This window comes from Oncorhynchus mykiss, unplaced genomic scaffold (genome assembly GCF_013265735.2).
Source record: "Oncorhynchus mykiss isolate Arlee unplaced genomic scaffold, USDA_OmykA_1.1 un_scaffold_739, whole genome shotgun sequence".
NCBI classification, from domain to species: Eukaryota; Metazoa; Chordata; class Actinopteri; order Salmoniformes; family Salmonidae; genus Oncorhynchus; species Oncorhynchus mykiss.
In genome coordinates this window covers 1-53,387 of record NW_023494186.1, presented here as the reverse complement: position 1 = coordinate 53,387, position 53,387 = coordinate 1, and the positions used below count along the sequence as shown (strand labels likewise).

General features: G+C 42.2%; 4 protein-coding genes and 1 pseudogene across 5 annotated transcripts; 2 read left to right on the top strand and 3 right to left on the bottom strand.

Moving 5' to 3' along the window:
• Positions 1-1,747: 1,747 nt before the first annotated feature.
• On the top strand, positions 1,748-4,311 carry LOC118962123 (aquaporin-8-like). Its single transcript, XM_036974608.1, has 3 exons — positions 1,748-2,064; positions 3,328-3,462; positions 4,163-4,311. Exons 1-3 carry the CDS (start codon positions 1,865-1,867, stop codon positions 4,203-4,205), a joined length of 378 nt encoding a protein of 125 aa, XP_036830503.1. The 5' UTR covers positions 1,748-1,864; the 3' UTR covers positions 4,206-4,311.
• Positions 4,312-5,746: 1,435 nt separating this feature from the next.
• Positions 5,747-10,058, top strand: LOC110486824 (annotated as a pseudogene). The gene is made up of 5 exons (XR_005049553.1): positions 5,747-6,189; positions 6,923-7,049; positions 7,338-7,552; positions 9,398-9,532; positions 9,837-10,058. The product of XR_005049553.1 is annotated as an aquaporin-8-like (transcript).
• Positions 10,059-16,317: 6,259 nt separating this feature from the next.
• On the bottom strand, positions 16,318-22,252 carry LOC110486812 (meteorin-like protein). Its single transcript, XM_036974609.1, is given in 5 exon segments — positions 16,318-17,233; positions 18,923-18,982; positions 21,264-21,371; positions 21,374-21,666; positions 21,914-22,252. Coding segments are annotated over 5 exon segments (891 nt in total). The 5' UTR covers positions 22,006-22,252; the 3' UTR covers positions 16,318-16,895.
• Positions 22,253-26,459: 4,207 nt separating this feature from the next.
• LOC110486809 (chromobox protein homolog 8-like) lies at positions 26,460-29,152 on the bottom strand. Its single transcript, XM_036974606.1, has 5 exons — positions 28,934-29,152; positions 28,758-28,801; positions 28,315-28,380; positions 28,089-28,155; positions 26,460-27,531 (listed from the first exon to the last, which is right to left on the bottom strand). Exons 1-5 carry the CDS (start codon positions 29,000-29,002, stop codon positions 26,653-26,655), a joined length of 1,125 nt encoding a protein of 374 aa, XP_036830501.1. The 5' UTR covers positions 29,003-29,152; the 3' UTR covers positions 26,460-26,652.
• A 7,045-nt stretch (positions 29,153-36,197) lies between these two features.
• Positions 36,198-45,650, bottom strand: LOC110486808 (E3 SUMO-protein ligase CBX4). Its single transcript, XM_036974607.1, has 7 exons — positions 45,296-45,650; positions 45,153-45,196; positions 44,203-44,268; positions 41,469-41,535; positions 39,354-39,971; positions 39,145-39,279; positions 36,198-39,055 (listed from the first exon to the last, which is right to left on the bottom strand). The coding sequence occupies exons 1-7, from the start codon at positions 45,638-45,640 to the stop codon at positions 38,540-38,542; spliced, it is 1,791 nt and encodes a 596-aa protein (XP_036830502.1). The 5' UTR covers positions 45,641-45,650; the 3' UTR covers positions 36,198-38,539.
• Positions 45,651-53,387: the final 7,737 nt, after the last annotated feature.

The following is a 53,387-nucleotide window of genomic DNA, read 5'->3' as shown; positions in this document are numbered from 1 at the left end:
CACAAATGCTTATGCTCCAGATACTCAACTAGTCTAAAGAAGGCCAGTTTTATTGCTTTTTAATCAGAACAACAGTTTTCAGCTGTGCTAACATAATTGCAAAAGGTTTTTCTAATGATCAATTAGCCTTTTAAAATGATAAACTTGGATTAGCTAACACAACGTGCTAATTGTTGCTGATAATGGGGCTCTGCACACCTATGTAGATATTCCATTCAAAATCTGCCGTTTCCAGCTACAGTAGTCATTGACAACATGAACAATGTCTACACTGTATTTCTGATCAATTTGATGTTATTTTAATGGACAAAAATGTGCTTTTCTTTCTTTTTTGACCCAAAACTTTTGAACGGTAGTGTATATGTTCAAATCAAAATATATTTAACATTTTATATTTTCAAAGTAGCCACCCTTTGCCTTGATGACAGCTTTGAAAACTAGGGATTCTCTCAACCAGCTTCATGAGGTAGTCACCTAGAATGCATTTCAATTAACTGGTGTGCCTTGTTTAAAGTTAATTTGTGGAATTCCTTTCCTTCTTAATGCGTTTGAGCCAATAGTTGTGTTGTGACATGATAGGGTTGGTATACAGAAGATAGCCCTATTTGGTAAGTACCAAGTTGATGTTATGGCAAGAACAGCTCAAATAAGCAAAGAGAAATGACAGTCCATCATTACTTTAAGACATGAAGGTCAGTCAATCCAAAACAGTTCAAGAACTTTAACAGTTTCTTCAAGTGCTGTCGCAAAAACCATTGAGGGCTTTAGATGAAACGGGCTCCCCTGAGGACCGCTACAGGAAAGGAAGACCCAGTGTTACCTCTGCTGCAGAGGATAAGTTCATTAGAGTTACCAGCCTCAGATTGCAGCCCAAATAAATGCTTCACAGAGTTCAAGTAACAGACACATCTCAACATCAACTGTTCAGAGGAGACGGAGTGAATCAGGCCTTCATGGTCAAATTGCTGCAAAGAAACCACTACTAAGGACACTTATAAGAAGAAGAGACTTGCTTGGACCAAGAAACACGAGCAATGGACATGGTGGAAATCTGTCCTTTGGTCAAATTTGAGATTTTTGGTTCCAACCGCTGTGTCCCTGTGAGACGCAGAGTAGGTGAACAGATGACCTCTGCATGTGTGGTACCCACTGTGATGCATGGAGGAGGAGGTGTGATGGTGTGGGCCCTTTTTCTGGTGGTTTGCGCTTAGTGGGACTATCATTTGTTTTTCAACAGGACAATGACTCAACACACCTCCAGGCTGTGTAAGGGCTATTTGACCAAGAAGGAGAGTGATGGAGTGCTGCATCAGATGACCTGGCCTCCACAATCACACGACTCAACTCAATTGAGATGGTTTGGGATGAGTTGGACCGCTGAGTGAAGGAAAAGCAGCCAGCAAGTGCTCAGCATATGTGGGAACTCCTTCAAGACTGTTGGAAAAGCATTCCAGGTGAAGCTGTTTGAGAGAATGCCAAGAGTGTGCAAAGCTGTCATCAAGGCAAAGGGTGGCTACTTTGTATTTTGATTTTTTTAACACTTTTTTGATTAGTACACACGATTCCATGTGTTATTTCATAGTTTGATTGTCTTCACTATTATTCTACAACGTAGAAAATAGTACAATAAAGACAAACCCTTGAATGAGTAGGTGTGTCCAAACTTTTGGCTCGTACTGTATATTATTTTTTATCACACTTGAAAAGACAAACTCTGAACAGATGTAGAATATGACCAGTGGAAAGTAGCAGTCGATAAGCAAATGTTAAATAATGTTCTTCTGTATCTGGACCTATACTTTTCTCCCTACAGATCCTATATTCATATCAGTAATATCTCCTTCTCCAGGTGATTTCCCCATCCATGAACTATGCCAAAGTTTCAGGGGCAGCATTCGACACAGTGCAGGCCGACACCCAGATAGTACCAGCCACGGTGGCAGAGGTGATCATGACTCTGTTCCTGACGATGGTGGTGTGTATGGGGGCCGTGAATGGACGCACGCGCAGCCTGTTGGCCCCTCTCTGCATCGGGCTGACCGTGACCGCAGACATCCTGGCTGGGTGAGGACCCATGGGGTAGAAGGTGTGGTGTAAGAGCGGTGGGTGGGGTGGTCGTGGAGTGGATTGATGTAAGGTGTTGGGTAAGGATAGGATGGGAGGAGGGCTGGAAAGGTTTGAGAAATTAGCCTGGAGAAAGACTGTACTGTACATTCTGCAGAACAACTTTTTAGATACAAACAAATCAAATCAAATGTTATTAGTCACATCCGCCGAAAACACCAGTGAACCTTACACCTTACACCTTACACCTTACAGTGAAATGCTTACTTACGAGCCCCTAACCAACAATGAAGTTTTAAAAAATTATAAGAATAAGAGATAAAAGTAACAAGCAATTAAAGAGCAGCAGTAAAATAACAATAGCGGGACTATATACAGGGGTATACCGATACAGAGTCAGTGTGCGGGGCACCGGTTAGTTGAGGTAATATGTACATGTAAGTAGAGTTATTAAAGTGACTATGCATAGATGACAACAGAGAATAGCAGTGGTGTAAAGAGGGGGGGGCACTGCAAATAGTCTGGGTAGCCATTTAACTAGATGTTCAGGAGTCTTATGGCTTGAGGGTAAAAGCTGTTTAGAAGCCTCTTGGAACAAGAACAAGAGCGCACAAGCCGTGCGGTAGCAGAGAGAACAGTCTATGACTAGATGACTAGGGTGGCTAGAGTCTTTGACCATTTTTAGGGCCTTCCTCTGACACCGCCTGGTATAGAGGTCCTGGATGGCAGGAAGCTTGATCCCAGTGATGTACTGGATGTTCGCACTACCCTCTGTAGTGTCGGAGGCCGAGCAGTTGCCATACCAGGCAGTGATGCAACAAGTCAGGATGCTCTCGATGGTGCAGCTGTAGAACCTTTTGCGGATCTGAGGACCCATGACAAATCTTTTCAGTCTACTAAGGGGGAATAGGTTTTGTTGTGACCTCTTCACGACTGTCTTGGTGTGCTTGGACCATGTTAGTTTGTTGGTGAAATGGACACCAAGGAACTTGAAGCTCTCAACCTGCTCCACTGCAGCCCCGTCGATGAGAGTGGGGGCGTGCTCGGTCCTCCTTTTCCTGTTGTCCACAATCATCTCCTTTGTCTTGATGTTTGATGTAATGGCCTACCTTTGTACAGTATAGTTAACTACTACTGAGATAAATACCTGTACACTACCAATAAACACAATGTACACCACAATACACTGCTTACTGTGTACCGTAAGACACCACATGCTCTATCATTCATTCATGCATCGCTTTTATATCACGTCCTCTACAGGGGAGCAGTGTCTGGGGCATGTATGAACCCAGCTCGTGCCTTTGGCCCGGCCGTGGTGGCCGACTACTGGAGCTATCACTGGATCTACTGGGTGGGACCCATGTCTGGAGCCCTGCTAACCGCCAGCTTCATACGGTACTGTACAGCTCTGATCTTCTGGGGCCTGGATACCTGGTTGTTTACATCATTGTCCTGTTTGGTTTTAATCAGAAACAGACTGGAGCCCAAGCTACTATTGAAACACTTTGGTTGGGAAAGCAATCTTAATCTTTGTCCTTGAAATGACCATTAATACTAAAATAATGACCCAACTGGAGCTCCATAGATTAGAATGGAATATATTTATTATAGAATGGAATTTGCCTCCACTAGCTGCAGGTGTGGGATTAGAAGCCTTGTCTGCCCATACATTCTGGCAAATCAGCAAGAGAATCTACCACCTCCATATCGGTATGTTGTCTTGTGCGATAAAGCACTGTATCGTAACATGGCTGTTAGACAGGGCTGTTTGTCCTCAACCTGATAAACATGAACTGTCCCTCTAAAATCAATGGCTAGCTATGGGATGGAAAGTTACTCCTACAATGGGTGCTTTTATACAATTCTTAAGTCTGGGAGAGTCATTAACCTAGTTTTAACAATGTGTGGATTTAACACCTTTTTATCTTGATTTTCCTTGTTAAAGTCTTGTGTTGTCTAAGACATATTTTGGGGAATTATTTAGATTTATGTTAAAAATAACTAAAGAAACAATGTGTGGAAGCAACAACTTGTCGAGTGATGTTACATTCAACAATTCTGTACTATTTTGATGGTGTGTTTTTTCTATTTTCAGACTACTGCTTGGGGATGAGAAAACCAGAGTTATCTTGATGTGATACAGATGTAGGTTTCCAGTTCAAGTCCATAAAAAAGTCAATTTCCAAAATCCACATAAATTCTAACAGTATTTTTGTGTTACTATTTCCATGTCTCTTAGTTTAAAATAATCTTACCAATGTCACTTTACTCTATACTGGTATATAGATGATCTATTGTCCATAAATGCAATCTATTTTATTCAATGCCATTTGTAAAAACACATTTTGTACATTAAATATTGCATTGTATATTTTTTTTTATGATTGATCCCTTTTGACATAGTAGAAGTGACTTCTGGCCCGTAGTCTGTGTTTTATACCGCCACCTTTTGGTTATGTGGTGAACTACAGCCTTGCATTGGTCTGACTCTCACTGTACTGTGATAGAAACTTTCATATGCATCATGCCTTTTCACTGATTATCTGCACACAGACATCCAAAACTAGCCACATTAGATAACATTGAATTTGACACTGTAATTGCTATCTTGACTGAAAGTCTCAGCCATAGAAATATAATTACTAGGAAGGACATAGCCCCTCAGACAACCGGTCCTCCCATTATGGACTCATTGACTTGAACGGGGACCTCTCTTCTAGTAATTATATTTCTATGGCAGACACTCATTGGAGACAGTAGTATGTGAACGTTCAAAAAATGTTGCAGTGAAGATTCAAGAAATGAAGTATAAATGTGTACAGCAGAGGAGTGTCCATTTATTGATTTGTATGTTGGAAATATAGAAGATACTGTTTCTTTCATACGCAATTAATACAAATGAATTATTAAATGAATTCATGAATTCCATTAGTGCCCCCTCAAGAATAAGTACATACTGTACATGATGCCTGTATGCACAGTAACAGTCTGATTTTGCCACATTCTACACATTTACAATGTCAATTTATCATTTACAATGTCAATGTATTTATCCCCTGTTATTTGCTGATGAATGTGTCTACCATTTAGGACAAATAATAAGATATTACACTAAAGTGTAAAAAGCCAGTTTCATGTTTTACTGGATTGTCTTTTACTCCCTTCAGAGAATAACAGGAGCAGACTTTGCACAGGAGCAGAGACTTTGTCAAACTGTCTAGTTTTAATGCTTTATCTTATCTAGCTGGGACTGGCTAACATCAATGATCTATGCATGATTAATACAAACAGGTTACCAAGATTAAACTTTTTGTTTGGCCTGGAAATCTAGAACATTATGTCTAGTAGTAGGCTGCTGTATTAACAAACTAACAAAACATTTAGTTGATTTAAATAGTAAAAACATATCATAGTCATATATGCTCTACCCTGAAAATGTTGTTTTCAAATCAGTGCCAACAAAATATCTGTCTGCTGGACATTTACTATACTTTTAAACTGTGAACTGGTTGTCTGTTGTACTGTGTTCACTAGAGTAAACTGACTTGGATTAATCATAACATGGATATCAGTGTCAAAGAGTCCATCGTTGGTCAATGGAGCAATTCAATTTTATGCTCTCTCTCTCGCTCTCTTTCTCTCTCTCCACTCTCTATCTCACCCTTTCGTTCTTTGAACTTACCAAAGTTCAAGTGATTAGCATCGCAGGTAGATATTTGGACACACACCTGCGGACATTATCGCCAGTGCTGCACTGTATCTCTATATACAAAGACTCCTCTCTCTCATCTATTTTCCCTCCAAACTCCTCCATTCTCTCTCTCCTCTATTCTCACTCTATCTCTCCAAACCCCTTTCCACTATGACAGAAGGGACAATGGAACTGGGTGACATGGGGACATCCCTGATGGCATCAGACTCTAAGAAAGCACCGGTCCAGCCTCCCAACAAGTTTGAGCGCCTGGTCCAGCCGTGTCTGGCTGAGCTGGTGGGGACCATGTTCTTTGTGTTCATCGGCTGTGTGTCGGTCATAGAGAACGTGGAGGCAGCAGGGAGGCTGCAGCCAGCTCTGGTCCATGGTCTGGCTGTGGCAGTCATGGTGGCGTGCATGGCAGAGATCAGGTCTGTGTGTTTATATACAGTGTATTGATACACTGTCTCACTGTACTGTGTTGTTTTGGATAAGTGTCTGTAAAGTGTCTCATTTTACATCATCAGTGTTGTACTTTGGTCTCCTTTTGAGATTAACGTTAGTCATTTGTTTTCAATAGAGCATTTATATTTTGCATGAACAGTATGTTGTGTGCTTTAATGTGAGTGGAATGAATGTATTTGAGTGTAATGTATGCCCAGTATTCCATTATATTTGCAATGTTCGATATTGCTACAATTTTGGGGTCAAAATACTGAACACACACGGAGTGGAAACCCATAAGTCCCGTATTCTTTTTGTGGTGATTGTGTGTTTCTTGGTCATGTGCAGAGTTCAAAAACAGTCTTTCACAGATAAAGGTAACACACCTAAGGTTGTAAAACCATTCTCATTCCAGTGAGTGCCATTCAACTTATAAACAGTGGCCATTATGGTGTAATGTGTTATGATTTCACAGATGGACCTGACACATACATATCCCAAGTTTATAAAGCAACTGTGACCCCATTCATATTGTTATACCTAATAATTGAGTGAACATATTAACAATGTCTAATCAATATCTAAAGCCAATCTCCTTTAACTGATACAAAGGTGAAAGTGTGAAGGTGAGTAATGTTAAACTGTGAAATATACTGTGTAAAACCCAACCCTCCTGGGCTATCTGACCATTCTTCTGCTATTTCTCTCTGACCTCCACAGCGGCTCCCATTTTAACCCACCGTTTACCATTGCTATCTACCTGTGTGGAGGCATGAAGCTGAATATGGTGGGGCCCTACCTCATCAGTCAGCTCATAGGGGGTGTGCTAGGTGCTTCCATGTCAAAGGTGAGGGTTAAACCTGATATCAGTGGTCATTCAATGCACATCTATGACTAACAGTATCTGTGGAGGTAGAATTTTGTCTTGCACCTTGAAATGATTTGAAATGCAGAAAAAAAATATCAGTTGGATTAAATCAAATCAAAACTATAAAATGAATATTCACAACTACAGTGATTAGATATGCAGACAACTGTCATTACCCCAGTTTAGCTCGTCAGACAATGCATTGGGTTTTGTAGTAATATAATGACATCACTGCCAGTAAATGAACCTGAATCCATTGTTCCTCAGCTGATGACCACAACAGAGAACTACTCCAAGGCCCAGGGGGCAGCCTTTGCCCTGCTGCAATCACAAGATCAGCTGTGGGGGGCTCTGTTTGGGGAGATAGCCATGACCTGCCTGGTCACCATGGTGGTGCTGCTGGGGGCGGTCAACGCCAAGAGTAGCAGCCCCATGGTTCCCTTCATGGTGGGCTGTACTGTCATCATCAACATCCTGGCTGGGTGAGATACTGAGAGGGCCTAGAGTGGAATTTATCACTTGTACTGTAACTAGGCCCAACGTCTTTCCTGGCTACTTGACCTGGTCAGTTCCTGCTTTAGGGTTATTAGGGCCTAGAGGTTTTCCTGGCTACCTGGTCAGTTCTTGCTATAGGGTTATTAGGGCCTAGAGGTTTTCCTGGCTACCTGGTCAGTTCCTGCTATAGGGTTATTAGGGCCTAGAGGTTTTCTGGCTACCGGTCAGTTCTTGCTATAGGGTTATTAGGGCCTAGAGGTTTTCCTGGCTACCTGGTCAGTTCTTGCTATAGGGTTATTAGGGCCTAGAGGTTTTCCTGGCTACCTGGTCAGTTCTTGCTATAGGGTTATTCGGGCCTAGAGGTTTTCCTGGCTACCTGGTCAGTTCTTGCTATAGGGTTATTAGGGCCTAGAGGTTTTCCTGGCTACCTGGTCAGTTCTTGCTATAGGGTTATTAGGGCCTATAGTTTTCCTGGCTACCTGGTCAGTTCTTGCTATAGGGTTATTAGGGCCTAGAGGTTTTCCTGGCTACCTGGTCAGTTCTTGTTATAGGGTTATTAGGGCCTAGAGTTTTCCTGGCTACCTGGTCAGTTCTTGCTATTGGGTTATTAGGGCCTAGAGGTTTTCCTGGCTACCTGGTCAGTTCTTGCTATAGGTTATTAGGCCTAGAGGTTTTCCTGGCTACCTGGTCAGTTCTTGCTATAGGGTTATTCAGGCCTAGAGGTTTTCCTGGCTACCTGGTCAGTTCTTGCTATAGGGTTATTAGGGCCTAGAGGTTTTCCTGGCTACCTGGTCAGTTCTTGCTATAGGGTTATTAGGGCCTATAGGTTTTCCTGGCTACCTGGTCAGTTCTTGTTATAGGTTATTAGGGCCTAGAGGTTTTCCTGGCTACCTGGTCAGTTCTTGCTATTGGGTTATTAGGGCCTAGAGGTTTTCCTGGCTACCTGGTCAGTTCTTGCTATAGGGTTATTAGGGCCTAGAGGTTTTCCTGGCTACCTGGTCAGTTCTTGCTATAGGGTTATTCAGGCCTAGAGGTTTTCCTGGCTACCTGGTCAGTTCTTGCTATAGGGTTATTAGGGCCTAGAGGTTTTCCTGCTACCTGGTCAGTTCTTGCTATAGGGTTATTCAGGCCTAGAGGTTTTCCTGGCTACCTGGTCAGTTCTTGCTATAGGGTTACTAGGGCCTAGAGGTTTTCCTGGGCCTCGTACAAGTAATTCTCCAAAAATAATTTGTTCTCTTAATAATTAGCCTGGATAGATAAGGTTTGGAAAAAGTTTGTTTGAAGGTTTGTTTATTAACTATTTATAAACCACTATTATATCATTTGTTACCCATTGAATAGAGTTTGTTATAAATTATTTACATGGATATAACATGCATTATTATACACTGTTTAAACAAATGATCTACTGATTTATGAAATGTTAACTAATAATGAACAAAGAAATAATGGAAGATAAACAAACGTTCAAGTAGAGTTGTCATCAACGATTACATCCACAACTGAAGATATGGAACAGCCATTGCTAAAATGTGCATTATTGTGACATAAAGATTAGATAAACATCTTAGATAGGTAGTAGATAACACGCTCATTACATTGCAATTATGACCTTCTGGGCATTTCTAAGTAACATATTTACTGTTCCCACACGACACCATGATCATGGCAAAACATAAATACTTGTTATCTCAACATTTAGTTTCATAGCATCATGGGTAGAGATACAGCACATGTTTGTTTTGATGGACATGATTCTGCTGCATACCTGGAGATAATCATCTTTAATACTATCATAGTTCTGAAACTCTTTGTCATTATTATTTCTTCAGTGGAGATGTGTCTGGAACCTGTCTGAACCCGGCCAGAGCCCTGGGTCCTGCTATAGTGGCCAACTACTGGACCTACCACTGGGTTTACTGGGTAGGACCCATCACTGGTGGACTGGTGGCTGCTGCACTGGTTAGGTGAGGATAGACTACACACAGAGATCCTACTAAATGACTTCTAATATATAATTATATGAGGCTACGTTCCAGACAGAATAGTCTGGTTTAGCAGCTATACTGTAAGAATGTGTTTGAGATTGTACAGGATGATGCACGGAGAAACTGAAGTACTCGCACACCATTTCACTGTATGTGTTTTCTCATGTTCCTCAACGTGTAGTCTTATTATTACTGATGTGAAAGCGAGCATACTGAATGAAGATCTATAATGTCACAATAAAGCATCATCTTCAGAACCTCTTATGCTATCTGTTTTTTTCAGACTACTGCTTGGAGACCGGAGACACGTATTCTCATGAAGTAATACCACATGTCGAGTTGACAGGTCTGAGATTACCATTGTTGTTACATACAGTTGTTACAGTACCAGTCAAAAGTTTGGACACACCTACTCATTCAAGGGTTTGTCTTTATTTTTTACTATTTTCTACTTTGTAGAATAATAGTGAAGACATCTAAACTATGAAATAACACATATGGAATCATGTCGTAGCCAAAAAAGTGTTAAACAAATCAAAATATATTTTAGATTTTAGATTCTTCAAAATAGCCACCCTTTCCACACTCTTGGTATTCTCCCAACCAGCTTCACCTGGAATGCTTTTCCCACATATGCAGAGCACTTGTTGGCTGTTTTTCCTTCACTCTGCGTGAAAAAACAAATTATAGTCCTACTAAGCACAAACCAGATGGGATGGCGAATGTGCAGAATGCTGTGGTAGCCATGCTGGTTAAGTGTGCCTTGAATCTAAATAAATCATTGACTGTCACCAGCAAAGCCCCTCACACCATCACACTCCTCCATTATTTACGGTGAGACATGCAGAGATCATTCACATGTGTAGATCTACAAAAATCATTGACAGTGTCACCAGCAAAGCACCCTCATCATCACACCTCCTCCATTATTTACAGCACCAACATGCATCATTCATTCATCTGTCACAAAGACATAGCACAATTTCTCAAATTCATTGGATCAACCAAAGGACAAATTCAACCAGTCTTAGTCCATTACTCGTGTTTCTTGGCCCAAGCAAGTTTCTTCTTATTATGGTGTCCTTTAGTAGTGGTTTATTTACAGACATTTGACCATGAAGGCCTGATTCACACAGTCTCCTCTGAACAGTTGATGTTGAGATGTCTGTTACTTGAACTCTGTGAAGCATTTATTTGGGCTGCAATCTGAGGCTGGTAACTCTAATGAATTTATCCTCTGCAGCAGAGGTAACTCTGGGTCTTCCTTTCCTGTAGCGGTCCTCATGAGAGCCAGTTTCATCTTAGCACTTGATGGTTTTTTCATCCTGCACTTGAAGAAACTTTCATAGTTCTTGAAATTTCCGGATTGACTGACCTTCATGTCTTAAAGTAATGATAGACAGTCCTTTCTCTTTGCTTATTTGAGCTGTTCTTGCCATAATATGGACTTGGTCTTTTACCAAATAGGGCTATCTTCTGTATACCAACCCTATCATGTCACAACACAACTGATTGGCTCAAACGCATTAAGAAGGAAAGAAATTCCACAAATGAATGTTTAACAAGGCACACCTGTTAATTGAAATGCATTCCAGGTGACTACCTCATGAAGCTGGTTTAGAGAATGCCAAGAGTGTGCAAAGCTGTCATCAAGGCAAACGGTGGCTACTTTGAAAAATCTCAAATATAAATATATTTTGATTTGTTTAACACGTTTTTGGTTACTACATGATTCCATATGTGTTATTACATAGTGTTTATGTCTTCACTATTATTATACAACGTAGAAAATAGTACAAATAAAGAGAAATTCTTAAATGAGTAGGTGTGTCTAAACGTTTTACTGGTACTGTATATTATCACCATTATTGTTATATTATCACCATTGTTGTTATTATTATCATCATTATTGCTATATTATCACCATTGTTGTTGAATATATTATCACCATAATTGTTATATTATCACCATTGTTGTTGTTATATTATCACCATTACTGTTATATTATCACCATTGTTGTTGAATATATTATCACCATTATTGTTATATTTTCACCTTTTTGTTTTCCCAGTATATTTTGGGGACACTATTTTCCTGTGACTATTTGAGATTAAAAGCTTTTTATAACAAAGTGACAAGCTATTGTCAACCATGTATTTTTAACATACACTTAGTGTACAAAATATTTAAAAGACACCTGCTATTTCCATGACATAGACTGACCAGGTGAATCCAGGTGAAAGATATTGATCCCTTATTGATGTCACTTGTTAAATCCACTTCAATCCGTGTAGATGAAGGGGAGGAGACAGGTTAAAGAAGGATTTTAAAGCCTTGAGACAATTGAGACAAAGGATTTAAGTGCCTTTGAACGGGGTATGGTAGTAGGTGCCAGGCGAACCAGTTTGTGTCAAGAACTGCAACGCTGCTGGCGTTTTAACGCTCAACAGTTTCCCGTGTGTATCAAGAACGGTCCACCACCATAAGGACATCCAGCCAACTTGACACAACTGTGGGAAGCATTGGAGTCAACATGGGCCAGCATCCCTGTGGTACGCTTTCAACACCTTATAGAGTCCATGCCCTGACAAACTGAGGCAGTTCTGGAGGGGGAGGGGGGGGGGGGGGGTGAAACTCAATATTAGAAAGGTGTTCTTAATGTTTTGTACACTCAGCGTATATCAGTCAAGTTATTATCAGCACGGAACAGTTTGTGTCGAGGACTGACTATTGCAAACACCCAGGAATAGTAGAAATTTGTTCAACACTCTGTCAGATACTGATACTCAATTTCAGCATTCCCTTTTAGAAGACCAACAAAAGAATGCCCAAATGCAGAACATTATGTAGAAAAGCCCATTTCCAACCAGGTGTTTTGTGTATGGAGGGCTTCACCAATTTGTAAATCTTTGGCCCAACTCTCCATCTCATTACCTTATAAATCAGTGGGGATATAAAACAACTAAAACAAATTAACTTTCCCCATAAGTCAATTACCAAAACACTCAGTTCAAACGCAAACAACAGACGGCAAAATAATGAAGGACCTTTTCAAAACCACAGGGTCCATCTCTGGCATGAGCGTTGTGCTCCCATGCTCCTGGTCCTATAGCCTGTAAAGGAGACCCAGTCAAAGGCTGGCCTGGAGGGTCTCATGCTGTTTCCACATTGTACCCCGGGCCTCCCCACAGCAGTGGCCCACATGGGAAAGCTGGCCAGGCGGCGGGATAAACCAATTACCCCCCAGATGGAGGGGACTCCTGCCGGCACACCATCCGAGGGGCTCCCGGCCTCCCGCTTCCAGGCGCTCCTGGAAACCCCCGGGACGTCGTTCCCTCAGATTCCGTCTGGAGAATTCCCAAAGATGAGAATTGTGTGACCTCAAAAGCCCCGGAGAGTAGACAATATTCAGCTCGGAAATTTGGTATGGTACGCCCCTCAGGAGGACAATGGTGACTTGGTGAGGGAGATCTGGGTTTGAAATATACTTTTTTGGAGACTTTAGGAAATATGAGTTAGAGTTGAAAGGGGTTCATAATTTTTTCACACCTCAGTTTTGTATTTAATAGCATTTAAAATGTTGGTTAAAATGCTATGCCATTTAGGGTTTTTCAAGGGTGCTTTTCTAAGAAAAATGTCCTGCCTGAGTTGGCAAACAGCAAACATAGTGGATTTAAGCAGTTTGATCTCATAGGTTTAACCTTAACCTCATCAAGTGGGAGGAGAAGAAAGAGGAAAGTGAGAGAAACAAAAAATAGTGAAGAGATGAAGCCTAGTGGATATTAGTATCAGGAGTTATTATGATCAAAACCTCACCAAGAAACTACGTTTGACAATAACCGGACGAACCGAAAGGATAAGAGAAGAGACAGAAAGAAGTAGAAGAGAGATAGAAAGAGAAGATGGATAGAAAGAAAGAGGAGAGTTAGTAAGAGAAGAGAAGAAATATAGAAAGAGAAGAGAAGAGAGAGAGAGAGATAGAAAGAGAAGAGAAAGCGAACAGAGATAGAAAGAGGAGATAGAAAGAGAAGAGAAAGAGAACAGCGATAGAAAGAGAAAGAGATAGAAAGAGGAGATAGATAGAAAGAGAAGACAGAAAGAGGAGAGAGATAGAAAGAGAAGAAAGAGATAGATAGAAAGAGGATAGAAGGGAACAGAAAGAGAACAGAGATAGAAAGAGGAGAGATAGAAAAGAGAGATATTAAGAGGAATAGAAAGAGAACAGAGATATTAAGAGAGATAGAAAGAGAAAGAGAACAGAGAAAGAAAAAAAAAAAGAAAGAAGAAAGAAAGAAAAGAACGAAGAAAGAAAGAGAAGGGTTAAAAGATAGAGTTGATCTTGGTGGATAAAGTGACCGGTCTAATGGCTTGAAATTGCCCCCTTGGATTCATGAGGCCCAGTGGTTCCTGGCTAACAGCGTCTGTGACAATGATCATTATGTCTGTCGGGGCCTTGTCACCGTGGGCCCATTGTTGGGGCCCCATTCAGCCCACGGTCATTTACACTTTCATTGGCAGCTATTTAGTCCCAATAAAACCTTCAACACAGCAATTTGTGAATCCTGCTCAGCCAAGTAGACGTGAGGAATAGGCATTAAAAGGAGTCGCTTTAAAAGTCAATGAATTGTTCAATCTTTTGGGGGAGGGGCCTTAGTTTTTGGGGCCGAAAAGTCCACCTCCCACCTCTGCTCTCTCTGTTTCCCAGGCTGTGATCGGGGAGCAACAGCCCCAAAAGAATAGACTGATTCAGCCTACTCATTTTCTGTCCCCCATCTTAGCCATTTGTATATCATTTTACGCTGAGTTATTCCATTAACATTAGCACTGCTTATAATGAGGCCGGTATAGGATGGAGTGGAAAAGGGCCAAAGTAGAAACTTGTTGGACAGTTGGCTCTAAACTCCCATTCCCCTATAAAACAGAGATGATGCACTGTGTTGCATATGGATGGGGGTATAACATCCCATTTAAGCCTATTCCATACCAGATATATCAAAAGACACAACAGCCGTGTGCTTTTAGATGCTGGTCTTTAGGAGGGGCTCATGTCTCTGGACTTTACTGTTCATGTCTCTGTGGACCATTTTTTATTTTTTATTTTACACTCTATAGACCACAGCTAGATGAACTGGATAGACTAAATACAAATCTATATTAATCATTTGCATTCAGACGCAGGTTGTAATACTTTAAAAATTCAGATTTAAAAAAAATCTCATTATTGGTTAGAGCAACCACTCCACCTGTGAGCAGTGAGATTTTAAATGGACCGTTTTCTATCGAGGGTTATTTGAGGCCATATTAATAATCTCCTTGAACATTAGCCATCTATTAAGTATTTATTAACTCTTATCTAAAAAATCCCACCGTCAACACTGCTGAGATTGCTAAGAGAAAGAGCCCAAACTATCTGCCTCTGCAGTCTAATAAAGACTCCCACATTCACTCCCACCTCAGCTTTCTCTCTGTCCGTCTGGTCCACAGTTTGCTGAGCTAGCAAGACTGGCAATACTAATGTGATACAATATTTTACAGTGCCTTGAGTTTTGGCTCCAGCCTCTTCTGAGACGTGAATTTAAATCCCACTGCTTCCATCTAAAGCCCAGGTCTGTTGAATGTGGCTGATGAAGGACAGAGGGTCTGAGACATATAATCAATCTTAAAGCTGAAGAAAAATGGTCTTCTTCATTCACGATCCCAGCAGCTCTGTAAAACCCCACTCTGTCTGCGTCACTCAGTCCACTGACTACCCACAATAGAGCAGGAGGGGCTGCCACGCCCAGGCTAACACTGAGGGGAGGCCTGGTGATTGGGGGGCAGAGGTGAGGGGGTTTGGGGTTGACATCCCCTCATCTTTCAAACTCTCCCTCTAATGCTAAGGGTTGTCTAACACTTAATGCCAAAAGCTCAATGAGTGAAATGAAAATACATCTGTACCATATTTAACAGTATTATTTTAATAGACAATAGATACAATAGTGCAATAGATGTTTTTGTCATTTAAATGTGTTGCAGAAAATTGCAATGCAAACGTTCATGATCATTATTTCCTACAGGAGGAGCTATTTTCAACAAATATTTTCCCATAATGCTCAAGAACCATAATAAAGAATGTTATGAATAATATAAATCTCTTGTTCAAAAGTTGAGTAATTGCTTGAAAGTGCATTGCAAGTCAATCAAAAAAGTACACAAGAAATCCCCACAAGCATTGCTTATATATTTTGGCAATAAATGGTAATCAAACTGAAGGTTTGCACCTACACTGTAGCATCATCCATACCCTGTAATAAAACCAAAATGATACAATCAATATGTAAATAAGCAAATCCTTGTGAATTTACAAAACACTTCATTTACATTACAATAAAATATTTCAAAACCTATTGTACAAAGGAATAAACAAGACCACATAAAACCTAACAATCAGACATTAAATTCATAGGATTTCCTGCCACAGTAGTTCAGAGGACACCTGTGAGAGGTGTCCTCTGAAGAGAGCAGCAGTTTGTGTGGGGAGAGAGAAAGAGTGAAGCAGCAGTTGGTGTGGGGAGAGACAAAGAGTGAAGCAGCAGTTGGTGTGGGGAGAGACAAAGAGTGAAGCAGCAGTTGGTGTGGGGAGAGACAAAGCGTGAAGCAGCAGTTGGTGTGGGGAGAGACAGCAAGAGTGAAGCAGCAGTTGGTGTGGGGAGAGACAAAGAGTGAAGCAGCCGTTGGTGTGGGGAGAGACAAAGAGTGAAGCAGCAGTTGGTGTGGGAGAGAGAAAGCGTGAAGCAGCAGTTGGTGTGGGGAGAGACAAAGAGTGAAGCAGCCGTTGGTGTGGGGAGAGACAAAAAGTGAAGCAGCCGTTGGTGTGGGGAGAGACAAAGAGTGAAGCAGCAGTTGGTGTGGGGAGAGAAAGCGTGAAGCAGCAGTCAAACCATTTTTAGTCTCTGGGAGCTGTGGGCGTTGAGAAGAGAGACAGACAAAGGGCCAGGCTCTCTAAGTCTTTCCCCGCTGGGGCCGGCAGGGGCTGTGGTGGCCCCTCTAGTGCTGGCTGGATGGGTCCCCTGTGGGCCCCTGCCCTGGGCCTTGTACTCCTTGTGCTCTACAAGTGCTCCAACAGATTTGTCCCTGCTGGTGTTTGGAGTGGTATAGATTCATGAGGAGTAGAAGGGACAACATCTCTCAAACCGCTGTGGTCGTGAGGAACTCATCTCGCTCGCTTGCTGCCACGGCGACATAATCTCTACCATGCCAACTGGGGTAGAAAGAAGAGACTCAATGTGTTCCATTTAAGAAAATAAACCCTACATATAGGTCACAGGGCTCATGGATCGCCACTAGGAACTGGGACACACCCTCAGTCCAGCGGGAACTCACAGGGGTTCTGACGAGCCGCCCAAGCTGATTGGTAGAGGGACATGAAGTCTTTATAGCGGGGGGCACAACCCAGCCAGGCCTCCCCAAAGTGTTCTGTCCCTGTGAATAGGAACTCTCCTCCCCCAGGCTTTACGTGACACTGTAACAGTGTGTGGATGTGACCGTGCCATGAGGAACTGGAACCGGGAACCCCTATGGTGCCAGTGTGGCGCTCGAACACCCCGCTACGCTGCCGGTACACCCTCGCCTCTGAGACCTCCACCAACGATGTCTGCCGCTCAGCATTGTGGGATACGTTCCTGATGGAGCCGCGAACCACTGGAGGGGCAGAGGAGGGGACTAACATTAGAGACTGTTTTCAGTCATCCCAATCATTTATGGTTATGTTTTATTGTAATGAAAACCAATTAATATGAACAGAAAGATGAAAAATGTATCAATTAAACAGCCACCAATACAGTATGATTCAGGTGATCTAAATTGTTATGTGCATTTCAATAATGTGTTTTTTTAAAGGGCCAAGAGGGAAATTAAAAAGTTAACAGGATCTTGCTGTGTGAGTATGAGTGGAAAAAGGATTAAAATCTTCCCTCCAGAAACTTCACTCTCAGTCTCCACATCCCCCACTCACGCTCCTTCCTCTCTGTCTCCACATCCCCCACTCACACTCCTTCCTCTCAGTCTCCACATCCCCCACTCACTCACCCTCTCTCTGTCTCCACATCCCCCTCACGCTCCTTCCCATCTCCACATCCCCCACTCACGCTCCTTCCTCTCAGTCTCCACATCCCCCACTCACTCACACTCTCTCTGTCTCCACATCCCCACTCACTCACACTCTCTCTGTCTCCACATCCCCCACTCACGCTCCTTCCTCTCAGTCTCCACATCCCCCACTCACTCACCCTCTCTCTGTCTCCACATCCCCCACTCACTCACTCTCTCTGTCTCCACATCCCCACTCACGCTCCTTCCTCTCAGTCTCCATCCCCCACTCACTCTCCCTCCTCTCAGCCTCCATCCCCCACTCACTCTCCCTCCTCTCAGTCTCCACATCCCCACTCAGTCCCCTCCTCTCAGTCTCCACGTCCCCCACTCTCTCCCTCCTCTCAGTCTCACATTCCCCACTCACTCTCCCTCCTCTCATCTCCACGTCCCCCACTCACTCTCCCTCCTCTCAGCCTCCACATCCCCCACTCACTCTCCCTCCTCTCAGTCTCCACGTCCCCACTCACTCTCCCTCCTCTCAGTCTCCACATCCCCCACTCACTCTCCCTCCTCTCAATCTCCACGTCCCCCACTCACTCTCCCTCCTCTCAGTCTCCACATCCCCCACTCAGTCTCCCTCCTCTCAGTCTCCACGTCCCCCACTCACTCTCCCTCCTCTCAGTCTCCACATCCCCCACTCACTCTCCCTCCTCTCAATCTCAACGTCCCCCACTCACTCTACAGAAATCCCTCCATTCCCTCCTTTCACTCTCTGTGGCCATTTACACTTTCATTAGCCAGCTATTTTCTCTCATCAAAAAGTTGATGATGGCGACTTGTGAGATCAGGGCACGGGAGTCAGCCTATAAATGAAGTGGACTCAATGGCACTATTGCTTCTGCTCTGTTGCAGCCTTAAGCCAATGGGTCTCCCATTGTGCAGCCTCAGCCCTCACATCTGTCAGGCCCCTCTGCCCAGCTACAGAAGCTGTTCGCTGGGAACAGATCAGGCCCACTACCCCCCCCCCCCCCCCCCCCCACCACACATCACACACAGACACAAAATCTCCTTTCCACACCCACTCACTGACTCCACCCCAGGCCTTTGTAGAATAAATGAGTGGTGATACCCAGCTGATGAGGGGACAGATTGGGCTACATGGATCTATGGAGAACTAAAGAGATAGGACACAACGAGTCAAAAGCTATAGTTGTTTACCGTTTTAATAAATGTTTGATATAGGATCTAGATTTGTAAATAAGAACAATAATGAATTATTTATGTTATATTGATACATACCAAAGTCACTGCTGCAGATGGCCAGGAGGAGCTCTGTGTCATTGCAGGGACGGCAGCTAGCTGTGGGAGGAGAGAGAGAAGTTTATAGTGTTGGTCTATGCAGAGGAAAGGGACACACATCACCCTGGGAGCACCAAAGCACATCCTTTCACTTCACTTGTCATCTCACAACTCTCTCTCTCTAATCACTCTCTCTCTCACTTCACAATCTCTCTCTCTCTCCCTCCCTCTGCCCACTCCATACTCTGCATCACCACCCATTTCTCTCTTTCTCTCATATTAACACTTCTTATAGTGATCATCTTACTGGACACTATCACCCTACTGTGAGGGTCCACTTTCAACACTTCAGACCACAACTAACACCCTACTGTGAGGGTCCACTTTCAACACTTCAGACCACAACTAACACCCACCTGTGAGGGTCCACTTTCAACAATTCAGACCACACCCAACACCCTACTGTGAGGGTGCACTTTCAACACTTCAGACCACACCCAACGCCCTACTGTGAGGGTCCACTTTCAACACTTCAAACCACAACTAACACCCTACTGTGAGGGTCCACTTTCAACACTTCAGACCACCCCCAACGTCCTACTGTGAGGGTCCACTTTCAACACTTCAGACACACACAACACATCACCCTACTGTGACGGCTGGGCTTGAGATAACTGATTGATGGATGAGGATTACAGACACCTTGCCAGTCCATTGACACACACATACCAGCAGCTCCATCCCTCCATTCATCCATCCCTCCTCAGTTCATCCAGACAACAAGCCAAGGGGTCAGATGGAGGAATGTCTGGCATGCGTCTCTACTCCATTCACATCTCCTCCACCATACTAGCACTACCCACACAGATCAAAAGCCTTGATGAGTCTCAACCTCCATGTTTGACTTCTATTGTTTAGCGGTCTAATTGAATGACCCAGACTGGTGACCCCAATCACTGGTATCCTCCACTGAACTCCTCCACTCTGTCAATATTGGGAGAGAAGGACTCAGACAGACAGACATCACCAGGACAGGAGAATGACGTCACCTCATTGAGACAGGCCCACACAGAGATGAGGCATCTGTAGAATCCAACAAGTATTTGCTGTCTCCATTGAGATACCTGGGGGCCAATGGCCCTCCGCCACCCTGGCCCCTGCTCCCTAGCTTTGTCCCTCCGGTGGAAATGAGACCACCAGACAAAACAACAGACCGGTCAGCAGCTGCTTCCTAGACCAGGCAAGATTGGATTTGGTTTTTAATTGGATAATTGACTGATTTCTTTGGGCCCCAACTGTCCCTCAGTCTCCCCAGCACACCCCTCCACCCACACAGTGAATGGGCCCACCTCTTGTGCCGTGTGCTGTGATGCTAGGAGTTTATTGTCTTCTATGATTAAGTTAGAATGTATCAGTGTTTTATTATTCATGCACTTGCTTGGAAATGGTTAAATGATGGTCAAGAAGATGATTCTAAAGTAAAAACACTTAAAAACAACTGAAGGCATGATGATTTGCATTAAGGATACATGTTGATCACTTTCATTCTTCACTGTAATGTTCTTTTTTGACACCAATACAACTGACAAAACATACATTATTTTTGTTATATCAATAAATGATTAGGTCTATTTACAATTGGGATTGCAACTCCAACAAAAGTGTCAAATGAACATCTTATGACCATGTCATACAAATAGAGAATTCGTATTGTCTCCAAATGTCAGTGGTGCAAAGTTCTTAAATTCGAATAATTTAACGTAGCCTACTACTTAGGTCGTTTTTTGTGGTATCTGTACTTCACTTTATATTTTTGACAACTTTTAGTTTTACTTCACTACATTCCTAAATAAAATAATGTACTTTTTACTCCATACATTTTCCCTGACACCCAAAAGTATACGTTACACTTTGAATGGTTAGCAGGACAGTAAAATGGTCCAATTGACGCACTTATCAAGAGAACATCCCTGTTCATCCCTACTGCCTCTGATCTGGCAAACTAACTAAACACAAATGCTTCGTTTGTAAATTATGTCTGCGTGTTAGTGTGCTCCTGGCTATCGATAAATAAGCTTGTGCCGTCTGGTTTGCTTAACATAAGCCATTCTTTATTATTTATACTTTTACTTTACTTTTTATGCTTAAGTATAGTTTTGCAATAACATTTACTTTTGATATTTAAGTACATTTAAAGCCAAATACTTTTAGACTTTTACTCAAGTAGTATTTTACTGGGTGACTTCCTCTTTTACTTAAGTAATTTTATATTAAGGAATTTACCTTTACCTTTACTCAACTATGACATTTGGTAATTTTTCCACAACTGTCAAATACTCACCCTGCAACACACTTTGGCCGAGGTTGTTCGCAGTGGTCCGATTGCCCAGCAACTCATATCTGAAGCCTACTGCGCGTTGGCTGATATCCCTCTGCGGGTTCGCCAGGAGAAGATGGCTGGCTTCTGAGGTCCGTCCGCCGGGAAACAGAACACCTGCTCCGGCCGCCCTCCATCCGTCATCAACAGGTCAAGTTCCCCAGCCCGCTCGATGTAGACGCTGGCACCGTTGAAGCTGCGGAACGGTTTGATGCAGACCGTTGTGTGTCGCGCAGAGGACAGGTTGGGTTCCAGGACGACCCGAAGCGCCTGGCCCGGGTAGACCCACTCCACCGAACCCTCTGTGCAACGCAGCCGCACCTGCTGCACAGTTCGCGAGTTAGCCTCAGCCTCACGCGCCAAACCACTGCAATCCATGAACAAGGAGACGGGTTCAAATGGGCACACTCACTCAGAAAACAACGCAGGTCAGAAAATAATATACGACGAGAGATTAGCCTATACTCACAGAGAATATGTATATTATCTCTATTATCTAAACAGATAATAACCATAAATATTTAGACAACAAAGTTTTTAGAACGGCAAACGCAATCTCAAAGTCAATTACCAGTTTGGAATTCTGGCTACTAAAAAAAAGCATAATCCCTCACCTTCCACTCCAGTTGCATAGGTCTGCCGCGCAGGGAGACAAACAGCAGAGGAACAGTACATACATGAAAATCAGCCTTAGAGTTGGCGACATTGCAACCACCAAATATAGGAATAAAAATAGAATCCAAAATCAACTTGGTGAGAAAACATCACCAATGTTCCGCTCCAATCCTTCTGCTAGCTCACTGAGATGCTCTCTTAGCAACATCTGTGGACGCCTGTGACTGACGCTGCGGCTGTGTTGTATGATTAGCCATGTGCACCCTAGCCCCCTGACAGCGTTGGTAGAAAATGGATGTCCTCGCTATTGTATGTGTGTATGTGTGAGGATGATGAAGGTTGATACAACCGGAATGGATTTCGTCATCATTACCGTTGGACCACAATGGAAATAAGCTAATAAGCTTAATTGTGTTATCCTTGATGATTTTCTTACATTGTATGTGGAGGCGTCACTGGCTGGAGCGCGCTTATGTATGTATTTTACAACTTAAATTCAATCAATCAATCAATGGCGTAATTACCAAGCCCAAAGATTTGTAAATCGAATCCGTTTCAAAGGCGGTAATTTTTATTTGTCGTGACATCATTTAATGATAGAAGTTGTGTAAAATGGAAAAAACAACATGTAGGCTATTTGTGGCAAATTGTAGGTATGGGCTATCAATCGGAATAGCCTGTGGGTCCAATAATCGAAAAAGGTTGACCAAAACGTAATTACATTTATAAAATCGCATTATTTAGGCCTACGTTCCCACACGATTTAATACGCGTTCAATCTCTTTTAGCTTTTGTTTTAGGTTAGTTCAGTGAAAAGACGATCCGCAGTACAGGCTCCAGCCATCTGTTACCTTCAAGTGCACTGCGTGACTCACAACTTTTCCACACCTGGATAATTGGAGCCTTCGTGAAACTGGGAAATAAATGCCGACAAATGCCAATTACTTCTTATTTAGAAGCCTTTTATTTATGTAGGCTAGTATTGAGACGTATTTTCCGAACACTTTATATTTGCACATTCAACCCCTAAACATTGGCCTATAAAAGTAAATAACTCATAAAATAAATGAACAAAATAATACGATGTTGTTTGTATATATATGCAGATAATTGAAATCGCATTTTGTAATGATAGGCTTGGTTCTATAAAAACGAATGGTAGGCCTAACGGCCACAGATAGTATAGTTTGGGTGGTGAGTGGGGTGAAGGAGATGGGGAGGGCGAATAACGGTAATGATGACGAAATCCATCCAACTAGGAACAGGCCCAGGCCAAGAACTGAAAAATGTATAAAGTATTTTTGATACTTGGGCTCTATCTAGTGGCCGTGTACATGTAATGCACATCTGGAAAATGCAGGTCATGCGCGTCTCGGTTTAACGTTGATGAGGGTTAAAACCCTGTGAACAAAATAGCAATCCTTCTGGGCCCAAGCAACAAAAGGTGCAAGTCAAGACCATGGCGACATCTTGCGGGGTTTTCCAGCAACCACTGTTGGTTGTTCACAGGACTTAGTTGGCCCCCTCCGGTGGTGCGAGATCAAAGGCTTATGCGTTTTGATGGGAATGTGGTTTGGTAAATTGCACTCATATGGAGAATTTAGGCAGTGTTTTCTCAGCTGCGGGGAAAGTCCTCTGCTAGGGTATAGGCTTACGAAAAGGATATGTCCTTTCCTCAACCAGGTGGAAATGTAACAGACATAGGCCTACTGTGTAGTAATAACATAGAGCTAAAATTGCAAAGAGCTAAAATAGGACCCCTTTCATTCATTTTAAACATTAATAATGTATGTATTTATTAACCTACACTATTTTAATTTAGTCTATAAAAAGTATTCCGAACTATACCCAGGAATAGCTATTATTTTCAATCGTCTATCAGAATTCAGCTGTAAGGGAAGGCCTTGTAACTGTCAATGGCAGTTGAGTGGCTCGCGCTGTTGTCACAGCCAGGTTCATTTTCACACGCGCTCTCAGGTTGGTCTGTTTGAGTCACGTGTTCGGAGGCCAGAGCCCAGTTCCCTGGGGAGAGTAACATGAATGGACACTTTGTTATGCTACGAAAAGAGAGAGAATAACCCTCTAGTCCGAGTGGCATTCAGCTCCCAGACTGACTGAATTCTAGGCTAGTGGTTCAGTGTCCCATAGGGGCAGACTAGCCATCTGGCATTTCGGGCAAATGCCAGAAGGGCTGGTCCATTTTTTGCCTGCATAACTTGTTTTTTTTCTTCGCAAAAGTATCATTATCTGGCTAATAATGGGGACCTCAAGCAATAAAATGGGCTCGTTTGGGGTCCTCAATTAAAATAATGGGCCAGAGTGTTAGAAATGCCAGAGATGATTTAAGGTCACAGTCAGCCTCTAGCTCAGCTGTAATATTTATGTAATATTTCTGTCTCCCTGCAGGCATGTCATTTACATTTTGTAACATCAACTGTCCATAAGACGCATTATGCTAATTGGCCAAAGTAATATTTTTCTTTAATGTGGTATTATAACTCCTATTGAATAATATATATTAAAATCGTGAATGATAAAATAAAAAGCTCATAGGCTTATGGCAACAGAGTTGAGTCTGTGACACTCCACCCGGGTCTTGAGGGTTACTGCCGTACCTGCAAGGGCAAGCACCCCATCCCATATCGAGGCACGACCACATCATATGAAAATAGTAAAATATGCCACACAGACGTCCCATCATCACACACATCCAGCAGCATCCGCGTTTCATCTGCACCTTTTGAACGATCATGGCCCTCCTGCCCAGACCAACCCATGGCTGGCTAAAACGGTCCCCGACGGCAACCACCTGCAATGAGACTCCCGTGCCCTCTGGTCCCTGTATTGTAATATAGCTTACCCCACTGCCGTGCGTCTGGCACCGTCTATACATTGCTTGTCGCAAAATACATATGCTTAGGCCTAAAACAATTAGGAGACATAACGTTGCACATGCACATGGGTTGGCCTATAGTCCCAGGCGTGCGAGAGAAATGGATTGCAGTACATATTAATATTGAACCTTTATTTAACTAGGCGAGTCATATAGCTCAGTTTATAAAAGGAGGCGTGGGTCATCAGGGTGTGTGATGATGGGTCATTTTTCGTACTTTCCAAAAGATAGAAAAGTCAACTGTTAGGCTGACATGAATGTAAACACCTGTATTATATTAGGCTATAGATAACTAAGAAAATCTACAATGCAGAAGCCATTAGATATTGGCATTATCAAAAGTAGGAATACTTCTAAGATGCAGTTGGACATGATATTTTGTATTGTTTTTAATGAGCGTTCGACTCATTTAATTAAAAGGTTGTGGTCAAATTCAAGATCCAAAAGATGAAGCAGTCTGTGGTCCCATGTGTGCCATTTCTTTCGGCAGTCTGTCAATAGACCTAAGAATAATAAGTCAAGTGATAAAATATTGACTACATACATGCACGTCCTTGTCTGCTAATCAAGACCCCATGCAAATATCCATCTAGATTGTGAACAAATAATTAGAAAGGACAAAATTGGTCTAACGAGCAATAGATCATCAAAACTCATTAGCTCGCACCATGACCAATGCTTCAGAGCTAAACGGTAATTAATTGTTACCTACCATAACTGAAGTAAACCTACCATTTAGACACTGTCAAAAAGTTCAACTCTGACCACTTAAACACCGAATTTTCAACTAATTGTTTGATTGAAGAAACACCAAACCTCAGTTAATCGTTGTCCCATTTAATTATCATGTTCGAAGGTTTCTTCAAGCAAACAATTAGTCGTGTCATGAAAATCCACTGACGGGTTATTTTGAATATTGCGCAAAACAATTCCCAAATGGCTATTTGAATAAACCAACAAAATACATTTTTACAAATGATTACCTCAAATCCCAATACAAATTAACTCAGCATCGGAAACTGATGTGTTTTGCTCGTGCATTTTTCTAAAGCAGTTCAGTGGAAGTCATAACTAAAATATCGCCAGTCCCAGTCCCAGCTGTGCTGAACTGATTTGACACACATCACGGAGTCCAGGGAACAATTCAACCGCCGAGCTCCAACTGCACTGGCTGCTGCACCGGAGCACAGAGTTGTGTATAAGGGTAATTGTTAACTATAGGTCAAGGTCGTCCATTGAACCTTACCTGACATACATTTTCACACGAATATTCTCGATTTATTGCATAGAATATGCTATGGATAATGGAAGGTATTTTCCAAATATTTTTAAACATTAGGCCTACTTTACACTAGGTAGGTAGGTATACATGCATGTCTATCCTTGCAATTATGTTAATACAAAATGTGAAAATATTTTTTAATATATTTTTTTAAATGTGTACAGAAAATGGTATGAAACATTAGGGAAAGTCCTTATTGCTATATTAAATAACAGCTATTACATACCTCTATAGCCTACCACATTTAAACCAGGCTGAATTGAAAGCCCCATTAGAAGGTGAGGAAATGTAAGACTCTTAATTAATGTATTTAAAAGTTTAAATGAAAATATGAAATAGTTATCCAAAAAATATATTCAAATAAACTATATAGATAGACATGTTTAATTTTGTCATTATTACATTAAATACTTTGACATAATACATATTAAACATACAACTCTGGATATAGTTAGGCCTATAGAAAATGTATCTCAAATGATCATGATTAAGCTATTACTAACTTCTTACAAATAGCTGTTGCATTGTTAGTCATGTTATGTGAAGCAGATACTGACTTCATTTCATCTATTATCTTTGAAAAAACCTTTGTCTGTGCTGCTCTCTTTGATGGTGACTGTCAAAAAGTTTGTTGTCACATCGGTTACCACCACATTCTCAACATTATCCAGACAAGGCCTCCAAGACACTGCTGACTGCTCTCCAGAACTCCTCGATGCAGGTGATTTGGCGACAACAATGGGCCTAGACTGTTGCATGGATGAAGAAGAGTCACTGGCTCTGTAGAAATGGTTTTTGGTGGACACATGTTTCAGTTTGGGGTGTGGGACAGACATGCCCCCAGGGCATTCTAAAGTCCTGCGGCTCTGTTGATCGAGTCTAGCCTTATGGAGGAGTCTACCGTCATGGCTATGGGTGCCAGGATGGGACACAGTCCCCAGCAGTCTTTGAGTTTTGTTTGATTTTGGCACAATGCTCGTTCCCTCTTGAAACCTGCGTGTCAACTGGATGACACTTCTCTTAGATGTTTCGCCTTCATGATGACAATGTCTGGACATTTTAGACAGACCGTATGGGTCCTGCTGCTCCTCTAACCGACTCCTCTTCGCGGGCTCCTCTGTTGGACAGCTGTCTGGCTCCATGTTGAATCGTAAACGCAACTTGGGTTTAGGTCCCCTTTTTCTAGGGATGTTGACAAATTCCTCAGCCATGAATGGGTGCGGAGGCGCCGGTCGCGGCCTTCTCTCAGTCTCTGGCAGTCTGACCCTCACGCTCTCTCCTCGGTTGACCGTGCTAGGGGGAAAGATTGTGGGCACGACAGCCCGTAGTCCTTCTCGAGCTCTCGGTGTAATCATAGGCATCGGAACAGGGTATGAAACACGAATCCCCCTTGGCATTTCTCTTCTGCATTCATAAGTCTTTGCTGTGGCTTTCGCCTTTGCCTGTATAAAGGTGGTCAAGTTAGATAAGTATGGGGGTTCATAAACATGTACTTGGAAGGCTAAATCCTGTTATTAATAAGCTGTATCATTGCAGATATTTTCCAACAACGAAATAGGCCTATAGCCTATTTGACATTGTTCATCCACATGCCATTTCCCTACACCAAAATCCTTATTACAATGATGCCAATTTGGTTGGTAATGACAATGTTTGAACAAAAAGTAAGCCCCATGCATTCACTCTTTTGCGATACATTTATTTCCCACTGTAACTTGGAAACGTGTGTTACTTTATTCAACTTGGAGCTTGAACAATAACATCAAAACGGAAATTAAAGCAGAGGTAAAAAAATTACAAATTAAAGAGCAAGATAACAGACAATGTTGCACTTTCATCTATTTATTAGCTGAATATCAGACATTTTGTAGTCTAACATTCTATCAGACCACAAGACTCATGATTCAATTGTCGGAAAACATAGGTGATGAGTAAGAAAAGAAATATGACTGAAACATGGACTAACTAACTCATGACAGTCACTGTTAAATTCCCCCACCTTCAGCAGAAATGTCTCCGGCTTCGGTCCCCTCTTCTTAGGCCCAAATAACTCCCTTTCACGCTCCCTGTGAAATAAATACATACACATTTCGTATGAAACGTAACTCGCTCGAAATAATTGAGTCATATTTGAGTTGTTAAATGCGTGTCGTCTGTTGGGGATAGCCCAAGATGACATATTCGCACTCTGCCAGAAGAGGCCTGCTGTGCTGTCAAAACCTTACCTTTCTTCGAACGCAGCGAAGAGGCGCGCATCTAGAATGTTTTCCTCTGGTTCCCAGGTGCTATATCTATCCAAAAGAACGATACGGTAGCGTAAGAAGAGTATCACATTTGTGGCGAAAGCGTTCACCAAATGAAACAATATCGGCTGAGAATCTCGTTGCTTTCATTATGGCATTGCCTTTGCGGACAGCGACGTATGTGGAGGTAGCAATCTGCTAATGTTAGCAACACTCTTGTCGTGTGTTTGTGCGTTAAAATAGCCTAAGCAAAGTACGCGAATGTTACCAAAACCATGCCCTTTACGCAATCAACAAGCCTCGGTTACATGGCCTTAACATGTCATGAGCACACGTTGGTGCACATAAAAACAAGCATTCGAGAGATAACACGACAGGCTGGAAGCTCTGCTGTCAGCTTCCAAACCAGAGTGTAGCCTACTCACTTTTTAGACCAGCTCTTCCATTTCACAAGGTATTCCATTCGACCCTGCAATATAACAACAAATAGGGAGAGAATTAGGCCTACTTATTGTCGATGTCATTGCGATGGTGCAGAAACACACGATTAGCATACATTATTGTTAGAAACGCGGATGTGTAACGAAAATAAACTGCGTACTCTTCTTATGCGTTGTTTGATGATGGACTCGGCAGCGAAGACACGCTCTCCAACAGCCGATAGCTCCATGTTTACTTCAACCTCGTTTATAAGCTATTTATTTTTCTATATACTGCCCTCGCTGTTTAATTCCACACATCCCATAATACGCTCAGAGAGGAAGACGTCATCACGTTTTATATGGGTTGCCAAGCACCGCAGTCGGTGGGACCGTATCTGGTAGAGCGCATTGGCTCAGCTGTTGCTACGTGCTCTGGGTTGCTAAGTGAAGGGGAGGAGTCAATTCCTATTGAGTCTAAGGAAATGACGCTGATTTGGTGGTTGTCTGGTTTGTGCGCAGGAATGTCTTTGGCATAAGAGAATAAATAACCGTCTGACTATGGCACACCAAAGTATTATCCATTTGAAAATAATTTGTTAATTTAAATTCATTGTATAGTCTACCCAACCTCTTACCTTGCATTGTGACTATTTCCTTGAACAGATCTTTAAATAGCCAGTCATCGGCATTTAGAAATATAAAAAAGAGCATTCATTTAATTGATATGAAAATATCAAAGTGAGAATCAATAAGAACATGACCTTGAGGCTCGATTGTATTTCCACCGAATCTAACTGATAAGCTAGTTGCCAGGAATCCCATGCACCAATCTAAATACAAATGCATAGGATAGCAGCTATGTGTAGCCTAGAGATGGGAAAGTATGTTATTTTATAATCTTGCGCTATTGTTCATTAATGTCCAACTACGTGAGGCTAAACTCTATTAAGGTCCATTAAAATTGACCTTTCAAGTTGTATCATTTTCATGAAGATATTGTTTGTTTTTCATAGGTAATTTACTTTATTGTGGGGTGCTGAATCTCTGGTCTCTTTGGTCTTCCGATAGTTTTTAAAAAACGAATTCAGTTGAAGATTTATGAATTGATGAAAACAATTAAAAGTCAAATTAAGAAGAGTTGAATTTGAAGTTTTACTGTCTGAAGATGAATAGGTAAACACAACTGAAAACGATCAAATATTTCAAACACAACTAAGCCATAGAAATGTGAACATATGATAACATAGCCATAACGCGAATAAACAGGTCTTTGGAAAAAAGAATGACATGAGAATGACATATAACATAATCTAGCACAAGGTAATAACAATAATGATTTGTATACTTACTAATAATAATGATAACAATATTAATACATTGCTAAATAACCAAATTACTTCAAATAAATTATGTTGGTTTGTTAAAAATGTATACCAGTTTTTGTATTTACTATAACGAATGTTATTGTTTATTATTATTATCAAGACGCTATGGTTGCTTTAATTGCCTCATGAACTTATACATGTTTTAATAATTAGACTTACTTACAAAAGTTTTTAGACTTTGTGTTTTTCATAACGATTTTGTTTTTATAAATAATTTTTATACATGAGCAAAGAATAATATGATTTACGCCTCCTATAATAAAGAGATAACTCTGAGATCTGAAACATATCCTACAGAAACCCACATTCATTTGAAACCTATAGTATTTGACCAAATGTGGCTATCAGTCCTCGTTAGGTAACTTATTAAACAAATTAATAAAAATATAAACCCCTTGAGTTCTGTCCCTTGATCCATGCAAACTACAACCTTTCTTTAGTGAAAAATAAAGAGTAATGAAGGCAGGGCTATGAATTACATAAAGATCAAACTGCGAAAACCCATGTTTGTTATCTTCTGAATGTATTTAAGAGTAGGCCTAAGTTATTAGAGTACAGTGTTATACAAGTCCAAATCAAAGGTTAAACTTTTTCAGAAAAGGAAATTGGGAAAAATCAAGTAATCAACTGTAGCCTGCATTTTTTTGTACACAACTACGTTGTACAAGTAAGAGAATAATCTATAGAAAATGGGCATAGTTACCAGAAGGAATCATACGAGTTATGAAAATATAATGAGACAACGAGATATGTATTAATTTGATTTAGATAGAGAGAGGTAGAGAGAGAGAGGGAGAGGGGGAGAGGGAGAAGGAGAGAGAGAACGCGAGAGAGACTTACATATCATACTAAACATTACATTATAGCTATTTTACAACTTTGTATGATAACGAAATTATGGAGCGTTTCTGTCAACAATGTGATTTGATATATGACTAAATTACTCAGGCGTTTCCACAATATCAAAAGAAACAGGGAAAGCCTGCTGTTACACAATTACAGTATATTACTGAATAGCATACAAAGCATGGCTAGTGTGCACAATGTGTGAAAATATAGTGTTTATAACGCCTTAGCGGTTCATCAAACCGACAATATGTTTCGGGTTTGGAAAGAAAACGCTCGTTTGTTTGGTGGAATGGCTCTAGAGCCTATGCGAAGGGGAGAGCAGAATGTACATCGGATTTGTTCCGTATTTGACCTTCAGATGCCAGATTATTTCGCCCTACACTGTTACCCAACAACACATGTTCAATATAACACGTAGATATGGCCACTGTAGCCTTATTACGGACGAGGAGACAAAGAACAGCGGACAAAAGATGCATGGGATGCATTGGAAATCATATGCCACCACCATTTTGATACGCTCAAACCATGATACCGACATTTCAGCACAATGTGGGTATTAAAACGACTACATTTTAAGGGAACGCGTTAAACCTAGGTAACACCTAACTGCAGGACTCCATATTTTGTGGTCTCGATGATTGGTCTCAGCTTTACTGCAGTGCAGCAATGGCGACAGCCATACATGGATACTCAGTGCGAGTTGGTAAAATATTATTGGCTCGCTCGTTTCTGGGCAACCGCGGTTACTCAGCTCACTACTCGCAAGTGCTGATCGCTGTCCTACTTTCATGGAGGACATTATCTGTTGTGCAAAACGCGTAGCCTGAGTAAGAGGAAAACCACAGACACACATAAAATACATGTATGTTTTCAGCTCGAGAAGAAGAACCACAGCCTCGAAGCAAACTGAATTTACAGTGCCTCTCTCTCTCTCTCTCTCTCTCTCTCTCTCTCTCTCTCGTGTTTATTCAACAACGATGCTGCAAATACATCTTGGCGGATTATATTAGTGTTTGGCCATGATTTAACACAAAATAAATGTAATCTTCACAAATTACATTTAATTGACTTATTTGTGAATCCTTTATAATTAGACTGGCATATAGGCGTATGCTACTGGCCCCCATCAGAAGTGTTTAAAAAATCTCATAAAAAATACACAAAACAGTCATTCGAATTGATTGGTGTTATTAGTTGTTGTTCGCCCTAGGCTTCATGGCAAATACGCCTTGCAGTAGGCTACGTCTGTAAATGTAAGATGATACAGCAATGGCTGGCTGCACTGGAAGGTTGTGGTGTGGTGATAAAGGGGGAATGTGAAACATCGCACTTGTTCTATTTATATGCTCCAACGTGTACAACGAGGTTTCTGTTTGACTACAGAAAGCTGAGTCATCTCAGAGTCATGCGATCTCTTATGCGATCTTGAGGTTGGCTATTTCTTTAATGTCCTTCACTTGTAAAGATAGTCCTGTGTGTGTTTTCTTGTTCCAGTTCAATGGCCCGTCTTGTAGCCTAATTATATATTCTTCAAATTGACCGCCAAGTGGCCTCGCTTTATATGACTGTGTGTATGGGGCAAAATTGGGCTACCTTGAATCATAAATGGTTATTCGGCTCTCCCAAATATAGAACCCCTTTAAGTTACAGAACAATTTCACCAAAAGGGTTCTTAAAGTATTCATTGCGGGTTAATTTGTTGGGTGAACGGGGTCTACCTGGAACCAAAAAAGTGTTCTGCCTGGAACTACATTAGGTTATCCTTTAGACAGCAGAAGAACAATTTATGGGCCAATTTTTACAAGAGTATGTCCAACTCCAGATATATTTAAACCTATTTTCCGATATGTATTATGTGCACCTTTGGGAATTTGCTATCCACACCTAACACCTTGATTGAAAATAGACTTGTTGATGCATTTCGATGAAGCATTTCTGTTGTTTACTATCCAAGCGCATATGTCCAAAACTAAGGTTGTACGTTCCCCTTACTAGTGATTCTGTCTTTCGTTAAGATCAAATACAATTTCTCGAAATGTGCCTACGTCAACGTTGCATTTGCCTATGTTACACTGTGTAATAAACTAAAATGGCGTGCTTCTTCGGTCAGTTAGCAAATTCAGAATGTGATTATGTATTGAAACTGACATGGAACGCCCATTGCACAACTCAAATCTGTAGTTTATTAGGCTACACCTCCAACTCTCAGCGCGTTATGCCGAGCGACCATTTCATACACCGCAAAGCCCCTGCGAACATTCGATCCGCTGCTTGAAGCGGGTATAGACGAGAGAAAATGGCTGTCTCATTTTAAGCAAGTCACACACGCTGTGTATGAATAATGGAACCTTTGACTATAGGGCCAAGATATTATCCTAAAAAAGGAAGACTTATTAACGTAGATGCAATATAGCTATCCTCTAACCCTTGCGTCTACAACGGATTCCAGAGCAAATCAAATGGAGACTGATACAAGCTGGCAATGTGCCGAATTGTTAAATGATAAACATTAGTTAAGTTACTTCAGCTGTAAACATCTAAACATTTAACGCTGAAAACGGAAAACAAACACATAGGCTACTTGGGGGACAGTTGGAAAGTAGATGCCTCAACAAACGAAATGTAGCCTTCATTCACCTATCGATAAAGTCCTCATTCCTGAAATGCATGATGAAGCCACGCAAACCAATTAATTGAAACTTTTCTATATGGTTCACCAAACAAAGAAACGCCATTCTAGGTAAAATAGACCCATTCTCTATTGCTCTTAGCCTAATGATATCCGATTAAGAACCATTGACGATTGTAAAATTATATAGGCAATATTAACACGATTATAATACAGTTATACACTTTAACCTACAAAATAAAATGTCTAAAATATGTGGCCATGAACATGGACAGTGCAAACTTGAGAGCTTTGAATTCTTAAAGTTGTGATTAAGCCCAAAGTGATTAAGCCCAAAGTGAGATTTCAAACTTGCAACAAATGCATAGGGAAAGGGATGTCAGTGAGCCTATATATGACACCGATATAGTCTACCTGATCAGGCTCAAATCTATGGCGAAACGTTTTTCCATTCTATGGACAATTTCAACATTTATTGGCATGATATAGCCCAGAGAGCAATTCAGAGGTACCGCGCTGCGCTTCTAGAAATGTGCAGGACTTGTCAAAAACTCCGCTTGGTTTTGTGTATGAGAGCTATCTGCAAAAATATGAAACAACAACAAGCTACAAAAAAAGTTGAATGTGTAATTTGACTTTTGTGCATGGATCAAATAAAGGAAATTCAATTTAGAAGCGAACGCATTCCAAAAGAGAATTGCTGATTTTTTTTTTTTGTCCCTGCTTTTAGGATTAATAGAACCAGCTATTTCCCGAAAAATGCTTTCAAATAAGGACATCACCGGACACTCCCCATGTGCGTGCATCGCCAATTTACATTTAATACAGGAGCAACATTTACTGCCTTGCTCAAGGGCACATCGACAGATTTTTTCACCTAGTTGGCTCTAAGATTAGAACCAACAACCTTTCAATTACTGGCCCAACACTCTTAACCGCTAGGCTACCAGCCGATTAAAACCTTTCTCAAAATGTGTTAAATTGGCCCATCAATTGACATATCTATCTGTTCCAAGATTGAATGGCACACTCCCAGTGCCGAAAAACATTATTTGATAAGCAACTCCCAATGAAAGACCTCGGCATGTTTTCCAGTCCAGTCCAAGGTCTTTCACAATGTAATGATTACACTGGTTTTAGATGAGGTCTATAGACAAGGTCATGGCCCATATTATGAAGTCTAAACAAGCCATTCAACATGTTCTGATGCTCATGTAACGTTTATGTATATGCATACTCCCTCCCAATATAGATAGTTCTACTTTCCTTGTTACACTTGACTGGTCTGGGCCCGAATCATTGAGAAGCGCGCCCGCCTGTAAACTCGAAAGTTCCAGGAAGCAATACATTGACACATTTTGAGCCAAAATTCCAGGTATGTGCGCTTTTTTTCAACTGCATTCGAATCCATAATTTGGGTTGTCAATCAATTGGGCTTTGGGAGTTACTGTAGGCTACGATGCACATCTAAATAGAGTTAAGCATACATCTCAAATGGTCATTATGGAAACCCTAGATACAGTTGACAAATGTATAACTCTCACAGCACGTCTCCCACCAAAAGACAAGGCAACCTGACGCATCTCACGGCCATTATATAGGCCGAATTATGAATAGATCGACTGCATGCTCATTAGACGAGCCTACTGGATAGGCCAAGGTTATGCGTGTGGGGGGAAAAGAACAAGCGAAGTCGAGGTCTACCACCCCATGACAGAACTTACCAGAAGGACAAATCTTTTATGTAGTCAGACCAAGACACATTGCTGAAACGGCACGTGAGTTTGTAAAAGCCTCAGTTGTGTTCTTACAAAAATGGAGTGAGTGTGGGAATACGTCAGTTGTAGCCTACATCAAACAGCCTACAAATGTGCAGCTGTGCGTGCGTCTTATTCAAAGTTCATGTAAAAGACGTGAGACTTGGTTGATAGAAGTGAAAGTCTAATAGAGGTCTTCCTTCCCATTCTACAAAGCCTTCTACAAGAGGTATCACAATGTGATATTGCACAAGACCCTCACCCTCCCTCTATGTGGTAGTTCTGATTACATTCCTGCCAAGGGTCAAGCTGTCTCGCTCCAACAGAAAAATAACCCATCAGTAAGTAGTAATAACACAAGTGCCCAGTAGTTATTTAACAGTTATTTACCAGTTATTTAAGACAGAAGGCCCTTTGTTCTGGATTGTATATGTGCTTATGTAACTTCATATGTGGTTCCATTCAGAGGTCACATTATTACCAACATTAATGTTTTTTAAAGGAAAGTTAGCCATTTTTGTCAAGTTGAAAACACAAAATGTGGTCGGCAGCCAAGGCCTAAATATTAACTTTAGTTTCCAAATAAAGAACATCACATGGCATATAAGTAGAATAAGGTGAATAATTTTTAAAAAAAATATATATTATAATATTTTTTTGGGTAGTTGAAGGCAATTATAATGGCTGTTACAATATGCCAGTCTAAAAATAAAATATTTTTTCCCATACTGACTGAAATAATACTTCAATTCATTTGCCTTAAGAACTGAATGTCATGCACAGTATGTCCCCATAGCAGGCCAAAGTCAGACAATGTCAGAAAAAGGTCAGTTCTCTTGCTTTATTGTAAAACATAACATAGCTGTGCCAACAGTACTAATTCCAGCCCCTCCCCATCGGAACACACCTTAAAACAATGATTTTGCCTTTGAACCAACAAGTGCAGGGAAATGTAACCTGGCTCCAACAAATCAATGGTAACCAAAAGGATTCAAAACGTTACAAAGTTGTGCTAAATGATGTACAGACAGGTATAAGATGTTCCACCTCTAATGCAGAGGGCATCTAAGTGAGCTTAGTTTTTGACAGCAAAATAATCATGATAATAAATAATATCTATTTAATCATTATCATCATAACAATCATATGTAAATCCATAATCTGTGATTTTCTTTCTTGCTTTGCATTCAGTGTGCATCGAAGGCAATTTAGACTGTAATGTAGGTTACATCCAACAAGGTTTCAACGACAGAAGAAACAACTCTAACTTTAGCAGCAATATCAAAAGAGCTTGTGCTCATTGGATCATGTGTGTTAGGATCAAAATATCAGCCTCTAAACATAAGCGACTCACAATTAGCTTTTCTATTTTGCACAGAGATGGGTGTTAGGAAACACTGAAAATACACATGTATGACTTGTAACCCAGGTAGCTTCGATAAGCTAAAGACAAAGAAGTTATACATGTCAATCTATCAGGCCTTTGTAAAGCAAGCGTCAAGTTAAGATGAATGCCCCTACTGTATGTGTGAGATGCAGAGGAGGCTGGTGGGAGGAGCTATAGGAGGACAGTCATTATAATGGATGGGATGGAATTAATGGAATGGAGTCAAACATGTGGTTTCCATATGTTTGATATGTTTGACTCCAATCCATTTATTCCACTCCAGCCATTACGATAAGCCTTTCCTACCAGCCTCCTCTGGAGAAAAATGTCACCCTGTCATAAGGTCAACTTAAATGCAAAAATAGTCCTACATAGACCTGCCACAAATAGTTCTGCATAGACCTGCCACAAATAGTCCTACATAGACCTGCTGTATGGGCTTAGTAGACCATCTGTGGGGTCTTCACCCATGCAATACATCAACCTAATTAGGGTCACAAGTCAATTAATCAGAAATTATCTTAAAGGAAAAATGACTCAGTTGATAAATGAAAACTCTGGTCATCATTACTCACCTCTGAGAGCTAATTTCTTAAATTGTTTGCCTTCCTGCCACCGTGCAATTCAATAGTGCAAGTTATATTATACACTTTGTTTTCTCAAAAGGAAAACATGCAATGTAGCAGCTCATGGCTAAGATTGACAGGGTTTGCTGAAACCGGTGTTCAGTTAGTTGAAATATATGTGTGTAACTCTATTTTTCAAACGAGAGCATTGGAGGATTTGTCGGAAGTTTGCTTCAATCTCATGTCAGAGTACACCCCTCGGTGAAACGGGGTCTGTATGATGTTGCTGTGGGTGCCCGGCACACCCAACATTCATATTTGCATTTCTTCTTCCATTCATTTCTCCTGCACTCACAAACAATAACAAAACTCACCAACATGAAATATGACACAGTAGCCTCAGACTGAGCACACCTGGCTGGAGGGGATTGTAAAACAATGGAAATACGTATAAATCATATGGAGAATACATATACAGTACATAGTACAAATGAATATACACACATAGGTGAATGCAATGAAGTGCTTTTAAACGGATCTTTGATCACCATAGTTACTCAACATCATCTACTTATGGACCAAAATAACCGCCATTATTAAGTAGAACATACTGTATGTATAAAACGGCTTACATCTCAGGCTAAACTCTTAGGGAAAAAAAGGTGCTATCTAGAACCTAAAAGGGTCATTCGGCTGTCTACATAGGAGAACCCTTTGTAGGACTCTTTTCGGTACTAGGTAGAACCCTTTTGGTTCCAGGTAGAACCCTTTTGGGTTCGATGTAGAACCCTTTCCACACAGGGTTCTACATGGAACACAAAAGGGTTCTACTTGGAACCAGAAAGGGTTCTCATATGGCGACAGACAAAAAAAACTTTTCAAACCCTTTTTTCTAAGATTGTATATGTTTGGTATATACCATCAAGCCACAACAGCAAAAGCTATTCTATATGACTTGATATTTCATAATGGACATTTCACTAGTAATTAACATCCACCTGAATGCAGTCACTGAAATCCATGAGGGCACTTTCTTGGCAACCACATTACCGAAGAGTTGAAGTATAAAACATTGTAAGAAATGTATTGATTTTGAATTATAAATTATAAATCTCCATATGTACAAATCTTCACGTTTATTTTTACATATACACATATTGATAAAGCCGTCAAATCAGTAGTCCTCTGTTTCGATAGGTCCAGGGACTGTTAAACAGAAACGTATTCCTTAAAAGTGACCGTGAGACAGTTTGTGGTGATGTCAGTGATGACAATGTTGCCCATAAAAGGAGAGAACATTAAGACAGACTCTTCTTTAGCCTCCTCTGTTGTTGTTGTTGCTGTTGTTGTTGTCGTTGTTGTTGTCTCTGACTCCTGTACCACTGCAGTTGGATCCTTATGCTCCGGTTCTGGCTCTGGCTCAGGTTCAGGTTGCTTTCTGGTTCTAGAACAGCTAAGATCCATAGGTTCTTCCTGACTGATGCTGGTGTCCGTAATCTCATACCCATACCCGCTACTGCTGCTCCGGCGGGGGACAATGAGGTGGAGGTCCATGGGTTTGTCCTGGGGCGGAGTGGGCACAGCACTGGGGACACTGATGCTCCTGGAGCTCAGAAACGTTTTACACGCGCCCCTGTCCTCCTCGGGGTGGGAGAGCTTGCGTTTGCGGTCGTTATTTGTGGTGGGGAGTGTCCGTGTCTGGTCCATAGGGCTAGGGGTGGGAGGCTAGTATCCATCGCCCAGGGGGAAGGGGTTGGGTTGGTGGTTAGCTGTAGGGGGTGATCATCCGGTAAGTCCGCCTGGCCCCTCGCAACCTCTGTGTTGTATTCCTCAGCCGTGCTGGGCGATGGTTTGGAGAAATGTCCGTCTTCTGGAGAGCGTTTCTTGGGATGCTCAGCGGCCGGCGTGGAACTGGCATTACAGATCTCTTTAGGGACATTGGTGGTTCCCTGTACCTTGGACATGTCTGACTGCTCAGCGTGTTGAGGTTTCTCTTCTCCAGTCAAGTCTGAAGAGTGTTTACCCTTGGCCGCCCCAGCCTTGTGCCGTCCATGTACTTGCTCATGACGATGACAATGCGTCCATTCTTGTTCTTGTTCTTGATGATCTTCATCTTGCTGCTGACAGCACTGGGTAGGGCTGCCTCCTTTGGGCTGGGCTTCAGGGCGCATTCGCTCTCAGCCTCGTTGACACGCACCGCTGCTTTCTTCATCTCCACCACCGTCACGTCTTTGACTTTGCTCAGGCAGCCCGTGTTTTTGTCGCGAACCCATTTCTGCTGCAGTGCCGGTGGCAGGTTCCACCCAGGGTTGGGATTGGTGGGCGGACTGGGTTCCTGACCTTTGACCATGTCTTTGGGCCTGGTGGACTGGGTGTTGTACATATTAGGGTCAGGCTGGTAGTGGTGGTGTTTCTTGCTGTTGAGCTGATAGAATAACTTCTTCTTCCCGTTGCCCAGCTGGTCCGCTGAGACTTCCTGTTTGCTGGGCTGGTACTGGTGGTGCTTCTTGCTGTTCAGCTGGTACTGTTGGGGCTGGGAGCGGTGCGTCTGGATCGGGTCTGACCTGAGGTAGTTCTCGGCCTCTGGAGACGTCTCCTCAAATCCAGCAGGGATGCTGGATCTCCGTGCAAACGAGGGAAGCTGAAAAAGTCGGAAGACAATGGAAGGTTATTATTCTGAAAAATGTAGGCACTCCTTTCATCTTTTATTGTTCGGGTTTAACTGATGAGGGAAATAGAAAAGGCAAAAGATAACCAACAGAAATCTATCCTAAGTCTACATTTATGCTATGTTGCTTCTCATAACTAGTCCTTAGCCGTAGCCAGCAATCCAATCCAATTCAAAAGGACATTATAAATCCCCTCAAGGGTAATTCAAGACATTGTCGGAGCACAAGAATACAATATCATTGCATAAATTATCCACATACTGTAAGCCTAAATGCAACACACAGGCCTTGGCTAATGGCTACATTTGTACATTGGGATTCAGATGTTATCGGAACATTACATTCTAGTTCTTGGCTAACCTGGCATAAAGGACACAGACAACCGATCTATAACTTTGTGTGAGGAGAGCATCCAGTCAGTGCTCTCGGTCTGGGATTCCTTCCTCCATCTTCTCAGATCCCTCCCCCCTCTTTCCCTCTCCACTTCCATGCATGCATGACCCACCCCCAGGCCATGAGAATGCTATTTCAGAAAGGGGAGGAAGACGCTATGTCTGTGACCTCAGGGTCACTTAGGTGCCACTAGACATGTCACGCATGATCCTTGATGTCAAACCACGTGTGGTTGTAGCAAAGTGGTGTGTCTCTTAAAGGCCCACTTTGTACAGACATTTTTGAGGATTGTCTATCCTTGCATCCATATCTATGAACTTGAGAGTGGTTACATTTCTCCAGCCTTATCCGTCAGCTTTGTAGCAAACTAAGTGGCAGGGCTGCCATTTTGTTGTTTTTCAAATGAAGTGGGTCTTTCAGGGCTTGACTACTCGTAGTAATAAACACAGTGGCACTAAATCACTAGCCTTTTGTAATTAAATCTGGCTCCAAGTGTGTTCTTACAAAATACTCAACCTCAGGGAACTGTGAACTATGTTCTGTTATTCTTTCACTTCTGCTTTGAATAATTCTAGAAAAGGCACATTTTAGAGCTAACAAATTGCTCGCGTGAAAATGGAATGGCATACCAAATTTCCCATAGGCAACATGGTTATTCATTTGGGGAGGAGAAAATAACACTTGTAAAATCTTAAAAGGGAAACAGCCATTTGCACATGTGGCTATTAGCATAAAATAAAATGAATGCGCTCAAGCAATACTTCCAGAGCCTGAGGCAACAAACTGGGTTTCATGATGAGTGTGTAGGTCAGACCAGCTGGAGGGCCCCATACCTCTCTCTCTCTTTCCTAATGCAAATCTACTCAAAATAACCACAGATATAATGACAGGGATCTCCAAAACACCTGACACTGGTGTGTTACAGGAACTTCTGCTCTCTCTCTCTCTCTCTCTCTCTCTGCTGTTCAGTGGCATGGCAACAGAATGGCTGACTGAAATTCCTGTTATTTCTAAACAAATGGAACTATTAAACATAAAAACAATATGGACAATAAGGCGGGGATGATGATCGTTACCTGGACTAAGAGATGTTTTGGTTTTGGTCCACGTTTACGATATCCCATCAACTGTTCCTGTCTCTCTCTGTAAAAGATGATGAAACAAACATATATTTACCATGAGGGTGGAGGTTGGCAGGAAACATCATCTTGTGTCATCAAAAGATGTTTGACGTATTACATACTGGTAGCTTTACAAAATATTAATGAACTGTACACATTGACAGATGTGCACAAACAGAACTAAGTTTGCAAATATATCTCTCTATTGGTCTTATTAATAATTCCGTAGCATCTCTAGACCAATTTATTTTTGAAATAATCTCTTCAAGGTCAAAAGTGGAATTCTGATTTTGAAGGCTAATGAAGACCCGTGTGTGACATGCTGCAAAGCATTCTGGTCTGTCTGTATTTGCATAACTCTCTCCATAGTAATATGCCCATCATTCCATATTCTCATTATAATGAAGGATTTCAATTAGTTCTACAGCAGGGGGAGAATCTCCCCCTCTCTTCCACATCCTCTCCCACCGCCAGTCCTTACACCTCCCTATGGTTCTGTCACAGTCAAATCCTAATTAGGGTCACATGGTGTGTATGAAATTGAATAAATACAAGGTTGAAGTAGGGTTTACTGAAAATGAAATAACTGCAGCACAACAGCATCTACACTGCATAAAGATTAGGTGACAAGGTGTGTATGAAATTGAATAAATACAAGGTTGAAGTAAGGTTTACTGAAAATGAAATAACTGCAGCACAACAGCATCTACCCTGCATAAGGATTAGGTGAACACAATGGTCTATTATTAACTATGCGCATTTGAATATATTGGGTTGTATTCCGGAGTAAATTACACTCACTGAATAAATGAATTTATAACTAGATTCCAGAGAACTGTAGCCTACCAAGAATAACATTATATTTGTTTGGGTTTACAAAACTCTTCCCACAAAAAGAAGAGAGAGAGCTGTGCAGGACGTTATTATTCTGTTGTGATCATATGCACAGTCATGTCCATATGAAATAATAGCTCCCTGGTTGAGGCCTTAAGTCATAACATTCTCATAAATATGACCCACTAGCCCAATGGCAGCTGGACTCGACGCACCCGCACCGCATTAGCGCATGTGGCTAACACACAGCATTAATGTAGTAGGTATTCTATGCTACGGTATGAATGTTTAAGCAAAACACTGAGCAAACCCGTGATGACACGACCAGTCCCCGTGAACTTTCTGCACCATAAAGCAATAACGTGGTGATTTTACACCGGAGACGTCCAGCGAAGCAACCTCCCTTTATAGAAGATTTGGCAATTACAACCTCCCATGTCGATTCCCCTCCCCCATCCCCCGGGACCAGAGCAGAGCGAGCCGAACACACAGGCCTGCTCCTTCCCTCCCCACACAGCGCAGAGGCAGCGCTCTGAGACCGACCGTCCAGCCGACACAGACAAGGCCGCCGGGGGACTGGAGAATATGAGGTCGCCAACTGGAAATGCCGGAGAGCAGTGGATGTCAATTACGGTTTCCATAAATGTGATACCCATCCCCGTACTTTAGGCTTTCAGCTTTCTATGCATCTCCCTGTCCCCACACCGACTTGAAGCACGGAGTGGTGGTGGTGGCCTTTGGGGCGGGTAGCCTAGGTTATCCAGTGGGTGAGAGAGACCAGCCGCCTGCACCACGCAATGCTGTTGTGATACGTTGTTGGAGTGAAATGATTGCGACATATGTGGTCATTAACGCAATCGAGTATGCATGACATTGCATGTGATTTAGGCTATTTGTGAATTTGCGGCGCAAATTGTTTAAGCCCTATAGGCTTTCGCACAGACATGATACTTTTATGCAGCCTTGCTTATAATCAACTCTTATAGATACTCCAAAGGTTTTAGCTATTACAAAGAGTATTCCGATCAATAGTTATGAAATAAAATGTGGTTTAAAATATCCCATTGCGTTTGAATGTAGCCAAACGATAGGCCTAATCATTCGTCGCCTGAATCTTAAAGCTAATTGTTGAAATCAGCCCATGTTTCTGACTACACAAGAGTGGTTTTGTCATTATAAGGACTTTCACAATGACATATTCATGAATTGACTCACAGGGACCAGACTATCAAAATAGTATTAGGCCTATATGCGCAAATTCGTCGTTCATTCACAATAGCATCCCAGCGCTGTTATTTCCTCCAAAACTGGCTCACTTTTGACAGCAGCCCAAGTCTTCGATTGTAATAGGCTACACAATGGGGCCGTAAGAGGGTAAATTAGGCCAATAGGAAGATTGCTAATGAAGGATATTGACTTTATACATATATTTACACAGTTTATTGATGGACAACCTCACACCGAATGTCTAATTACAACATCTTCCTCCGTTTATTTTTCTCACGTTTATTTTATTTTGTAGCAGTTCTTTGCATAGGACTAGCCTACATTAACTGCCATGCCGTGGATCATGGACTCATTGAGACCCAGACCTTGACAACAACCCATGGAATAGTCTAGGCTATTAAAATGCAGAATGCAGAATTTAATCCTAAAACTATGCACACGTGCGTGTATCTAATCAATCCATAAACGTGTCTTTGGAGTTCTCCCAACATTCAAACACATCCCCCCATGGGAGGCGGTGTGGTGTATGAATAACATGCGCTGCTATACCCACCGCCCCCCTCCTCTCGTGACCATATAAGGTCACGACTCAACTCGAGGCTGCTAGGCCATATCCAAGGTCTCTCACCTGTTTTGGAACGCCACGAGAAGGCGCGGGTCAAGGATGTTTTCCTCGGGTTCCCATGTGTTGTATCTGTAGAAAGAACAGAAAACAATATGTAATTCATGTTGAGAAAAACAACATAGGCTATTCCCTTTTACAATATAGAGGCTAAGGTTGTCTCAATATATTATAGGTTATTTTTTTTAACCTTTATTTAACTAGGCAAGTCAGTTAAGAACAAATTCTTATTTTCAATGACGGCCTAGGAACAGTGGGTTAACTACCTGTTCAGGGACAGAACGACAGATTTGTACCTTGTCAGTTTATGAATTACATACTATCCTTGACTCTAGCCCACAACGTCGTTACAGTAGTCTTCATGCGTAAAGTAGCGTATACACGCAGGTTCCAAAAATGTGTTATAGCCTACTAATGGGTTCATCTCTTGGATGATTCACTATGTCTGGCAAGGGAAGACAATTCCAAAACCAATACGGATCATGCCTGCCATAGTAAATAACCCTGGGTATGTCTCAAGTAGGCTACGCGAGAGAGAGAGCAGTACACCATTCAAAAGACAGGGTAGGGTCCCTGCTCTATCCAAACGCGAACGGTATAAGACCAATACTCTTTGCACTGTGCACCGAGTTACAGTCGGCCATTTTAACACCACTGTCTCGTAAATTCGCTGGCAGTGCAGAAATAATTAAAACGGGATTACATGGCTGTGCCTACCCCCTTCCCTCGCATAAATTAGTGAAGGCATCCGTATCGTTCTCCCTCTCTTTCTCGCTGGCTTTCTCGCTCCCCTCTATCTCTATTTAGCTCGCGCGCGCGTCCCCGTAGCTGCCTTTCGAGCGAGGATTTTTTTGTTGAAAAACAAAATCGGTTGCTGCCTGCAAAATCCACATATGGGTACTATCGTGTGTCCGAGCATTTAAAATCATATGAGCAATACAATGTTTCACACTTACTTGGGAGACCACCCTCTCCACTTTACCAGGTATTCTATTTTGCCCTGTAGGAGAAGGGAGAAAGAGAGAGATTTGGTGAGAAAACCGATAACATTCTAATTGAGCTCAACGCTATTGAAATGTGCATTGGAGAGAAGTTTTACCTTCCGAATGCGCTTCTTTTCGATACCCTCCACCGCAAAGACGTGCTCTCCTGCGGCAGGTAGCTCCATTCTGGCTTGAATCCGTTTGAAGCGAACGAACGTTGAAATACGTTGATGCCTTCGTTCACTCGGTGCGTTCTCTCCTTTGGTAATTTTCCAGTTATAAGAAACCAAACTGTAATCCCTCCACCACTCCTCTCTCTCGCTCCTTCTCGCTCGCTCTGTCGCTCTCTTGCCCTCTCCTCTCTCTCTCTCACACACACACTCTCGCTGGGTCCTGGCTCGAAGGCAGTAAGCAGAAAGATATCCACAGTCCACACTAGTGAGGCTGCAAGAACACTTCATGCAATAGCCAGGCACATGACGTCAGAGCGAAGAGGGGGAGGTGAAAGGCAGAGGTTTGTACCCGCTCCGTGTGTGTGGAGCAGAGTTGGGCTGCAAGAGACATGCAGCTATGGAAATGATAATCCATTACTGTATAATTTACATCCACGAGCAAACCATACCTTTGTTGACTAAATAAGTATCCTATACCAGTTCATTCGATCTGCACAATATGTATGTTGAATTGGAATCTTCCAATGCCATTTAGAAAAATAAAATACAAAAATGTAGTTTGAGAACATGTTTCATGTTTAGGACTTTTCAGAGGTGTATAACAACATGCTACTGATGCTTTATAGTCTATTTTCCCAAAAAATTATACTTGGCAATTGTATCATCAACTTGCTGGGAATAGAAAGGAATTGAACAGAATATAATATAAGACGCAGGTGCAAAGTGTTCTCCGAATGTTAGGCACATAAGAGCCTGTCGATACGATGATCGTGTCTGTAAATGTAATAGATACATTATGCAATGGTTTCAAGAATTGCTAATCAAAATACGTTATGAAAGAGTTTTCATAATGAAGCCTAAGAGCCGAAATTGGTCAGTGGGACAACACGTGTCAACCTTCAGATTAATGTAAACGTGTTGTTGTGGATGCTGAAAATGTTAATAATAACTTTACTATATTCAAAGGGAAATTGGGTCATATTTTAAGGTTTCCTAAAGAAATGGGCACAATTCAATGAAGAGGGGCATTCAGTGGGCATTGGTTTAATGCGACCCCAGTAGGCTAGGCTATGCGTCATGTTCTTCAACGACGACCATAAACTGCCTATTGACTTTACCTTTTGACTTTCATGATCATACTCAATGCAGTAGCCTGCTTGAATTATTTTAAAATGTGGAGAGCCTATCGGTTATGAGGTTACCAAATATCTAGGTCATGCACTAGGCTACTCTACACCGAAACCACTTTCGTATGCTCCGGTCGTTCACAAATGCCATTTGAACATTGATAGACATCAGACGACTGCTGTAATCGATATTTTGCGTAACTTTAGGCTTATATTAGCCATATATGGCTAAATGTGCTCTCTAAAATGTAACTCAATAATATTTCAATAGGCTATTAAAATGCATGTGCAGAAAGATACGAGCTATAGTAAAGCAACTTCATATGCTACCCTGCTGTGTCGGGTACTACTTCATTTAATAGTTGTGCCATTAATATTTAAGCTACTCGTTTGTAGGAAATTAATGATTGATTAGACGACCGATAACACCATTGCGCATTTGGTGTATATGCCGCAATGGTGACACATTTTGATCAGGTCTACCTCGAAACGATTAGACGAGGGGTAAATCGAGAAGTCAACACCAAAATGCCAAGTATTCTAGCTGATACATAAAGCGTTTCCCTCTCAACTATAATTCAGCACCACAAGGGTTAATGCACGATCTTCCATAGAGCGGCAACCGCCAGCCTATTGCAACCAGGCACGATACAGCGCTGCCCTTCCTTATAAGGTAATGGATAGAAACGAGTGTAATATCACACCGTGTAATAATTAAAAGCCATATTTCACACTCGAAATACATACTGGGCGACGTCCTGATACCGCCTGCCGTAAAAGCGCTCGTGAAAACGACGGATTTGGATCATATTCACGGTTTTCATTTGCCCTTCAACTGCGGTCAGAGAGCGAATACGCCCTGCTCCCTTAGCAACAGCATTCGGAGCGAAATACAATTTAACTGGGACTATAGAGCCAATACAGCCCGTAATTAAATGTCATAGGTAGCGCTCACGTTTTTCTATCGTTTGCGAATTTCCTGTCTTATTAGTTAAGCGTTTTAGAAACGAAATGCATGGCTGGAGGCAACATGAAGCCGTGGAGTGAAGACGATATCTATCATTTATAGGTGTTATTTTCAATGGCTGTTAAATGTATATAGTAGTAGGCTCATTCCCCTTCCATGAAGTGATATTAGTAGGGATGATTTTATGACACATTGAAGGGATCATTCATTTTTCATTGGCTGCTCCTGACGCAGCCATTCTGCAATGCTGCTGCCGACTTTTTCCTGATAAGAGTTTGATGGAATGTCGCAAGTGCATTTTTGTGTTGTCTCTCACGTCGATACAAACATCCAACTCAGCACAACCACATAAATGTCTACACACTAACCTTGTATAATCACCACTGAACAGAAACGAACGAGCCTACTAAAGTAGGTTTAGAAACGCATTGCACATAATACATTGTTGTTTCAGAAGGTATTTGTCTGTTTGAACTACGTGATATGGTTTTATGTTGTAGTTTTTGTTTTTGTTTCAGCATTTACTTTTCAAGTAAAACAAATGTCGCCCCATTTAATAAACCCTATTCCAGACTCACAAACTACTGTAGGCTGTGAGAATTCAGGTATAGGCTAAATCAACCAACCTGCCAAGCCTGCGAGAATTGGTAATCATTTGGGTGTGGTTGCACATTTGCAAGTAGACTATTTTAATACATGGTCTCACACCTTGATTACATGAAACGTTTCCCGCCGTGTTGGCCTATAGCCAATGTTGTTCTCGGCCCATATGATCATTATATCCGCCTCTGAACACACAGGTGCAAAAACTCACTGGTTTGACTCCAGGCTCTGATGCATCTCTAGTCAATAGCTGTGCCTATAGTTTTAGGTAAAGGCAATCAACTTCGATTGTTCATTCCGACTAATAAAGGATTAGGATGTCTAAATACAACCGTTTCTAATTCATATTGTTGGATGTGTATTGAAGATAGTAGGTCCTCCATTCCGACAGTGTTTCTATAGCACCACATTGTTTATTTTATAGAGAGCATTTATTTAGCCGTGTTGAATCCAAACATTGTAAAATAATTCTATAGTTATGAAAGCAGCAATTGAACAAAAAAAATGACTTGAATTGATTGAAGTTTATTAACAGATAATTGCACTTTATAAAGCGGGAATAGGCCTATGCGTAAAACGGTAGGCACAATGTACCAATGCTGCTCGCAGTGTGTCTCAACGTTTCTCCATGACATACGTTCACAGTCTAAGTCTTTATAAGTTGTGTCTATTTGTGACCGGATAAAGTATACCATCTTGTATGAACCGTGGACGATGTTAACCACAATTACTACGTTATCTTATTCACACTAACTTCTCAAGTCTGGGAAACAAAATACATCGTTTTTGTCGTGTAAAGCAACTGTAAAATTGACACAACAGTCGAGCCAAAAAGACAGAATAAATGTTTTCAAATGAGAAATGGCATGGCACATGTTCTAAAAATGTAAAACATTTCAGCTACTGTTAAGCTATCAGATATGAAGGTCAAAATGCGGTGGATTGCAACTCCTGTTGGAATGTCCATGACGGTGTTACAGAAAACGAATGTTAGATATGCATGTACATACATGGGCCTGGGTTAGAATGTAGAAGCTTTCTGTTCCGTCATCCCATGGGTAGCTCATTTATCATAGAATGGATGGTGGAAGCACTGTGCCATTTAATACATTAAATAACTGATGGTTTACCACTGTTTATCAGACTGGGCTAAGCCTTTGGGCAGGAACATACTTTATAGAATGCACAAATGCTGTAGTCTCATATGTTGTATTTCGTTATTACTTGTGTACATTTGCGCTGTGTGTAGATCTTCACTATACCTCATATGGCAATAGAGGTCTGCAGATCCCAGGAAGTGAGAGAGTAAAAGAGATTGAGAAAGAGGTGTGTGCATGTTTGTGTATGTGTGTGCCTGTGTGTGTGCCTGTGTGCGTGTGTGTATATCTGTGTGTGTTCAGCAGGGCCCAGGGTCAGGCTAAACCGTGATCTCTGCTCCCCTCACCGTGGGGAGTCATGAGGCGGTGAGGAGAGAGATGCTGGGTGAGATCCCAGACTATGACCTTTTCACAGACTCATCCCAGAGCCTCTCTCTCTCTCCGCTCACAGTCTCTCTCTCACACAGCCTGCCTGTATAATCATCCAACCCACAAAATGGTGTCTGCTTAGAGAGGGCTTGGCACTTGTAGTGCCCAGACTGTGCCAACTGGTGAAATGGAGAGATCTGGGTGGCGGGGCAAAGTGGGCAGAAGAGGGAGAGAATACAAGAGAAAGAGGAGAGAGTGAAGAGGGCAAAGAGAGGGAGAGGAAATGTCAAAAAGAGAAGGAGAAGAGGATTAGAAAGGGAGGGATGGGAGGAGGGAAAGAGGAGAGAAAAAGAGAGATATGAGAGAGAGAGAGGCAGCAGCACCAGCAGCACCAGCAGCAGTAACAGCAGCAGGACCACAACGGATGCCTGCATTGCTCAGCCAAGCATCTGATTCATCTCTCACAGAAAGATGGAAGAAAAGAGGATTGGATGAGGGGACAGAGTGGAGGGGTAGAGGGGTAGAAGGGGTTGGGGGTATTACAAAAATGTTAAGAGGGCCCTACAGCCATTCTCACAACGCTCAGTGGGCGGTCATTAAGCCCCCCTATCAAACAGGCTGATGTGGCAGGGAGAAGGGGAGACGCACAGAATTAGGAGGGGACGTTTTCCCTCCATGAGAATGCAGTTTGAGATTCTTCAAGCTGTACACTGTATATCTGGCAACCTTGAAACACTTGGATTTTCGACAATGCGGTTTAGCTTATTCCAAACCTTGTCGAATTAGCAACTCTATTATGGGGAAGGAAGTGATTTTGTTTGCACGCTTGGAAAAAAAGCATAATCACTGCATTAATTTAGATCAATTCTGTCATAGTAGAATATGCCAAGTAAACATATGAATTCATTGAAAATGATGTGACAATACAGCTGGTCATTTTAAATCCAGACTCCTAGCATTGAGGTTTTAATGCAGCTATCTCCCTTCATCTTGGTCTTTTTCTGACATATGTTCAATTATGATAATGGTAACAAATGAAAGCCATTAGTATCCAATTAATCTTGGCACGCTGCAGATTTTAAAGGCCCAGTGTAGTCAAAAACGTGATTTCCTGTGTTTTATATATATTTCCACACTATGAGGTTGGAATGATACTGTGAAAATGTGAAAATGATGACAATGCCCTTCTAGTGTAACAGCTGTTTGAAAAGACCGCCTGAAATTTCTGCTTGTTTTGGTGGGATGGAGTTACAGATGATGCCGGTAAATTAGTTAATAGACAAATAGAGAAAGAGAGTTCCAAACATCTCTCCCAATAACAGTTCATTTTCAGTTTCCCCCTCCTCACTTAGACCACTCCCGGGTAGTCCAAGCCAAATTCTTCTTTGAGAAATTGCTCTTTGCTAAGAATCTATTTTTCTTTCTTTTTGACCATTTTAATTGAAAACAATCACGGGAAGGAACTTAATTATTACCCAGAAATGATTTGATATTGTGATAAAAATGGCTCCATTCGACCTTTAATGTAGCCTACAGCCTCTGCATCAGGCTGTATGGGCTGTGTGTATTAATGCGGGAGGGAAGTGGAAATTCCTCCTCCAGTGTCTTTGTCAGGCCCATTGTTGTCGTGTGGGGCTGGTCCATGGAGAGGAGCTCTCTGTGAGGGTGGGCTGCCTCACTTTCCTCCCTGCCTGCCTGTCGTCGTGTGGGGCTTGCTCAGTCCCCCCCCCCCCCCCCCTAACCACCCCTCCTGCGACCCCCCTCTACTCCCATACCCAGGAGTCTGAGCAAGGGGTGTGTGGGTGGGAGTAAGGGGGAGCGGCTGGCGGGGAGGGGGGCTGATAGAGAGCACCATGCTCCCTGGGGATTGGGGCTCTAGTAGGGTGTGGGGTGGGAGTGAGGGGGAGCGGGGAGGGCTGATAGAGAGCACCATGCTCCCTGGGGATGGGAGATCTAGTAGGGTGTGTGGGTGGGAGTGAGGGGAGAGCGGGGAGGGGCTGATAGAGAGCACCATGCTCCCTGGGGATGGGAGATCTAGTAGGGTGTGTGTGGTGGGAGTGAGGGGGAGCGGGGAGGGGGCTGATAGAGAGCACCATGCTCCTTGGGGATGGGAGATCTAGTAGGGTGTGTGGGTGGGTGTGAGGGGGAGTGGGGAGGGGGGCTGATAGAGAGCACCATGCTCCCTGGGGATGGGAGGTCTAGCAGGGTGTGTGGGTGGGAGTGAGTGGGAGCGGGGAGGGGGGCTGATAGAGAGCACCATGCTCCCTGGGGATGGAGGTCTAGCAGGGTGTGTGGGTGGGAGTGAGGGGGAGCGGGGAGGGGGCTGATAGAGAGCACCATGCTCCCTGGGGATGGGAGGTCTAGCAGGGTGTGTGGGTGGGAGTGAGGGGGAGCGGGGAGGGGGGCTGATAGAGAGCACCATGCTCCCTGGGGATGGGAGGTCTAGCAGGTGTGTGGGTGGGAGTGAGGGGGAGCGGGGAGGGGGGCTGATAGAGAGCACCATGCTCCCTGGGGATGGGAGGTCTAGCAGGGTGTGTGTGGTGGAATCCGCTGCAGCAGACCTGTCAATAGTGTATCGAGCCACGGCGCTATGCTGGCCTGGGATGCAGTCTATGTACAGTCTTTGGATTCTACAGGGCAGGCATAACACACAAATACAGAAGGAATAGATACAGACTACTGCCCTCAATTATACCTATGTAGCAAACGCAGTTTCCCACGCCAGCTGTGAGACAATGTCTGTTTCCATGTTTGACCGTTAGGATGTGGTTTCATCTTTATGAACTACAGCCCACTGTCTCTTTGTTCTTGTAACGTGGAGTGGGTCCATTCATTAGTGTCTCAGGCTGACATCCATAACCGGAGCTCTTTCTTCAGATTCACTTCCTCTTCCTGGCTCCTGTTATGTTAATGATGAGTGGCATAGCTAGGCCCGTCGTCTTTGGCTGAGTGCTTATAATCCTTGTTGTTTTCCCCTTCCGTCTCTTGGGACGGCTTATTTGCTTGTTTTAATTGCATTTTAATTTACAATAGCCTGGAAAGGCTGTGACGAGAAGCTCTCTCTCTCTCTCTCTCTCTCTCTCTCTGTCTCTCATATTCTAAGAGACCTCTAACATACAACAATAGTAATGTCTAGCGCAGCCCACACCGCGTCTCCAAGTCAACACAACAAACAAGCAGCAGGTATATATCACAACCTGGTTTACTCTATAGTGTATGTGAGAGGTCAGCGGAGGTTCAAAAACAATCAACTGTCTGGCCAGATAGAATTGACAGCGAGAGCGGCTGGATGTTAGAAGTCGATGATGTAGATGGAAAGAGCAGGTCTAATAAGAGGAAGGGTGGAGGGGAGAAGAGAGGAGGCAGACAGACAGACAGTTTATTGTGCTGGCCTATCTATATGGAAATTCAGTCACTCTGGCTCCTGCCATGCTGATTCTTTTTTTTTATTTCAGACTTGATTTTGATTGCTTCTGGGAAAGCAAAGAGGAGTTCAGAAGAATGGTCCAGAGATAAGACTGGCTTTCTTATTTGGCAAAGAGCACAATGTGGATTAGAGATTTGTATTAAATCTATAGAGACAGTAGGGCTGGGGTAGGAGGACTGACGTTTTGTTTCAATCACTTAGACATTTGCAGTCCACTGCGTTTTGGGATTGGCACATAAGAAACAAAGACATGGATGAATGGATTTGTTTACTCTCTCTCTTTCCCTCTCTCTCCCTCTCTCTCCTCTCTCAGTATTCTCTCTCTTTTTCTTTCTTTGAGGGACTCGTGTGTCAAAAATCATAAACATACAGTACGTATACTGTAAATATCCACATACACACACACACACACACACACACACACCACACACACACACACACACAC

Excerpts from the sequence above, each read along its gene's own strand:
- LOC110486808 (XM_036974607.1), bottom strand. The coding sequence starts at position 45,640 with ATGAAGTGTTCTTGCAGCCTCACTAGTGTGGACTGTGGATATCTTTCT. Across the intron at positions 45,197-45,295 it reads AAAAGAAGCGCATTCGGAAG|GGCAAAATAGAATACCTGGT; the intron begins GTAAAACTTCTC and ends CTTCTCCTACAG. Across the intron at positions 39,056-39,144 it reads CTGAGGAATACAACACAGAG|CCTCCCACCCCTAGCCCTAT; the intron begins GTTGCGAGGGGC and ends GATGGATACTAG.
- LOC118962123 (XM_036974608.1), top strand. The coding sequence starts at position 1,865 with ATGAACTATGCCAAAGTTTCAGGGGCAGCATTCGACACAGTGCAGGCC. Across the intron at positions 2,065-3,327 it reads ACCGCAGACATCCTGGCTGG|GGGAGCAGTGTCTGGGGCAT; the intron begins GTGAGGACCCAT and ends CGTCCTCTACAG. Across the intron at positions 3,463-4,162 it reads CTAACCGCCAGCTTCATACG|ACTACTGCTTGGGGATGAGA; the intron begins GTACTGTACAGC and ends TTCTATTTTCAG.
- LOC110486809 (XM_036974606.1), bottom strand. The coding sequence starts at position 29,002 with ATGGAGCTATCGGCTGTTGGAGAGCGTGTCTTCGCTGCCGAGTCCATC. Across the intron at positions 28,802-28,933 it reads TCAAACAACGCATAAGAAGA|GGTCGAATGGAATACCTTGT; the intron begins GTACGCAGTTTA and ends GTTATATTGCAG. Across the intron at positions 27,532-28,088 it reads CGGAGACATTTCTGCTGAAG|GCAAAGGCGAAAGCCACAGC; the intron begins GTGGGGGAATTT and ends ACCTTTATACAG.